The 57835-nt window shown below is 34.6% G+C and overlaps 5 protein-coding genes, 1 non-coding gene and 1 pseudogene across 9 annotated transcripts; 4 read left to right on the top strand and 3 right to left on the bottom strand.

The window, feature by feature from the left end:
- The first annotated feature begins 8928 nt into the window (after window positions 1-8928).
- Window positions 8929-11288, top strand: LOC113736353 (uncharacterized membrane protein At1g75140-like). 2 transcript variants are annotated; one of them, XM_072084570.1, is made up of 2 exons: window positions 8929-9215; window positions 9380-11288. In XM_072084570.1, exon 2 carries the CDS (start codon window positions 9398-9400, stop codon window positions 11153-11155), a length of 1758 nt encoding a protein of 585 aa, XP_071940671.1. In that variant the 5' UTR covers window positions 8929-9215; window positions 9380-9397; the 3' UTR covers window positions 11156-11288. The 2 variants fall into 2 exon arrangements, with proteins under 2 accessions (XP_071940671.1, XP_027119088.1); XM_027263287.2 differs by having other exon boundaries at window positions 8929-11288.
- Window positions 11289-12102: 814 nt separating this feature from the next.
- LOC113736232 (glutamyl-tRNA(Gln) amidotransferase subunit B, chloroplastic/mitochondrial) lies at window positions 12103-17591 on the bottom strand. Of its 2 annotated transcripts, none has more exons than XM_027263110.2 (9): window positions 17476-17591; window positions 16629-17310; window positions 16117-16326; window positions 15497-15637; window positions 15203-15406; window positions 14666-14863; window positions 13994-14062; window positions 12466-12582; window positions 12103-12373 (listed from the first exon to the last, which is right to left on the bottom strand). In XM_027263110.2, the coding sequence occupies exons 2-9, from the start codon at window positions 17256-17258 to the stop codon at window positions 12293-12295; spliced, it is 1650 nt and encodes a 549-aa protein (XP_027118911.1). In that variant the 5' UTR covers window positions 17259-17310; window positions 17476-17591; the 3' UTR covers window positions 12103-12292. The 2 variants fall into 2 exon arrangements, with proteins under 2 accessions (XP_027118911.1, XP_071940672.1); XM_072084571.1 differs by having other exon boundaries at window positions 17395-17511.
- A 50-nt stretch (window positions 17592-17641) lies between these two features.
- On the top strand, window positions 17642-17723 carry TRNAS-AGA (transfer RNA serine (anticodon AGA)). The gene has a single exon. It is a non-coding gene; the product is annotated as a tRNA-Ser (tRNA).
- A 571-nt stretch (window positions 17724-18294) lies between these two features.
- LOC113736393 (DNA mismatch repair protein MSH1, mitochondrial-like) lies at window positions 18295-33219 on the bottom strand. Its single transcript, XM_027263335.2, has 22 exons — window positions 32846-33219; window positions 31888-32014; window positions 31665-31762; window positions 30794-30869; window positions 30543-30662; window positions 29847-29894; window positions 29179-29243; window positions 28435-28520; window positions 28173-28337; window positions 27715-27824; window positions 27520-27625; window positions 27365-27440; window positions 26653-26711; window positions 25379-25446; window positions 24231-24404; window positions 23759-23965; window positions 22820-23076; window positions 22573-22716; window positions 21368-21425; window positions 20280-20579; window positions 19223-19954; window positions 18295-18797 (listed from the first exon to the last, which is right to left on the bottom strand). Exons 1-22 carry the CDS (start codon window positions 32980-32982, stop codon window positions 18567-18569), a joined length of 3444 nt encoding a protein of 1147 aa, XP_027119136.2. The 5' UTR covers window positions 32983-33219; the 3' UTR covers window positions 18295-18566.
- Window positions 33220-40330: 7111 nt separating this feature from the next.
- LOC113737952 (CMP-sialic acid transporter 4-like) lies at window positions 40331-41172 on the top strand (annotated as a pseudogene).
- A 1348-nt stretch (window positions 41173-42520) lies between these two features.
- On the top strand, window positions 42521-50272 carry LOC113736229 (3-isopropylmalate dehydratase large subunit, chloroplastic). Its single transcript, XM_027263105.2, has 15 exons — window positions 42521-42857; window positions 42994-43128; window positions 43235-43405; window positions 43779-43931; window positions 44057-44125; window positions 44225-44341; window positions 44974-45048; window positions 45179-45256; window positions 45362-45457; window positions 45657-45706; window positions 47332-47386; window positions 47698-47829; window positions 48463-48510; window positions 48611-48769; window positions 49844-50272. The coding sequence occupies exons 1-15, from the start codon at window positions 42810-42812 to the stop codon at window positions 49982-49984; spliced, it is 1527 nt and encodes a 508-aa protein (XP_027118906.1). The 5' UTR covers window positions 42521-42809; the 3' UTR covers window positions 49985-50272.
- Window positions 50273-51953: 1681 nt separating this feature from the next.
- LOC113736228 (auxin-responsive protein IAA13) lies at window positions 51954-54757 on the bottom strand. Of its 2 annotated transcripts, none has more exons than XM_027263103.2 (5): window positions 54237-54757; window positions 53251-53561; window positions 52867-52984; window positions 52350-52411; window positions 51954-52244 (listed from the first exon to the last, which is right to left on the bottom strand). In XM_027263103.2, the coding sequence occupies exons 1-5, from the start codon at window positions 54641-54643 to the stop codon at window positions 52195-52197; spliced, it is 948 nt and encodes a 315-aa protein (XP_027118904.1). In that variant the 5' UTR covers window positions 54644-54757; the 3' UTR covers window positions 51954-52194. The 2 variants fall into 2 exon arrangements, with proteins under 2 accessions (XP_027118904.1, XP_027118905.1); XM_027263104.2 differs by having other exon boundaries at window positions 53251-53558; window positions 54237-54753.
- Window positions 54758-57835: the final 3078 nt, after the last annotated feature.

Below are 57835 nucleotides of genomic sequence, written 5' to 3'. Positions count from 1 at the left end.
GCACTGTACAATTTTAAAGCAAATATTACATTAACTAAACTTCCAAATTACAACAAAACCTTGTGGTAGTGGTATTTGACATCAAATACTACAAGAATTATATTGACTACACGAGAAACATAAGATTTGGTACAACGGTACACGTGAATAAATAAGAATTTATGACTACACGAAAAAACTAAGAATTTTTTTTTTGTTTTTTCGCCAAAAGCGGCGTCAACGGTACACGTCAATAAATTTTTTAAAACAACATTTTATTTTCTTTCTATGCCTAAAATACGTCATATTCAACTTGTTCGAATTCAATAACTAAAATTAGAATGCACGTGCAAAATAAGCATATATCTTTTGAGTATGTCACAAATTGGTCACAGATATATTAATATTCAAGATAGGTAAACGTAATTCATTGCACTGCCGAAACTTTAAACTGTGATGGATTATGTTTCCATTCGGATACCTTTATGGTAGGAAGCCCTTTGACCGTTCCTATCGTAGGAAGCCATACAGAGGTCGACACGTGTCTATGAATAATGAGGACCAAACGGACCCGTTATATTGCAATGCTAACGCGCCTGGAGGAGGAGCAAACAAAGTACAACTGAAGAATGGAAACGCATTTATATACAACTGAAGTACAAACGAAGTACAACTGAAGTATTATTACATAAACATATATATTATAATAACATGAACATCTAAAATACATTTATAAATATATTTATAAATAATATAAATATATTACTATATAAATTTAATCAATTTATAGCACATACGTTTCATTATTATACGGTCCTCTATTAATTAAATAATTATACTTTATATTTATACAATATATTATGCATGTGTATATAATAATTATAAATACAAATATAACTATATTTGTTATTAAAAAAATATTATAACGATTATAAATATATTATATAACTATAGTAATATCGTAATAAAAATATAATTAGTCCTTAAATATTTTAATTAATATATACATCACTATCATAATTATTCCAATTATTCATTCCCAAACTCTGTTCAGAAACGCCATATTAGATTGTCATGCTCACTTTTCGACAAATTAGTACAACAGTAACTGAATTCGTATGCGGTTTCGTGAGCATCACTCCATCAAATGTGCTTGCTACTTTATGGACGGTGATGTTAGTATCAAATACAAATTTTTATACTTTTTGGGAAACTGGGAAAATGGGCACTTTATGCAGCATACCCGTAAATGGGTAATAATTTATGAATAAACGGGTATAACATATTAAACCCACTTATTTGCCATTTACGCTGATTTTATCTAGTAAATAAATTAGTAATCCATCGGTGCCCTACAATTATGAAAAGGAGACCAGTGGTTGTGCATCCAACAAAGTTACATTTGTGTTGCTTTGTTTTGAAAGTTTAAAGTAAGGGGGGCAAGTGAGTTTCAGACCCAAAAAAAAAAAAGAGATAAGTTGAGATTTTTCAATATTTGTGAGTGCCAAGTAAAATTGATAGAAACCTCTGGGGAGGTTTATGAAATTATCCCAAACAAAAATTTAGAATGAATAAGTTGCTTTTTATAACAGTTCTAAAGGTTTCTTAAGATTTTATAAATTAGGTGTCTTGAGTTTGCAAAAATAATTTCTAGCATATGTTTGTAGTGGGAACGGAGTTTAAACTTGCTATAGGTTAGTTTCTACTGTTCCATTGTATCCTAAAGGGTAATTTGCCATTCAACCTAATTTTATTCTGATTTTATCCAACTAATAAATTAGCTTATGGAAAAAAAGGAAAATGGATAATTTATGGAGGAAAGCCATAAAGAACTGATGTTTTATTGGAGAACGGGTTTATTGTTATTTTATCCGATTACATAAATTTGTTTATGGAAAAATGGGTACTCTGTTCTTATAATGGATGAAAGCCATAAAGAGCTGGTGTTTTATTGGAGAATGGGTACTCTGTTCTTATAATGAAAAAATGGGTACTTTATTCTTATATAAATAAATTTGTTTATGGAAAAATGGGTACTCTATTCTTATAATGGAGGAAAGTCATAAAAAGCTGGTGTTTTATTGGACAACGGGTTTATTTTTTTTATCCGATAAATAAATTTGTTCATGGAAAAAATGGGTACTCTGTTCTTATAATGGAAGAAAATCATAAAGAGCTGATGTTTTATTAGAGAACGGGTTTATTGTTATTTTATTCGATAAATAAATTTGTTCATGAGAAAATGGGTACTCTGTTCTTATAATGGAGAAAAGCCATAAAGAGCTAGTCTTTTATGGAAAAGTGATACTTTACAGAAAGTGACCGCGAGCAAACTTTATGAAATTATCCAAAAAAAAATTTAGAATAAATTTGTTTGTTTTGAAAGTGGGTTTTAGATTGGGGACAACAACACCTATTCAAAATGGGTATTTTACTAGATTTTTATGGACATTTTACTCTCAAACATTCAATTTTTAATAAATATATGAATGTTTTTAAGTAAAATTAAAAAAGTATTACAGTAATTTCTTACAAAAAAAACTAGTAAATTATCTATTTAACATAAATTAAATATTTTTTTAAAAAAATATCCCATAAAGTACCAACTTTTTATGGCTTTTCTCTATTATATGAACCACGTACCAGGTTTTTATAGGTATTTTATTTTGAATCATTTAATTTATTTTAAATACATAAATATTTGCAAATAAAATTCAAAAGCCGTTACACAAATATTTTTACGAAAGGAAAACTAGCATGTTTTGTATTTAATATAAATGAAGTATTTGAAAGTAAAAAAAAATTGTCCATAACATACCAATTCTTTACGAGTTTTTTTCATTATATTAATAAGGAAAAATCGTTCAAAACGTCCCTCACATTTTGCAAAATAAATTTTTTCGTCCCTCATTTTTAAAAATGTAATTTTATATCCCTTATAAATTCACATTGGTCAAATTTGGTCCCTACTTAGGTTTCCGACTAGTTTTTTATCGGAATCCACCATGTGACTTGCATGTGATCATTTTTTAAGGGCAAAATTGTCAAATTAAATTTTATATAATTCGATTCATAATCCCTCACATTTCATAGAATAAATTTTTTCTCCCTTACATTTCACAAAATGAATTTTTTCATCCTTCACATTTTGCAAAATGAATTTTTTCATCTTTTATTGATCATGTGTGTGAATAATTTTTTTTTAATTCATGTATATATCTATTTGATTTCACTTGAACAATACAAATAGCATGTAAAATCAAATAGAGATATATTACATACTATTCGTACTACTCAAGTGAAATCAAATAGATATTTACATGTGTTTAAAAAAAATTGTTAGTTTTTCACTTATATTCATTTTCTTTTACTCGAAATTTGAAAATAAAGATGACATTTAATCCTAAATATTATCGTGTGTTTATATTGAATTAAATTTGGATAGAAAAAGTAAACAAAAGAAAAGTATGATAAAAAGAAATAAGTGATTGGCACTTTCAAATTTTAAGACAATCACAAGGCAAGTAATTTAACTGTTGGTCTTAAAAGTGTCGAGTAGAAATTTCAGATTTAAACTGATATTTGTTAGCATAATTATAGAATTCGAGTTAAGACCCAATAATTAGGCGACCTTATTATACAGCTCAATAAATAAATTATTACCAAAAGAGAAAGGTTACAAATATTGAATAGGTTCAAATGGTGAAATCATATAAATATATACGTGGGTTTCAAACAAAATTATTAGTTTTAAATCCCTATATATATATCTATTGAATAGCATGTGTATAGCGACGATTAGCATGTTTAGATGAAATTCAATAGAGATAAATTACATGTTATTCATATTGTTCAAGTAAAATCAAATAGACATATACGTGAGTTTATAGAAAAAAAGCTATTCATACACATGATCAATGAGGGATGAAAAAATTCATTTTGAAAAATGTGAAGGATGGAAAAATTCATTTCTTGAAATGTGAGGAATGAAACAATTCATTTTGTAAAATATTAAAGACGAAAAATTCATTATGTGAAATGTGAGGGACTATGAATCAGATTATACAAAAATTTGATTTGACAATTTTGTCCTTAAAAAATGATCACATGTAAGTCACATGGTGGATTCCAGCCAAAAACTAGTTGGAAATCTAGGTAGGAACCAAATTTAGTCAATATAAATTTGTAAGGGACGTAAAATTACATTTTTAAAAGTGAGGGACAACAAAAGTTAATTTATAAAATGTGAGGGACATTTTGAATGATTTTCTGTATTAATAAACTACTAGCTATTTATGAGCATTTTACTTTGAATCAATTAATTTATATTAAATACATAAATATTTATAAGTGAAATTCAAAAAGTGTTACACTAATATTATTACGAGAGGGAAACTTGTAGGTTTTGTATTTAACATAAATTAAATACGTGAAAGTTAAAAAAAAAAAGAAATTACCCACTTTTTACTAATTCTTTACGAGTTTCTTCTATTATATGAATAAAGTACTAACTATTTATAGGCATTTTACTCTGAATCATATAATTTATGTTAAATACATAAATATTTGTAAGTAAAATTGAAAAAGTGATACACTAATATTTTTACAAAAGGAAAACTAGTAGGTTTTGTATTTAACATAAATTAAATACGTGTACACTATATTAGTATAACTGTATTACTAAATGTATTAGTACAAATGTATTACTAAATTTAGTATAACTAATTCATAATTTTTATTAATAAGCATGTATACTTAATACTACAATTCATATTATCAATTAAATTACCTACACCCCTGCACATTATATATTACACATAGCTAATAATATTATTATTCTAAGTTTGTAACTAATCAAATTAAATATTATATATGATAAAAGAAAATTATAAAAATTTTGTAATATTAATATAACTATGTATTAATATACTATACACAAATATTATATTACTATAGGCCCGCAGAGCATGACACATGGTCAAGAAGGCCTTTATGCTGACGGAGATGTTTTGTTGAAGTGGAAACACGCGTGGACTAATATAACCAAAATGCCGTGTCCGGATGGTTAAAGTGCAAACGCGCGTGGACAGATGGAACCAGAATATCGTGTCCGGATGCAGATCATCCGATTACCAAGGAATACTGTACGCTGTTGACCTTTTAGGATAGTAGAGGAAGGGATAATTGCAGGATTGAACCAGAGGTACACAACATTTGCAAATTAAGTCGTAACGAATGGAAATATGCGACAACTGACTGTAAATGTAATTGTGTGTCAAGAAAGAAAGGAATTTACAGCTTGATGATAATTTTAAATTTGCCACGTGCGGTGGAGAAGAAGTGGGAAGAGCAAAAAATGGGAGGTGAATGTATTGGTTGGGCATCAAATTAAAATAGAAAACGATTCACACATATGTATAATATGTTTGTTTGGTACCCAAATGTTCAACATAAGCATCCGATTTAGCTTTCGGTTGTATGTTCTTCATTCAAATCAGTTTTGTAACGGATTTGAAAACATCGAAATATCATTAATGGCTTTTGATTTACATCGACACTGAATATATGAAATTGAAGCCGACGTATACTTTGTAAAAGTACGTAGTTGCAATTGTCGTATTGGAAAAATAGGAAAGAAATGTTGTTAGACTACAGTTAAGTATCAAAAATTGTATTTGCTACTAACATCACTGTCCATAAAATTAACATGCACATTTTATGGACTGATGCTCAGGATATGGCGTATGAATTCAGTTACCGTTGTATTAATTTGTCGAAAAGTGAGCATGACAATTTAATGTGGCGTTTCAGAATAGCGTTTGGGAAGGGAGAATTGGAATAATTATGATAGTGATGCATATGTTAATTAAAATATTTAAGGACTAATTATATTTTTATTACAATATTAGTATAGTTATATAATATATTTATAATCGTTATAATATTTTCATAATAACAAATATAGTTATGTTTGTATTTATAATTATTATATACATATGTATAATATATTGTATAAATATATAGTATAATCATTTCATTAATAGAGGACCGTATATTTATGAAACATATGTGTTATAAATTGATTAAATTTATATAGTAATATAATTATATTATTTATAATATATTTATATATGTATATTAGATGTTCATGTATTATAATATTTGTGTATAGTATATTAATATATAGTTATATTAATATTACAAAATTTTTATAATTTTCTTTTATCATATATAATATTTAATTTGGTTAGTTACAAACTTAGAATAATGATATTATTAGCTATGTGTAATATATAATGTGCAGGGGTGTAGGTAATTTAATTGATAATATGAATTGTAATACGAGCTGGTGTTTTATTGGAAAGTGGGTTTTGTTTACTTTATCCCATAAATAAATGTGTTTACGGGTTTATGGTTGCACAATTCTTATAATGGAGGAAAGTCATAAAGAGCTGGTGTTTTATTGAAAAACTGGTTAATTTTTATTTTATCCCATAAGTAATTGTGTTAACAAGTTTATGGGTACTTTGTTCTTATAATAGAAGAAACCCATAAAGAGCCGGTGTTTTATTGGGCAAATGGGTTTTTTTTTTATTTTATCCCTTAAATAAATGTGTTTACGGGTTTATGGGCACTTTGTTCTTATAATGGAGGAAAGCCAGAAAAAGCGGGTATTTTATTGAAAAACGGGTTAATTTTTATTTTATCCCATAAGTAAATGTGTTTATGGATTTATAGGTACTCTGTTCTTATAATGGAGGAAAACCATAAACAGCTGATGTTTTATTGGAAAACGGGTTTATTCTATTTTATCCCATAAATAAATGCATTTACGGGTACTCTGTTCTTATAATGGAGGAAAGCCATAAAGAGTTGGTCTTTTATGGGAAATTGATACTTTACAGAAAGTAATCGCGATTTGGTTTATGAAATTATCCCAAAAAAAAAATTTATAACGTGTCATGCTCTGCTTGCCTCTATTAATATAATATTTGTGTATAGTATATTAATATTATAAAATTTTTATAATTTTCTTTTATCATATATAATATTTAATTTGATTAGTTACAAACTTCAAATAATAATATTATTAGCTATGTGTAATATATAATGTGCAGGGGTGTAGGTAATTTAATTGATAATATGAATTGTAGTATTAAGTATACATGCTTATTAATAAAAATTATGAATTAGTTATACTAAATTTAGTAATACATTTAATAATACAGTTATACTAATATAGTATACACGTATTTACTTTATGTAAATACAAAACCTACTAGTTTTCCTTTCGTAAAAACATTAGTGTATCACTTTTTAAATTTTACTTACAAACATTTATGTATTTAACATAAATTATATGATTTAGAGTAAAATGCCTATAAATAGCAAGTATTTTATTCATATAATAGAAGAAACCCGTAAAGAGATAGTAAAAAGTGGGTAATTTCTTTTTTTACTTTCACATATTTAATTTATGTTAAATACAAAACCTACTAGTTTCCCTTTCGTAATAATATTAGTGTAACACTTTTTGAATTTCACTTATAAACATTTATGTATTTAATATAAATTAATTGATTCAAAGTAAAATGCTCATAAATAGCTAGTAGTTTATTCATATAATGGAAGAAACTCGTAAAGAATTGGTATGTTATGGACAATTTTTTTTTTACTTTCAAATACTTCATTTATATTAAATACAAAACATGCTAATTTTCCTTTCGTAAAAATATTTGTGTAACGGCTTTTGAATTTTATTTGCAAATATTTATGTATTTAACATAAATTAAATGATTCAGAATAAAATACCTATAAAAACCTGGTATTTGGTTCATGTAATAGAGAAAAGCCATGAAGAGATGGTACTTTATGGGATATTTCTTTTTTAAAAAATATTTAATTTATGTTAAATAGATAACCTACTAGTTTTTTTTTTTGTAAGAAATTATTGTAACACTTTTTGAATTTTACTAAAAACATTCATATATTTATTATAAATTGAATGTTTGAGCGTAAAATATCCACAAAAAACTAGTATTTTGAATAGGTAATGCCCATTTGCCCATATGAAGTTTATTAATTGTTAATTATTTTGTAATGTTTTGTCATTCCTTTGCTAATACTACTTTGGTAATACAAAAGATAAATCTGGTACAAATCTTTCTCCACGCGCATTACCACTGCCACATGACGGCTCCGTTTGGTGCTTTTTGACCAAATGCACGTGTCCAACGCTGCATGGCTTCCTACGGTAGCAGTCTTCCTACCATAAAGGTTTCCGTTTCTTCCATTCCTATTGCCATCAGATATAATTATTAGAATACACATGCAAAACAAGCATATATCTTTTGAATATGTCACAAAATGGTCACATATATGTCAATATTCAAGATATGTAAAGCATTACTCTATGTAATTAATTGCGCTGCTGAAACTTTAAACAGCAATAGATTATATGTCCATTCCAACGTTCATTTTGTTAATTCGAATTGTTAGGAGAAGGGGAGAAGTTGAGGAATCAGGAGTTAAGTGATCGAATCAAGTGAATCAATATTAAACAACCAATGATGTTAGCATATTGGTACAAATACACAATCAAAAAATCAATTAGATAATGTGCAAGCAAGGATCATGTAAAAATGTATTGAGATGACTAAAATATCTCTTCTTTTACTCACCATTTTTGTTCTCCATACCTCCTATAATTTAGAACACTTTAACTTCAATTTGACAAGTTTAACTTTAAAAGCAAATTGAGTCTAGAACTAAATTCATATGACCTGTTTGAAGAAATAAAGAAATTAAAGCCGCGGACTAAAATTAGAGCATCTATAGTTGTCGAAAACATCCCAAGGGTCAAAATCAAATACTCAAAAAAGTTTTGGGCATCAATGGCTAATTATTGTTTGTTTCATTTCCTCTTTTCTTACAGGCTGCCGTCTTTTCTGCTCACTTCGTTGTCTTCCCGATACCACGTCCTAAGACCATCTAAAAATCGATCTTTTGACCTAAATCCACTCCCAAAATCTTTCCTAAAATCCCGAAAAAAGAGAAGGGAAAAAGGTCCAAATCCCATAAAGAAACGAGTACAATCTTGCTCTGAAATATCTTTCACGTCCACGAAAAATAAAGCAACCAATAGGATCTGCATAAACTCCTGAAACTTCAGGCAATGATAAAAGAGCTTTGAGCTAAAAATCTTGCTTCTTATTCAATGGCAACCTCTCAAAAAGGCAAGTTTTTTACACTTCATTTGCTTTTATTACTTTACTTATGTTGTATTATGCGGGTTCTTGCGAAATCAAATTCAGCAGAAATTGTAACTGATACTGAAAATGAGCATGTTATTGAACATAAACCTGAGGTTAGTGATGCTTTAGATGTACTGAAACGGCAGGAAATTCAACTGGAAAAGATGGAAGAGCTAGTGAAAAGTTTCACTGAACTGTTATCTAGATTAGAATCAAAGTTATCAGATTGCTCAAAAGTTAAATATCCCATTGATAGAAAGCAAGATACTGTGCAAGAATATGGTGAGGTTGATGGAGATGGGAGTGTTGAGAAGATTCTAGATGGAAAGTTAGACAGTAGTGTTAAAAATGGAGATAGTGTAGGGGTGGTGTCGGTTACGAAGTTTAGTCCTTTTTGGTCTGAGAAATTTCAATTTGTGTCAGCTGTGAAAGTTGGATCAAATCCCACTTGTATTAATGTGTTGCCATACCGGGATTTTGAGGGGTTCAGTAAGTATGTTCTGGTTGGAGATGATTCGGGTAGAGTGTATGCTTTAGCAAGAAATGGAGATGTTTTATGTCAGTTTGACACGTTGTCCAGATCGCCTACTACTGCTATGGTATCCTACATGTCGGTTTATAAGAATGAGAGCATAGTTGTCACAGGGCACGAGGATGGTGCCATTTTGATGCATCGGGTTTGGGAAGATTCAACTGGGGATGAATGGAACTCACTTCGGATGGATGGTATTGTGAAGTTTGACGTTCCTCAAGCTGGTGATAGCGTTTCACCAGTCACTATCTTGGAAGTGCATCATGTTGGGCGGAAGAGGTATATTTTGTCTACAGATTTGAGGGGCAAGATCAGGGTGTTCAGGGATAATGGGACAGTTTATGGCTTGGCTTCACCATCAAGCAGGCCACTGGCATTCTTGAAGCAGAGACTTCTCTTTTTGACAGAAACTGGTGCTGGGTCATTAGATTTAAGGACCATGAAGATTAGAGAATCTTTCTGTGAAGGTTTGAACGTTTCTGTGGTGAGACGCTATGTTTTTGATGCCACAGAGAGGTCAAAAGCATACGGTTTTACTTCAGAAGGTGATCTGATACATGTACTGTTGCTCGGTGACATAATGAACTTCAAATGTAGGGTTAGATCCAAGAGGAAGTTTGATATGGGAGAGCCTCTAACATTTCAAGCAATCAAAGGGTACTTGCTTATTGGTGATGCGGAGAAGATCTATGTGTATAATGTGTCTTCCCAGCATTATGTTAGGGCTGGCGGACCAAAACTTCTGTTCTCTGCAAGCTTTGATGGGATTGTAGCATCATTTCTGAACCAACAGCAAAGAAAAATAGATGACAAAAAAGGGTTTGTGAGACCAGTAGTAGCAAGTAACAATGAAAGACTAGTTGTTCTCAGTCTTGGAAGCGGCTATGTGGCGATGTATCATTCCAACCTTCCAGTTTTCAGAAGCGAGTTCAATACGATGCAATGGACGAGTCCTGTTCTGTTTTTTATTCTTTTCCTTTTTGGAGCATGGCATTTCTTTGCCCACAAGAAGGAATCTCTTACCTCTTGGGGGCCAGATGATCCTTTCAGTTCCACGTCAGTGACAACCGGAGCTCCATTGGGATCTGGCTCAGGCGATAGATCATTCACTGATTCTTCGAGGAATGCTGATATGGTTGATTCGAGGGGTAATGGTATACGAGACACATCAAGAAGATATGCCTCTCCTTCCCAATATCCTGGAGGATCAGTTAATTCTTACAGGCGTGGTGGTGGAACAGATCCGAATTCCATATCTTCTGCTGTTGAACCAAATTTTAGAACAAACCAAGAACTGAAATATAGAGGATCAAATCCAGAAAGCACAGGCTTTCCTAAAAGAAGAGAGAGCTTATTTGTAAACAGTCAAGCTGTGGATGAAAACAATTAAGCTGCAAAATCAACTGCATTCTGCACTGGCAATCGTTGTATCATTAATTTATGATGAAAAAGGAATAACTGTTGGCTGCTGTGTCCAAAAACGTTGAATCAAAGAATGAATGTAGCTTGATTTTCCGCTTGAATGACTGCATTGCATCTTGTTTCGTGCATGTCACAGGGGAGCTGAATATTTGCAAGGACTGCTTTTCTTTTCTTTTTTTTTTTGCCACTTCATAATTTTGTACACTCATTCCCAACAGTCCCAAACTACTCTCTTTTTTAAGTATTACCCTATAATTAGATAAGAATAAAAATACTAAGTTAGGCACTAAACATGTTAAATAAGTGAGAAAAAGATAAAACTATTGGGAAAATGAGTTGATCAATATTCTAGTAGATAGGAGATGTGAAATAGGCAAAGTTGGTGGAGAAAATCTTCATATGTTGGTGGACCCTTTTTTTTTTTTTTTTTTTTTTTTAATGGTAATGTGAAGAAAGTTTCTATTATTAGAAAGTCGTTCAGATATATAGTAGATGGACGTTTGATGCACTAATTCGAACATCTGCTTGTATACATTTTTCGCTATGTCAATAAAATATTAATATTTACACAAATAGATATTCTTGTGAAATATTAAAAAAAAAGCAGCAAATTAACATATATATTAAGTCATCAATATAAATTTAAAAACTTTCAAATGGAATAATAATATGAGAATAAGTACTTACAATATCAACAACTATCGAAAATAGAAATAAAGAAATATATATATCTTAAAAAAAAAAACTGTTCAACACAGCAGTGTTGTAGTAAATTAAATAAAACAGAAAGATCTTTTAAATTTATCAAAAACACGTCACATTTATATCTAGGAAACTTCTATTTGAATAACTAAAATGTTAAAATTAAAAAAAAAAAAAAAAGAAAAAATTCTCCATAAATCAAATGGCAAAAAATAACAACAAAAATATGATTTTCTATTAGAATAATTTTATCAGGTGCACCGTAGTGCGATGGATTTGCCTTTTGGGAGAGGCAGCCTCGGGGGATATTCAAAGGCAACCTCAATAATATACATGCTCCACAAGAAATCATCTGATATGTTTGTAGCTGCATTGGCCGTGAGAAACCATCTGATAGAGAGCATCAAGTTTCGGTATTCAACTTTTCTAAAAGTATCTGGTTCAAAAGTTTTGGATTTGCCTTGCCCTTTGATGCTTTCATTACCTGACCATTTGGATGGTGATGTAAAAAAAAAGCACTGCACAAGTACATAAAATCATTAAAATAAAAGAAACAACTACATTCTGCAGGAATACCTGGCCCGCAAAATAGCCCTGTAGCTTGGTTTTGCCACCACGGTACTGTTTCAGCTGCTCTGGATTATCAGCGAGGACTTTATCCACCATTTTTTCTATCTCACTGCGGTCTACAATCTGGCTTATGAAACAAGGTGAATAGAACATCAAGTTGGTATAGCAATCTTAAAGACTAAGGCAGGCTCATCAAAGCATCTTGTATACCCAAGTACTAATCAATTCTAGGCTCTCAAACCCATCCTTCTACACCAAAATACTACATCTTCTATACCCATTTTTGCTATCTCACTGCACATCTACAATCTGGTTTAAATACAGTCGTACTCACAGCTCATATCTGCAGCATTTTCACTCCAACTAACGTGCTGATTCTAGGAAGTTTGGATCAAATATTTTTAAGCTCAACTCGATTAAACATGAAAAAGTGCACTCTACCTGGAACTTTGTGCCAGAATACTACAGCTGACCTTTTGAGGAATACAATGAAGTCACTAAAACAAGTTACGGAAAAGGCACCAAGACATGAACGAAATTTAGGGGCTCTGGGTCACTGTACTGAAATTTAAGGTTCACTCATGTAATATCTTAAATTATTTTCTTTGTTATCTTTGTTAATTTAGGATGTCAATTTGTTTGCAGATTTGATGGAAAGTGCTATGTCCTATTTCTGGGTATGTTGATACAGAAGAAATAAATGGTCTAGTGCTGAAAAAGTGACCAGGCTCTCAAGCAACTAAATGTTCCTAATTGTCGAAAACTCTGGTTGGTCCCCTTTAACTTAATTCCAAATGTGAATGCTTAATCAATCTTCATTTAGCCACAATCACATTTTGGTTCTCTTATATTCCTTGTCTTGTCAAACATTTTGTTTAGGTAGGGAAAATTTACCGAATTTCCCATATAAGCTTTACCTACACGTCTGTCAGAATGCCACAATTGCCTGTTTTATGTTGTGTCATAATTTGGTGGTACTTTCGCAGTCCAATTATAGTATGACACGAGATGGACCTCTGATCATGCCATGCCAACTAGTACGTCACTCTGTTTTTTGCTAGTTTGTTATTGTGCCTTGTTTGGATTGCTGAAGTTCCTTATTCAGCTTATTTATTGAAAGAGAGGGGCTATACATCCATCCATTCCAAATCCAAACCTCATAGTAATTGTTTTTCGCTTGGACATCCAAACACTTTCCACAACTCGCCTGGGAGTGGGGATTTTCCCAATCCATTCCCAAGCAGGTATGATGAATGTACTAACTTAGATGTGAAAGAGCATAAACAATAACAAAGATGTCTGTAGTTATGTCCAGAAACATGAAAAAATCACTATGTTTTATTATAATACTACCTATAGTCACACAACATGCAATAATCTCAAAAAATTAGAGAATCAAATCTCTAAGAGGCAAGTGTATGAAACGGAACAGTGCTTTGACTCCAGTGTTACAGAGCATGAAAATGGAAGCTCTTACTCTGTGCTGAGGAAGTCAACTATAGTGAAGCATAAAAAGTAATGTAAACTGACTTGCCTGAACCAAATCCTTTTCTTTTATTAATCCTTGCACTGTCCCGCCCTTGGCCATTAGTTCAAATAATATCTGCAATTTTATGATAGAAACTTAATTGAAATAGCTGAATCTGATGACAAAAATAAAAAGAAGAAGGTTGAGTCAGTATGACATGCAAATCTTCCCACCCAACATTGAGGTGTGGCTTTTCCAGCATTGCTTTAGGCTATTTCTTAATGCATGGCTGAATTAGATTGTTGGTCATATGCAGGCCTCGGTAAGTGCATCAATCATGGGTCCTAAGATAGCTACTTATAAAGGGGAAGAGCAACAGGAGAAAGGGAGAAGAAGTAGGCCGCTGAAGAACATATGAAACCACTCCAATAAGCTAAATGAAGTTTTAAAACTCTATCAGAACTTTTGCTATTTAATGGTTAGAAAAGACAAAAGGGCTGAATGTTCCAATTTAGATATCATTTAAAGAAGAAAAATTTTCTTTCTTTTTTTTTTGGGGGGGGGGGGGGGGGGGGGGGTGTGTTGGGTTGGGTGGTAAGGGGGGGAGAGATTGTAAGTAGGAGGTTTTAGGTTCAAGAACTCCTACTTATAGATATATAACTAACACATCCCAACAGATAGCCACAACCAATACATAGGAAGATATGTCCAACTAATGCCAATTATGAATAATTTTACCTCTTTGCCAATCTTTCCGCTGATAGTTCCACCTTTAATTGAAGCAATAAGCTCACCCAACTCCAGAGGAGTAAGTTTGATCTCACTGATGGACAACTTTTCATTTTTCATGTATGCAGCTATGTCGCCCATTATCCAATTTGCGGCCAACTTAATATCAGCCGCACTTGCTATTGTTGCATCAAAAAATTCTGCAACCTTGAAAAAGCAATTTACAAAACAAAAAACAGGCTCAGATAATCCAAACTTGTGATATTGTTGAAGGAGGGTATACCAAGGGTAGCATTAATGATTAATCATGAACATGAATTTAGCTTCATTTTCATTCTTCCATACAAGGAACTGTGGATGAAATCTACATCTTGATTGCTCAGTACATATCAAAGTAAGCTTAGCTCTGAATTTAGATTTGAGAAGGGAACGAAGACGAAGAAGAAAAGAAGATGCCTCAACTTCCATAAAAGGATGTATAGTTAGATTTCCAGGTAGCTAAACGACCAACAAATAATATATAAAAAAACGACGAGCAGAACTTACATTAATGTCATTGGCCAGGAACAGAACATCCTGCATGCTGAGACCCATATTCTCATACCTCCGACGTTTTATTTCTGGAAGCTCAGGTAAAGAACTCCGAATACCATCAAGATATTCCTCAGTAAGGGTAACTCCGGGAAGATCAGGCTCTGGAAAGTAACGATAGTCGGAAAGTCCTTCCTTTTTTCTCATTGTAATGGTTTTCTAGAGGTAGTCAAAAAAAAAAAAGTTAGAACATATCAGTGGACAACAAGACCTCCATAGAACTAGTTTTGCAATAATTAAATACATAACCTGAGCGCCTTCTTCCCAAAGACGAGTTTCCTGGACAATTTGATCAGCCTGACCTTGACTGTGAAGTTGCACTTGTCTTGAAATCTCAAAATCGATGGCTCTACTAACTGATGAGAATGAGTTCAGATTTTTTATCTCAACCTGTTGATGTAGGTGTAGACAGGTGAGGTGCCAGAACCAATCAGTTCTTTGAACCAAAGCATAAAGCATTACACCCTATTCGCTTACTTGGAGCAGCTTCACAGTATATAGACAAGAAGTTAACAGGAATCTTATACATTGACTGGACTGAAATCTACTCGAAGCATCTTCCCTCGTGGAGAAGAATGATCAATCGTAAGACAAACATTTGGAGAACAAGCATTTAGAGATGAAACTTCTTGAGGCAATTTGCTAAGAGTTATAAAAAAGGGGCAAAACTCCATTTGACACTATCCAATACTCGTTTGATAAGATCTCCACTTTAGGTATATTGCTATACCTGAACTGCTCTGGTCTTGGAGAAAATAGTCAAAGTGAATACTAGCAAGAAAGTTCACAAGGGATGAGGTGAGAAATGGGCCTATGTCTTATCTCTTATAATTATTTAATAAAATGACAAAAGATTAGCACCTGTTTACCTTTGTACCAAATTCTTGCTGCCCAATTGGACGGATTGAGATATTGACGTCACAACGCAGTGATCCTTCTTGCATATTACCATTACTAACTCCCAAGTATCTAACTAACCTCTGCAATTCTGCAGCATATTCTGCGGCTTCAATACCAGTTCTCATATCAGGTTCTGAAACAATCTCAAGCAATGGCACCCCAGCCCTATTCAAATCCACCTGCACTAGAAAACACAAATCCTTGTTACAAGCAAGCTTTCATAAAAGAAGCACGATTCTCATTCAATGCCAGTGTTAAAATTTGTAACATGCAAACTACCACCTACACCCTAATACACTAGAAGCAAAATGACAAGCTCAGTCAAACAAATGCAAATATGCAATGCAACAAGATTAATAACAGACACAAAGCTAAAACTATCTCAGTAGTAAATGGCTCATCAAACCAATTTAATAGATGGTTTGACGGTGTTATAGTCTCCAATACCGAATCAGTCCAACAGATATGATCAAATAATTGCCTGAGAATAATTCCCAGTGCCAGTATGAAGCAACTTCCCCGCATCCTCTTCCATATGAACCCTGGTAATCCCAAACTTTCTGTGCCCACCACCAAACTCAACAGGAAGATCAACATCAACATAACCACCACTTGCAATTGGAACATCAAACTGAGATATCTGGTACCCTTTTGGCAGGTCAGGATAAAAATACTGTTTCCTATCAAATTTCGAATCCATAGACAGTTTACAGTTAAGGGCAAGGCCTAATTTCACTGCATATTCTACAACCTTGGAGTTCAAAACTGGCAATGCCCCAGGCAGCCCCATACAAACAGGGCAAATGCTAGTATTGGGTTGAGCCCCATAACTATAAGGGCAGCCACAAAATGCCTTAGTTGAAGTGTTAAGCTGCACATGAGTCTCTATCCCTATGATTGCCTCATAGTCTTTCAACAACTTATCAGGTGATTTTCTGTAGGTTTTTGGTACAACTTTTGAATCACCAGATTGCTGCTTTTCTTGTGTAGCAAATTGGGTTTGCGTGCTTCCCATAGTGCAGTAAAAAAACCCATTTTTCCTTGCAAAATATGCTGATGGATAGTGGACTAAGGGGCAGGTTTTTATCCCTCTGAAAAATGTTAAAGCCATGGTACAAACTAATTCAATCCACTCTGAAATTCAAGCAACGCCAAAATTATACCTGCATAGCAGTAAGTAGAATGCCTATGAGCAAAAAAGATTGGAACTTTGCCGAAAATATTATCAAGAAAAGGATGAAAAAGACCTAAAGTTTATAACTTGAGCTATTAAAGAGATGAAAAGGCAAAAATTTACTAGAAAGTTGTGAATATATATGTTTTCTTACTAGAATTAAATAAGCCCCATATCAGAAAGATTGAGGACTAAACAGTCTGCAGCCAGTGGTGGCACTGGACAGATAAAAGAGGGAATTCGTATCTCCTCCCATTTTCGTTCCGGGGTTCAATTTTTTTCTCTAAATTGTTTAATCTGACCGCATCATAGCACGTCCCGTGGTCGTGCCGGAGTGGTTATCGGGCATGACTAGAAATCATGTGGGCTCTGCCCGCGCAGGTTCGAATCCTGCCGACCACGTTTAAGTTTTCCCTTTTACTCTTCTCTATCTCTCAGTCTCTCTTTTACCAAAATTTTCATGTTCTTGTTCTTTTCTTTTTCCCTTTACTTTAGGTTGTAAATAAACTGTTGAAATTGAACATTATCCCATATTTTGTGCCTTGCTTCCTAAACTAAAATTATATTTCATTTTCTCCTTATATTCCATCACTTTTTAGATATTATTTACATTACATAACTTATCAATTATTCTACTTAAAAATTATACGTCAAAAAACTTATGAACTGTTACGTATCAATATCCTAATTTATGTCAAAAAACTTATGAATAGTTACATATCAACATCCCGATTTATATCCAGATCTAACAGATTTTATTTTGCATCAAAGGATCTAAACAGAAAATCATGACCGTGATTCGACTATTACGATAATCCTATAAACAGTTGACGTATAATCCTTCACTTTTTACAAGATAGGGTTACTCATTTGATTAATTGCATTGAAATTATTAGCTGGACTTTCAAATACATGAGTTGCATTAGCAGACAATCGTAGCAGAATGTCCGAATAACACGAATGATAAGCTCACTTTTGAACAAGCCCCAATGGAAAGGGGAGTGAGGAACTGCATACAAAAATGTGGTGAAGTAATGCAATCCACCTTTGCATAATTCATTCGGCATTAAAAAAGCATCCTGCATATGGACAGCAAAAAAGCATCATGCAACTCCCACAGACTCAAAATTGCTGCAGCCACCTTAAGCAATCATCTCAGATTACCAAGTTCTCTAGTTTTGGATTACAATGAATATACATTCTTCCTGTACACTGGCTTGCTCTACGATGTTAGGGAATCTAGATTCATCTTAGCACGGCAACACTTTCCAACGAATGAGGAGAAGTGCCAAAGTTTCTATGCTTTCCATCAGCAACATTAGTGAGTGGAAATCCTCGATCTGGGAGCTGATTAATGAGGAGGGTTTCAAGTTGGCAAGCAATGCTCTTTCCCGCGACTAAAAAGTACAAGAATGAAGCATCCTGCATTCCCTCCTTCAAGCGGTGAGCACGGATTCGGCCCTCAAGATCATCAGTCTGTACATAATGGTAGAGCAGAAAGAGAAGTTAGAGCTTGTCCAGAATCAAATATCAGAAAAGATTCAAGACTCGTTAACCTGAAAACAACTAAATAACCAATTGCATCACGAATAGGGCCCTGTTCATGTAAAGGAAGTGTTTTCATTTGCCACAGGATCAATCGTGACTCAACACCTTGAAGGTAATATGTGCAACTCATTAACATCCCAAAAGGATTCGCTCTTGGAAATTCAAATTCAAATTCAGCAATGAGATGCAACTCTATTGTTAGGCAACTAGTTCGATAAAATTAATTGATCTACTTTGGAAAAAGGGAGGGGGGGTGGGGGGGCTAGCATAGAATCTAATGACTTGCAAGACTTGACCGCAGGAAGAGGAGATGGATTCCAGGGGTTGCAATCAGGAAGAATTTAGATCACTACCTGTCCAACATAGAGTTTCTTGTCTGGTCTAAACATTATATAGACACTTGAGGCACCTATCGTGGATGGGGGTGGCTGCTCCTTTGCACCAATCAGAACACAGTTCAGGAAAGGAAGCTCAAATGCATTTTTCTTTTTGTATAGCTCAACCCCATTTTTTGAACAGATAGTCGATACAGCATTTTCTACATCTTTCCACAAGATTTCCATTGGATTCCACGACTCGGTTTTTGAAGGAATGTCTCTTTTTCCAACATAAAGTTGCTGATCAGCAGCTTTACCAAAGTGATTGTCCTTTGTCTCAGAAGCAACTATATTTATGCTGGGCGTATAACCTTTTACACTTGTATCCTTTGCATATGCAGAAAAGTACAACTCTTTAGCTCTTCTTATCATTGATTCAGGAATTCCCTCTCTTTGAGTTGTTTCAAATGCAAGGCTCTCTTTGCAGATTCCATCAGTCAATTTCCATGTTGGGATCGTTTGACCATCAACAGACTCTGATCCCATTGCTTTGAATGCAATATTCTTTGTGTTCAATGGTAAATCAAAGATTCCATGCAAGTGGGTGGATACAACACCCAGACAACCAATTGCATCAAGTGTTTCCACAACACTACCAGCAATACACGTTCCTTTTGCAGTTTCCGTACCTCGACATATTTCATCTATGAGGACCAGACTTTTTGAAGTAGCTCCAGAAACAATAGAACGAATTTCAGACATTTCAATCTGATACATCAATGGAAAATGAAACAATATTATTAGTAGACCAATTATCTCATTCAGTGTATGTTATAAGCAGGCATATAAAATAGCATTTAATTGGCTCCATAAAAAAGCAATTGCTTGCTGTGCCCCTGAACCCATCTAAAACATAAAAGGACTATCCACCCCTGCTGTGTCTATTTCCATAATAGTCAGCAGTCACATATCAGAGAAATATGCACATGTTTTATCAAGTAAAAGGCTATAAGCTAAACATTCTTTAATTAATCCAAAAAAAAAAGAAAAAAAATCACCAATGATGGTATTGAAGATAGAAACTATAATGTACCTGAAACGAACTCTTTCCATCAGCAGGGCTATCATAAGATTTCATGTGAAGAGTGACGGAGTCAAAATGGGGAATAACAGCTGATTCTGCAGGTACCATGAAACCACATATTCCAAGCAATGCAGCAGCACAAATTGAGCGCAATAAACTTGATTTACCACCACCATTTGGCCCTGTCAAAAGGAACAATGATTGCATATCAACCGTATTATCAACAGCCCTTCCTCCTGCAGCATCAAACCAATATGGCGATAGACCAGTTATCTTCATCCGATGATTTCCCTCTGATGGCTCTCCATCCTGCATTGAAGTGCATAAAGTAGATTCCAGTTAGAATTACGAAAAAATGCAAATAATATGACAAGATAATTACACTCGCCAGTGTAATATTAAATCATATTATAAAATTAAATCATTTCCTCTTAAGTAAAATAAGTCCTTTAACAAGTAAATTCAGAAAGGCGAATTTTCTAGTTGAAATAAAAAATAAGTTTCCAAGGAGACAATAGGAAAATATTTTTCACAATGCTTCTAATGGCTCAAATTCTGAAACAAGAAGGGATAACCAAGTAAAACAGAAGTCGAGCAGGTGTCATTATCTCATATCTCACCAAAATAGAGTTCATAACGCTCAAATGGTAAATAGATAAGGTGTGCCTCCTTCCCTGGGAGAATGTGGGATACACATCCATACACGTATTCAACCAAATATAGAAAAGGATTCCTCAACATTCCAGATGGAGAATCTAAAATGACAAACTAGTCATAACCACCAAATCATAAACAGCATAAATTGATCTGTTCAAAAGTACCACAAATTAGAGAAAAGTTCCAGCGAGATGAATTGAAAATCAGACAATTTTGGGGGCAACACCAATTACGTTTTTGAACCCAATTTCTGAGGCTTTTCCCCAGAATCTAAGCATCTCTCAGACAGTAAAGAAAAGCAGCAAGAAGATCCTTTTGATGGATCTGTCAATTACAATAAAATGAAACCGAATGCATTGATCAACATATTTCATACTTAAATAGACATCTATGCAGGCACAAGTGAAAACTAAACTAACAAATATGATGTTTTAATCTACCTCTGTCCCCCAAGATTTTGAGAGAGTAGGAAAGACCCATTTCCTTCTTCGCCCCTCACTGAGAGAAGAAAAAAAATGTATGTTAAGAACTTGAATGCAGATTTAACTAAGTAGAAAAGGGAGTAAACTTGCAATCCAGTCATATCCACAATGAATGCACCAGACACATCAATTAACACAAATAGAAGTAAAAAGAAACTAAATAGGTGGTTAGCAGCATTTTACATAGGTCCACTAAGTCCATATGAATAATACATTATTGAGAAATGTACCCATATGAATAATAAATTATTGAGAAATGTACTTTGTAATTTTCGAAATCAGATTTTGGTATATGAATTATGATTAAGATTCAATGCCCAGATAAAGTTCCACGCGTCTAAAGCTGCTAAGTGACTAAGGATACAGTTACTAGGAATAACAGGACCAAAACCAAAGCCATGAAAACTGTGTAACACATAAGGGAAAATCACTTCCCTCTCCTATTTTCACATTTGTGTACATTTTCTTATGTGTAGTTGTGTACGCATGCTTCTATCCAAATAGAATGCACAACGATAGATTTACATATTTCACCTAACAGATACATGGGTCACAGGCAAAAGCAAATTGTCAAAGACTAACTAAACACAGGAACGCAATTATCCCAAACAATTATGATAAAATTTGATTCTATGTCCAATGTCGAATAAATACTACTACGAGACAAAATCTCAGATGCAAAATTAATTTCTGAAAACTCAAAACCTTCTCACCGGGAGTTTGAAAAGACCAAGAGAAGTATAAGTGCTATGAGTAGTGCTTTTGCTTAACTTCCTAAAACTTCAATGTAAAGGTAACACTTGATCATCAATAGCAAGAGTGTGGTTGTAAAATCAGACCACGAAACACAACCTGTATCACAATTTTCTTGCAAAAGCTCCATAGTTTCTCTCTTTTCCAAAGAAAATGCAAAATATTCTGTGGAATAATGCACTAGTGATTTCAAATCAGTCAACATGTCCTAGAAAACTTCATACTTCCAGTCTGCAGTCAATTCTAAAAAATTTATCATTTTGTGCATGGGCTAGATTCTATATAAAGTAACCAATGCAAGCTTAAATCTCATTGTTAAATATCATGAGTAAAGAAAGGGCTTCCATGACATGTGACAATGAAGGAAAAACATTTATGTTTCATAAATTGCCCAAGTTTTAATTTCCAACCTAACATGAGAAAATAATGCCTTTGAAATCACGAGCAACATGGAAGCAAAAACAAGGATATTGATCTTCGTTTGAAGCTCTGAAGAAAGCCCCCTCAACAAGTCTAAGACCTTTGCCTTTGCCTTTGCTCCTGCATCATGGTACCTGAAGTACAAAGCAAAAAACTTCCAGCCAGAGATGAAAGACATTAACCAAGAAAGATTAACCATCTAAACTATCGTGTGGGGAAAAAAAGAAAAAAAATCACCTGACCAATGCCTCCTCCACCTTCATAGTGGTGAACCATTCTTCTCCAACCTTTTTACCTTTCGAGTCAAGAGCAGGTTTAAGCTGTTTAATTTGTTCTTCCCCAGGGGTACCTGCCCAAACTGTTGGTACAAAACGTTTCCCCTTAAACCAGATAGATTCATGCTCTCGAGCATACAATATCTCTCCCTTTGGTCCGCCAAGTGGAGCCGTTGTAGCTTTTATTCTTGAAAGGATGGGATCAAAGGCTTCTGCAACCTGGTTGGACAACAATTTCAAATATTTGTGCATGCTTTCTGAGTCTCTGGCATGTATTAAATGAGATTGAATGTTTGTATTTGATTAAAAACTAAAATGAACGTGGTTACTTGATGGTTTGTAGGAAAATAAGTTCCCTATATCTAATGTTCTGCAAAATTTGTAGAATTTTCTGAGAAAATTTAGTTACTGATGCAACCTATTACGCCTACCACACACTTGACATCTTTTGGCATTCTCTATTCAGACAAACACATGCAAGAAGCATCTTATCCTTTTTCTTCGCCTCATTTCTTAAAAATTATCTTTTAAACAGTTTTTCCTCCACACAAATACAGGCTTCATAAATCATCTTTAGCCCTCCGCTCTCTCGAGTATTTCTTTCCTCCTAGTGTTCAGTTTGTAGGAAGACCACTGATTTTTAGTTCTTAACCCATATTAGAACCATAATATGCTACATATGGCATGCCAATGTCTCATGTCAGATAGCAACAAACTATCCCCAGTCTACAATACATGTTACTATCAAAAGAACCTCTTAAATATTCCCCCCCTCCCCCCAAAAAAAAAATCAATTGTTTAGTGAAAACCTAACACTAAATATTTTGAGCTTATACAAGAGTATCATGCCAGATAGTATATGTAAGGTACAATCACAAGAAATGTGTATCATACAACTTACAGCCAAAGATAAGGCCTCAGCAGCATTTTCCACTTCAATAAATGCTTCCTCCAAATGAATTCTCTTGACACGACCTTTCCATGAAGACTCCATATCTTCAAAAAAATCATTTGGAATATTCCGGTAAAAGCTGATCTTTTGATCAGTTTCACCATCTAAGGAGATGACTTCACAAATTCTTCTAGAAACCAATTCACATTCACTGACCTACAAGAGGGAACAAGACAACTTACACTAGGAACATGGAGAATATGAAGAATTTAGAAGATGCAAAGTAACCATAAGAAAGATCACAAATTCTAAATGAATGGCAACAAACAGTATAAACTTTTGGCAGTTCAGCCACAATACTATCTATGCAAATCTATAACCCAATGAAAGTCAACATATGGAATGATATGTCTGCATACCCGGAATGCACAATGCACGAATAAGGCTGAACTTCCCAAACCAGTATATAAGTGCTACTTACTAATGTTTCAAAATCAATTTTCAGTCCAGTTGCTACCCATGTCGGATCCATCAATAATTTCAGAACTTCTTTCAGCTCCGAATTTCTATGTATTTGAAGTATTTGATCAAGCATGCTTTTGATTTTGCAGAACTCAATATGATTAGCCTCCCTCAGTTCGAGTAATTTCACAAGCTGCAAACAAAAAAATAGAGGTTCAATTGCAAGAAACCAAAAATATTTGCAACTATACAAGGATACCAAAATTGAAAAGTGAACCTTTGACCTAACACCAAATCATGTATTAATACCTGATGACCAGTCAAATACTCAATGAAAGAAAGGCACTAACCATATGAGCTTTCTAGAAATATGTATCTCTAAAACACCATTGGAAATAGATTTGTGATATGCGCATAGAGAAGAAAAACATAATATCACGCAAAACCAACTCATTCATTTAGATAAGGAAAAGTTCCAAGAGGTCGATAGAGCATAAGAATTCAAGTTTTGAGACAGTAATTTGAGCAAATTGCTGAAATAGTTTGGGTTGAGTTCCACATTTGACCACCTGAATCAATGCCATTACCATTGAGATGAACAAGCACATTCAAGTGAATAAAGATTTTTCATAAATAATTATCATTTTCGTTTGAAATGACATTCATATGCATCTCCACCATTTTCATCTATTTTTACATTTTGAGACTTATCTCTCCATTCAGGTAACTATTATTCCCAGGTAAAAGATTTTTCAACTAAGGAGGGTTCCTGTTTCCTATACGTAACCAACCTGAAATGTTTTGCAGAAGGAATATCCATGTAAACTATTCCAGCGGCTAAGACACCAATCAGGTCATATGCCACCAATACCTTTTAAACATGAAAACATGTATTCCAATAAAATACTTCCTTCAGCTAAAAAGAAACTTAGTCAAGATGACAGCCCAATTTGGAATTTTTTTTATCACAATCAATATATAATATCATCAGTGAGGTTAATTGTCTTCAAATCCAGCAAAGAGACAAATGTCTTCATAAAATCACCCAGGTCAAGTCAAAACAACCTCCATCCTAGAAGCCAGCAGAAGCAACCAGAAACCATGAAGTCAAACAACTTCCAATGCATTCAGTTACAACAAATAACCACATAGGTAAAGGCCTAAAACCTTTGCTGAAGGAAAACAAGTGAAGTCTGGGATTGAGCATGCCACATTGCTCATGAGCTTGCATATTTCTGCAAAAGTAAAAACAGTATTAGTAGATACAAGAAAATACACATTCAACACAAGTCCATGGGCACAGGAACATACATATATCCAAATGAGTTAAATTTGGTAAACATTGATAAACTAGACAACCAAAGCCTCCAAACTTTTCAACTACAAATATAGCACACTAATCTTGTATCTCACCATGAATTTAAAAATATGCCTAATGCTAGACAGACTGACATCCAACTCAGTAGTCTAACATGGATGGACGTAGAAATCACAGTTGATATGGAAAAGAAGCAACTCAACCTCCACCAACTCCAACCCAAACACCAAGAACTTCAAGACCCGCTTAGTCTCTCCCCTTTATGAGCTTCAATCTCATCCCCAAGCTTCAGCCATCAAAACCCCAACTGCCCGAGCTACCACCTTCCAAGGCTTCCAGGCCAAGGCCCAACAAATGTAACATTCAGCACCACTACAATATGCTTTAAAAGTTGAAGAAACAAAAAGATAGAATAGAAAAGAAAAACACAAGATTACATCCAAAAGAAAAAAAAAAGGCCCAAAAAAGCATTCTGAACAATCGGACATGTAAATAGATCTAGATCTGAAAGATGGTGAAAGATGGTGAAAGATGAAACTCAAATTAAAAGAAGTGTAGGCTTCGTAGAGTTGTGTTCTTTTTGTCAATTATTTGACAAAGTGTCATAACTAAGATATGCAAACCTGAATAAAAAGTTTCGGACTGTACATCAGTTTCCTAAAAACATCACCAACTCTACCTTGGTTCACCCATAAACTCTTAAAACAAAGACTGGAAGAGGAAACGAAGTAAAAGAAAAGCAGAAAGATACTTAGAGAAGTAAGATGTTTGAGATTGAGATACTATAATTCATTGAAGTAATAGACTTTAGTGAAAAGGTACCCCCTTTAGGCAACAAAGCAAAGGACAACAAGAATATGACTTGAGATATTGCTAGCAAGACAGCTCAAGAAGTTTTATAGATGCTCCAGTAATCATCAAGAAAATCACATTGCACATAACTAGTCAACCAATATAATCCTGAAAAAGAATATGTAGAATGAAGTTGCAATTTTGCGAACCCCCCTCCCCAAAAAAAAAAAAACCCAAAAAAAGTTGAGAGAGAGAGAGCAGCATGGCAAAGAGATTTAGGATCACACTACTGTCATTAACAAATTAACTAATAGAAGGTTGACGTGCTCACCCTGAATGGTCAACGCAATCTCATAGGGAGGAGGATTCAAGAGAAGACCTTTCATGTACCTAAGTGAAGAACAAGCCACAAACTAAGCAAAATACTAGCCGATACAATGACAAACATGCAAGCTAATGAAGGAAATTAAACCATTATCCAAAAGAACAACAAAACCACAGCAAAGGAAAGGCTAAAATTTTGGACTATTAGCATTAAAAAGGGGAAGCTACAGTGACCATAAAGAGAGAAAAAAGAACAGGAATCCAGCAGGATTGTCAATTTCTTTCAATTCTCCTCCGGTGGCAAATCTGTCATTTTCCTCAGTGGTTACGCGTTCAAAGTTTTTGGACCAATTATAATAGCGCCTACCCCAACCCATTATTTTTTTTTCTTCACAAAACCTCCATGTGCATCTCAAGAAAGGCTTCCCTTCTCAGAGTAGGACATGACTATGAGAATTAGGTTTTTTTTCTTTTTTTTAAGACTATGAGAATTAGGTTAGAAGGAAAAGGAATAATGAAACTTCAAAATCAAATTATTTATCGTCGGAGAAAAAATTACAGGAGCTTCTAAACATAGGAGGGAACAAAGTACAGAGTTGACAACATTTTCTATGTGTGAATGCAATGTTATGGATGCTGCTCTGAGATGTGTTTCATCAAAATGATTATAGAGCTGTCTATGGAAGCAAGAATCAACAACAGAAAAATCTCTGACTTACAGGAGAGGAAGACCCACACAATTTGGTGGAAGCAACACCTTTAGCAAAGAAGGAATTCCTTCAGTTTGTATTGCACCTAAAAGAACAAACAATGAAGAAAAGTTGCAGTTTAAAACTCAATTGTCTGCAAAAAAGGACTTATACAACTTACACACCTATCTGTGTGGCTGTTCCCAGATACAATGGACGCGGCCTATTTTCTGAAGCAACAGTTACATTTCTAAATGTGACTACATCATCAAGACCATAAAGCTCCTTCACCTGAAATCATGCAATTTGAAACATTTAAATTTTAAACATGGACATACAAAAGGTAGGCTTTATTGGAACTACAGGACAATCGACTGCACCTTAACCAGGAGTTCATCAAGTGGATTACCATCAAACCACTCAAAATGTCGAGCATTGCATTCTCCCCACAAGAGGCCACCTTCACCAAACTCTCCCCAGCGACAAGTTCCTGCAAAGTAGACTCAATTCCAGTGAGATCCAACCGCAATCAAATGGTATCAACAAAAATGGCAATTTAATGATTTATCCACTGGTAGTGACCATCAGAAAAATGATAATGAAAGAAACATCAAGCATGAAAGGAGGTCTGTCCTTTCCTTATTCCTGCTTTTTCTTGTTTGCTTCATTATCAGAGACAAAATCAATATTCTTACCTTTTCTTGTTCACTAAATTATGAGAGACAAAATCACGTCAGTTATCTTGAAGACATGGTCATCTAGACGTTAACAGATTGTACAATCAGTCCCAAAGAAATGGTCCACAAGGAATCAGGAAAGGGAGGATAGCCTTGAAAACCTGATGAATTGTGTTTCAACGACGAATGCAGAAACAAATGATGGCACTGACAAGTGCGGAGCTTAGTAACTATGGCTTCTTCAGTAAGACCATCTTCTACAGAAAAAGTCTTCATAGTTTCCAACACCGAAATAATACAATAACCCTTTGCTGACCGGGAAATTCCTAGAAGATGGAACAAAATAAGAAAAATTCAACTTTATCATCAAGAACAAGCGCAACTGAAACTCGGTCTGGCTAAGAAGATTAGATATACTCATACCTACTACAGGCATTGGCTCTGGAAAATCAACATCGCGATCATCTTCAATCAGTCCAAAGACATAGGGACTGCCTGGATGCGCATGACTGAAAATGCATGAAAGCATGGTCATTTGCAAAAAAATAAAAAATAGAATGAACCAACTACATCTACTCCAACATCATGATATAGGAGAACAGTAAAAATCTACCTATAAATCTTAATTTCACTGCTGAGACTATACTAAAGGCAGAATTTTCCAGCATACAGTATCAAGCTTCAAGAAAGAGGCCAAAATTGAACTGTGATGACAACCTGATCAGGTTTTCTGTTTTCTTTCCTTCTAATTTCATTGAATCATATGTACACTTTCTACTTCTGACTAAATAAACTTCACTTGCTTTATCAGGTCACTTAGGAGAACATAAACTTAGAAAACAGATTGTAGTCTTCTCAACTACATTCTACCCAATTATCCCAACAAACTTACTAAAAGGTACAACAACTGACGTCATGATAGATAGTTGAGTGTAATTATCTATAACTCTAAACAGGTAGGCAGCAAATGAAAGCTCATCATCTTGAACGAGTTAGGGAAACAAAACAACCAATGATCAAGAAAACAATAAAAATTTCACGAATAAATGAAAATAAGCAGATAACCAAACAAATTCTCAAGAAGGGTTCAGAAATACAATATATACAACCAAAACAACCAATTTAGAGAGCAATCCAAATTTAACCAAGTCAGTAGCACATAATTACCCTGAAATGAAACGACTTTTACGTCCACGAGCATGTGTTGGGCCCTGAACTTCCTCCACTATGCACTGCAAAATACAAGTACTTCAGAAAATAGCCAGCATCATTCATCCAACACAATATCATCAGGCAAAACCCTGGGAAAATTATATATTGCTTGGAAGACTGATGGGGTGGTAGCTTAGCAAATGAGCAGCAGAATAAAGGTGAATTTGTTCAGCTTCCATAAAAGAAAATGGGAATCTACCATATTCAGGCCATTATTTGGAAGACAAAAAAGGAAAACAAAGTATTCTCACGGTAAAAGTTTAATAGAACTGAGGTAGCAGATAAAAATCTTGTTTTGTCCTCAAACAACATCTGAAGCAATAACAGTACATCACTTATATGCAATTTATGAGTAGTGTTTCAGCAGAAAAACTTTCTTATAAGATGAACATAAACTTTCTATTCTTCATAAAAATTAAGAGAGAACACAAGAAATTTCTGCGACTATTACTGCCTTCTAGAATGCTGAACAGGTAATCATCACTTTAATCTGAGAATAGATAGTTTTATAGAAAAGAATTTCAGGTTTAAGTGTTTTGGCTTCAATGCCCCACAGATCAGTTTCCAAACTATACACAGAAATAGAGAATCTGAGGTAGCATGTTTTGTATTATGGTACTCACAACAGAAAAGCCATGACGTGTCAGGTCATCCAAAGTCTGTCTCAAATTCTGCCAAAAAAGCACAGTGAAAACAACACAAAATGATCAACATCATGTATTTTGAAGGTAAAGATTTTCAGAAAGCAAAATCATGCAATACTTGAAAAAGCAAAAAAAATATAAGTTCAAAGAGATGTAAACATGAAAACAGCAATGAAGCCTTCCTCCACTATCTTAACAGCACTACTTGCTATAATTTATAGCCAGTGAGAATACTTGAGATTGACACCTGAACGAAATCATGTTTTCTTTGTGTGTCATCCAGTAAACTTGCAGATAAAGTGAAGCAAGGGCAATGAATACCTAACACCAATGCAACCCATAACCGTAAGCACTAGTACGCTGAGAACATACAAGAAGCATTTTAAAACCATGCTTGGCCGATAGTCTTCACACCTTCCATGAGTAAGAAGTCTAGACAGTAATCTCTTTCTAAGAAACAGATCTACAAAATAAACATTTATGCTAATTCTCAGTGTTCACTTAAATGAAGAAAGGAACATTTTATCGATCCCAGCATGGGAAAAAAATAAATAACTGGCCAAGGAAAATTATAAGCTTTCGACTAAATATCCTAGAGATCTCTACAACCATGAGAAAGTGAGAAATTAAAACCTTAAAAAAGCAATAAATTTACACAGGAAAGAAAATCCTTACCACAACTGGACAACCTGCTCTTGGAATACTATCTGAACGCAAACCACCAAAAGGATTCAGACCAGCATATTCCACAAGGATACAAGCATCAATTCCAATGGCTTCATAAAAATCTCCAACCTATAAAACACTATATTGGTCATTTCCTCAATTTCACTTGTTCAAATAATATACTAAACCTGAATAAGTTGTTTCAAAAAAAACAAGTATTAGAATATCAGGTGCAAGATGAATAAAATTGAAGAACACACTCTGCAAAGTAAAACTTCGCGTGGAAATTTTGACTTGAACTGCAGCATTTCCCAATTAAGGTTGCCTTCCTTCAGACTACAAAAGAACAACAGCAGAAAGTGAATACTTAAGTCAATGACCAGCTCGGTAATTTCCATACAAGCATAGAGAGCACACATAAGATAAGAGAGAAAACAACGTCCATTATCAAAACTAAGTTTCAGAAAAGAAGTTAGCTAGGAAAAACATGGCCTCTAGAGAATGGGCTTTTACATATCTCCATCAAAAAATCAAAAAAGGAATATTTGAACAGCATGAACTGAATTTCGTTTGCCCATCCATAGAAAATCATCCTCTTAACACAATGGGTGTTGGAAAAGAACAACACGTGATCCAATGCAAGGAAACAATTTTGTTATAATTTGCGTACAATAACTGATGGTCCACATTGCTGGCATAAGGCCATCTTGTCCCTGCTGTTCACCATCAGATTTAACGTAGATGCATTAAATTACAGGTTAAGACTCCTAAACCTATTGTATTGAAAGGCCTATTGTAATGACTCCCTTCGATGTAATATCGTCCACTGCAAGGAACAAAATTTTGTTACAAGAATCAGGAAACACAGATACAAAAGACAACCACGCTAAATATTACCCTTCAACTCTTAATCTTAAAGTTAGTGGCTACAAAAGACATAAAGATCCTCAATTCCTAAATTACATTTCCAATAATGCAAAAGAAAAAGGTTCAAATTTATTAACAAAGATAAATTCCTTTTAATGCAAAAGACAGGGAGGCATAACGGTCTAAGAAATAGAAAATGAAGGCCAAGAATGGAGATAGAAGACAAAAAGTCCACCAGTAACCTAAAGAGAAAAAAGGACTAACCTCCCATTTTTCAAGTTGCTATCCACACCCAGCAAATTATCATATGCAAGCCTCTTGACAAGTGAGATGGTCGAAGGCTTTGTGAACATCTGCATTTTCTGAAAGACAGCAGCAACAACAACAAACGATGATGCAAAGCTTTTTTTTTGTGACAGATATCACATAATACACACGCATGCGTTATGTATATAACTATACCAACAAAGTCATTTCTATAGCTTACCTCCCTCCACCACAGGACGTGATTCAAATCTTTTTCGTCGAGAATATTACTCAATTGCTTGACCTTTCTGCATGCTTTTGTAAAAAATTTCCGCTCCTTAAGACATCTCTGCTCTGATGTCCGGATGCTGTTGTAAATGAAGTAAATACGTAAATTTGTTCATACTCCATCAATTAGATCATAAAACTGCATCTTTAAAGTCATAAAAAATGTGAATAATAAAGCAATTAACCAGTGGACTCTTTGTTGCTTGGCAGACACATGGTACATACAGTTTCTACCAAGACGATTTAAAAAGTAGACCTCAAAAGGACTTAAAGAAGGTGCAAAGTATGGAACTTTGCAGTTTCCAAGACTTGAAAACATTACAAAATTTGAATTTCACACACTCAATCACAATTATACAAAATGTAAATCAATAATATTCTTGCCAACAGAAATTAGATTCCCAGAGATTCTCTCCCCCTCTCTGCCTCCCTCGCTCCCTGCCTCTCCCAACACACACACACAGAGTTAGAAATACACGGCCACACCAAATCACATACTAACAAACACACAGTCACACACACTCAGAAACATACAACCACAAGGGCACACACACTCAGCAACACACAGCCACACGCGCACAGACTCAATGAAAAACAGTCACACATACACACACTACTCACTGAATCACAAACACAGCATCACACACTCCCCGAAATACTCTTCCAAGAAAACGCGCACACAAGCAAAATATGTACCAAAATCAGAACCAACCCAGATAATATTTCGCAAATTCTAATCAAAACCAGAAATGCAAAAAGCAAAAACTATTCTTACACAGTAAAGATTGAAACTTTACCACATTCCCAAACCAACCGGAAACCAAAAATTCAAACTTTCTAGCAAAAGCCCATCAACAAACATATTTATATCTACTAAATAGTCTAAAAAGAGAGGAAGACAGAGATATTACAGAGAGGGAGAAGACGAAGTGAAGAAGCTGCGCCGATGGTGGTAAAGGTGGCCAAGTGAAGGAGAGAGGAGGAGAGAAACAGAGCGCCATCGAGGAAGTGAAACGACGACGTTCCTGGCCATTACCCAATAGTGCATTCTTGCTGTTGCTCAGGAGAAAAATACTTTTCTGGTTCAGTGGTTTTTGGCTTTTCCCGCCAGAGATACAATGCAGGAAAGGTACAGCAGCCGCAGCAGTAGCAGAAAAAGTATGTGCGCTAACATAAAAAAGTACTCAGGTTGTAGTAATGAGTGTGGTATGTCCCGTGGGAAGTTGGGAAGACGATGCAATGCAAGGAACAAGACATGGTCAGTATAACCATACTCTCAAATTCAAATTAGCTATTATATAACCGGGAAAATCGCCAATTTAGTCCCTAAACTTTTTTTTTCCGTCAATTTAGTCCCTATATATTATTTCTAGCCAATTGGATCCCTAAACCTATATATCGGTTCCAATCAAGGATCTTTGCAGCGGCGCCACCGTATAATTTCCATTAGGTTCATAATCGTGCAATACAAAAGGGGCATTTTAGGGAATTCTATTCTGGCGCCTTTTCCAATTAAAAAGTAAACGAAACAAGTCTGCGATAAATACACACCCAAAAATCCAAAATGAAAACAAAAAATGTCTTGGACAAAATCCAGGGCTTGAGTCGATGATCTGCTAAATAAAATCAAAGCAAATCGTGTTAAATAAGGAATCGGAGGGCATAAGAAAGCAAATGACTCGACTGAGCAACAATTTTTTAGGGTAAACAACAAAAAAGCCCCCTGTGGTTAAGCAATCATATATAAAAGCCCCCTGTGGTTTCATATCATACCAGTCGATACCCCATGGTTTGAATTAACCTGAAAAGTGGACGGAAATCGGCAAAACAGACGGAGCTGAGTGAATAGACGAAAATACCCTTTTGAAGAACGCAGCTTGCATGTAAATTTTTTTTTTTTTTTTAAGTAATTTGTTAAATAGCCTGCCTGAAACCCGCTTGCGGGTTTCCCCCTTATGTAAAATGACTAAAAGCTGCGTTTCTGTTCTATTTATATCAAACACATACTCTCAAACCCTCACCTGAAGGGTGAGGATGAGAGGGGAGGTTTGCTGGGCATCCTAGGGCCCTCCGATGGGCATGTGCAACTCAACGCAGCTTGCATGTAAAAAAAATTTTTTTTTTTTAAGTAATTTGTTAAATAGCCTGAAACCCGCTTGCGGGTTTCCCTCTTTTTTTTTTTTTAAAAAAAATAAATTCTATGCTAAAATGACTTAAAACAAAAATAAAAGACTAAAAGTAAATAAAAACTAGCATGAAAAATAAAAATAACAGTAAATAAAAATACACTAAAAATTTGGTGTCTACAGTAGTTAATGAATAATCTGGAAACAGATTGAATGAAGACTCAGAAGAAACGGAAGCTGGTCTCTTATTATTAAAGAGTGAAGGCTAAAATAGGCATATCAGGTGAAAGTTTGTGGTGGAAATCTGTTTTTCTCATATGCACGCGCCTTTGCAGTTCGTTTAAGACACACGCCGAATATTTGACGATTTCCGTCCACTTTTCAGGTTAATTCAAACCACGGGGTATCGACTGGTATGATATGAAACCACAAGGGGTTTTTATGTATGATTGCCTAACCACAGGGGGCTTTTTTGTTGTTTACCCAATTTTTTAATGGCCATCACTTCTGCAATTCTTCCACTTCAGTCAACATTGTCAGCATAACATTGAACTTGTCACAGAAACTTACATGAGCAATCCAGATGCAAAACAGAGTAATAACAAATCCAGAAGCAAAACAGAGTCAAACATAGATGAAAACTCAATTGTATTTACTTCATTTTAAAGTACAGATGAACCATACAATTCCATACATTCTTCAAAACTACTGCAACATCTTCAATTCCAGCAAACCTTGTTTCTTCCTTTCCTTGCCTCCAAGTACAAAAACAAGTAAAACGCCGAAACAGATACAAATTATAAACAATATTTTCACTTTTGCCTTCAACTTGTTCATTTCAATCAATAATGCTGTGTTTTCTCTCTCAACACTTCTCAGGTCCCTTAAAAGTGCACCCATTATATTTTTCATCTTTTGGGGTATGGGTGGATCATACCACAAAAAAAATCTGCAAGCACCACGTTTCTGCATTTACCACCATTTCATAGTTAAAAGACAAGAAATATTTTAACAAATTCTAAACTTTATGCACATACAAAAAAATTACCCCATAATTTCTGCAACCATGAAACCTTCTTGATGGATTTGCCTATGTCCAAGCAGTCACAATTCGGCATTGTTCTTGGCAATAGCATCGCACGATGTTGTCTCCACTGTAGTATTTCTCGTTTCCTTCATAAATCGAGTTTCCTGTTTCTGAACCATTTGATCATTTGACGGTGTTAATAAATTGATCACTGGCTGAGCTTGAGAATGCTTTGTCCCAATTCTTTCTCGAATGCATTGAATTACAGTGCTTTTTCTACGCGGGTCTGCAAAAATTGGACAGCTCTCTTTGGTGCAAGAGAGGTAGTACCTAGATTTGGGCTTTACATCGATTTACTTTTTAATTGGAAAAGGCGCCAGAATGGAATTCCCTAAAATGCCCCTTTTGTATTGCACGATTATGAACCTAATGGAAATTATACGGTGGCGCCGCTGCAAAGATCCTTGATTGGAACCGATATATAGGTTTAGGGATCCAATTGGCTAGAAATAATATATAGGGACTAAATTGACGGAAAAAAAAAGTTTAGGAACTAAATTGGCGATTTTCCCTTATATAACCATACTCTCACATAATAAATGGGAAATTTGCCAAATTGATCCCTAACATTTATACAAAAAACTTTTTTAGTCCCTAACATTTAAAATCAGTCAGAATAGTCCTTAACATATAGAGGTGTCAAAATGGGTGATTTGGGCGGATTTGGGTTGGGTAAAATGGGTAATGGGTATAAGTGAGTCAACCCATTTATACCCATTTAATTAGATGGGTATAAATGGGTAAGTCAAAAAATGAATTGGGTAATCCAATTACCCATTTATAACCAATTTATTTTAATTTTTTATGAATTCATTTAAATTCATTTTTGCAAACTAAGTTATCAATTTATACCGCTCTTTATACCCATCATTAGTTTTAAATATTTACTTATAATGTTCAATGAGTCTAATTATCAATTTTTTTTTCATTTATACTCTATTTCACAAAATTATATATTATTTAATAATTGAATAATAAGAATATAAAAATTTGAACTAAGTACTATAAAAGTTAATATAAAAATTTAATCCAAAAATTTTGAACTCCTAATAATTTTTTCATATATAAATTTAAAATTTCATTTTAGAAAGATAAGAAAAGAGGTTCAAATTTATCATAAATTGGTAATGCCGAAAAATGAGCAAGTTAACAAATTAAGAGAAAATAAAATAATAAAATAAAACCAAAAGTTAGTTAATATCATGACAAAATGAAAAATTTGAAAAAAAAAAATGGGTGGGGGAAAGGAAGAGATTTAAGGGAAGAGAATTCTAAATGGGTTAATTGGGTTTGATGGGTTACCCAATAATACCCATTTATTAAATGGGTATTATTGGGTAACTCATTTATACCCATATACAAAAATTTAAGATACCCATACCCATCTATTCATGGGCGGGTATGGGTAAATTTAGTTAAATGGGTTGATTTACCACCTCTATTAACATATAAATTATGATCCATTTTTGTCCTAATGCTCGTATTTGCTTATTTCTCCAATTAAAAATAGCACGCCTTTCTCACGCGCATATTTTCAAGGGCAAAACTGAAAAACACTATTGTTTTCAGTGTAAATGTGGAATTGAAGGTTTTGCTACTGCTGCTTCAGTATATTCTTCTCAAACTGAAAAGCACCCGCGTCATTTTGAGGCTTGATCCCTCCAGCGGTGTGGCTGCTGCTGTTGATCCCCCAAGGAACCACCACCATTAAACCCCGCGAGCTTGATTCCGTCACCTTTCCGTTAAAGTTATGTGATCCGACAGCCAAGGAACCACCACCACCCTCTTTCTAGCAGATTGTGCAGGAGGCGAAGCCTGGGCATCAAGATCGTGGGTTTTGGTGGGCTGCAGAAGAGAAGAGAAAAGAGATGACGTGGAAGATAATTTGGGTTGAGGAAGCGAAGGGAACAAATATTACAATGGTTTTGGAAGCGATGCCAAAAGTCTCGAACTTTCCCGATTTTTTAGCAATTACTGCCCATCCCTCTCTTCTTGAAGTTCATTAGATTTATGTGGATTCAGGGTTGAGGAAGACGACGAGACGGGGGGCTTTGGGGGGTGGGATTGGGGTGGGGGAAGTGGAAAGGAGATGGATGAGGAAGAAAAAGATGATGAAGATTTTTGGGGTGACAGTGAAGAGAGGAATCCAGTAGATCTGGGATTTGAGAGCTGTGGTTTATCTTCTTGTTCTTGATATTGTTCTTCATCGGAAAAGGTGTAGTCCGCTAGCAAAGAGTCCATGACCAAAAGCAAAAGGGGAGAAAAGCCCTAATTTCAGAATATAGAAAGAAAAATATGCGAAAATGTTGTCCTTGACAAAGGGAGATAAGTTTGTGTTTTTCAGTTTTGCCCTTTAAAATATGTCCACGTGAGAGAGGCGTGCTATATTTAGTCGAAAAAATGAGCAAATACGAGCATTATGACCAAAATGGATCATAATTTATATGTTAAGGACTATTCTGGCTGATTTTAAATATTAGGGAGTAAAAAAGTTTTTTGTGTAAATGTTAGGGACCAATTTGAAAAATTTTCCCATAATAAATCATAATAAATAGACCAATTAGCCCCTACTAATTCTACTAAAGTTTTTGACTAATTTGCCCCTATTCATTATTTTAAAAATTTTGACTTACCTCTATTAATTGATTTAAAATTTTTGGCTAATTTGCCATACTAACATCATAATAATAGAAGGGCTATATTGTCCTTGGACTAAATTTCCCTTACTAACCTTATTTTCTAAACGAAATTTATATAAATATATAATCTTATTAATTGGACTTTAAGAATAAAGACTTTAATAATCTCAAACTCGATCCAAAGAAAAATCTTCTTTATTTGCCTGAGTTCGTCTCATTGAAAACTCTTAAATGAGTTAGGTTTTAATCGATTTAACCTTAATTTAGCCAAAACTTAGCCCATTGCTTAATTGAATTTCAAATTTAGGTTCAAAAGCTTGATCAAAATCTATTTTTAAGGGCTCGAATGAGCTAAGTTTGAATGAATACGAATTTTTATCAAAACTTTTGATTTACTTTATAATTATAAAGTTTTAAACTACTCTATTTTAATAAATTTTATAAATATTAAATTATTTATTAGATTATTTTATTAATAATATTAAATTATTTTTATTAATATTTTATAAAAAACATTAAATTATTTTATTAAAAAAAATCTACAAATTTAAGGAATGCTTTGGTCATTAAAATAGTAATTCTTCCTCATCCAATCTCCAACCAAACACAGGATATGATTATTTTCCAATATATCCTATCCAATCGAGAATCAACCAAATACTAGATAATTTGGATTATTTATCCAACGATGACCCAACTCACGATTAATAATCTGAGAAAGAGTCATCCCATCTCATCCAGTCCGTGAACCTTATTTTACCGCTCTGACAAGATTATGTTGCAAATCTATAGGTACCGGATCGTGTCAACCCGACACCCAAAAGTCAGTCAATTTTTTTTTTTAGCTCTGACACCGCTGCCGGGCTGTGTCAGCCCAGCAGCGGGAAAAATATTTTTTTTAAAAAAAAGTTGTCGGCTGCCTGGTTGACAATGCCTGGTAGCCGACAACTTCTGCAAAAAAGCTGAGAGCCCGGTAGCCAGTCTAATTTTTTTTAAAAAGAAATTTTGCAAACTCTCCACTTTCTGAATTGAACAATAGGTTACGTCTACAGTGGAAAGTTCACTTTTCTGCGCATAAGAAGCAGAAGCAATGCAAGGAGGCCAACTCTACTATATGGAGACGCATGAAGAAGTATATTCGGGCACCGGAGAAAGTGAATTATGCATGGATCAAAAATGTTATATATTTTAAAATCACAATAAAAGTTCTCTTAAAAATTTATTCATCATCTAATGTCCAATACTTATAGTTGATAAAATAAAATAGTTAATTAAATATCCTATTATAATATAAGTAACTATATGTCATTGAGTCGAATGAATAACATTTTCTTTTTTCTTTTTTGGGCATTTCAACTAGTTGTCTATTAAGTTTCAATTGAAATAAAGATTTTATAATTATTTAAATTATTCAATAAAATTATCAATTTAAGATGAACATAAGTATAGATACATTAAATTGTATTATTGAAATATTTAATTTAATATGAAGGAAAGACAAGAAGAAATGGCAAGAAATTTTTTAAAAATTCATATAAGTTGGGTACAAGTAATTATTCTCTCAATTATCCATCAAGTTGAAATACTTTTATTGTGATTTTAAAATATATAACATTTTTGATCCATGCATAATTCGTTTTCTCCGGTGCGCGAATATACTTCTTCATGCGTCTCCATATAGTAGAGTTGGCCTCCTTGCATTGCTTCTGCTTCTTATGCGCGGAAAAGTGAACTTTCCACCGTAGACGTAACCTATTGTTCAATTCAGAAAGTGGAGAGTTTGCAAAATTTTTTTTTTTTTTAAAAATTAGACTGGCTGCCGGGCTCTAAGAGCCCGGCAGCCAGCTTTTTTGCAGAAGTTGTCGGCTACCGGGCATTGTCAGCCTGGCAGCCGACAACAGAGCTAAAAAAAAAAATTTGACTGACTTTCGGGTGCCGGATTGACACGGCCCGGTACCCATAGATTTGCAACAGAACCTTGTCAGAGCGGTACATGTCTGAATTTTTTTTTTCTCGACCATAATCTGAGTAATTAGCCCTTACAGTGCCAGTTTCACCCCTTCTTTGTCTCTTTATCTATTTTTTTGTTATAGTTTTATGTTAAATGTAGTGAGAAGTTTTGGACTCGATATCCAAATTTTAAATATCTTTGTGTCTGGATAGACGATTATTTGAAAAAAAAAACATTTAACTATTATTTCTTGATATATGTGTAATAAAAATGTAAATTAGAAAATATCATAATTTCAAGGTTTTTTCTTTTTTTGTTTTCACAAGTGATCGCTCATCCAAACAAAACAGGCTAACAGTTGAATCAAACATAAATGCGATAAAATAAAAAAAAAATTTCCGAGTAATCCTTTGTCCAAACAAAACAGGCTGAGAATTGAATCAAGAGCACTATCCTCATGCAAATAACGAACTAGTTTGTGTTCAAAAACATCTTTTTAAGGAGACTACTTTTTTTTTTTAACATAACGGAATACAGAAGAAGAAACAAGGATCAGCAGGACAAAGCAGGAGAGGAAGTTCATCCTCACAATGATGAAGAAGACATCGAAAGCTTGCGTGGTTCCAGATCTGCTTCTATCAAAGTGGAAACGCAAGTCAATTGTAAAATTTGCGTTGACTATCCTCACGAGTTCACAAGCTATACTCATTGTCACTTGCAGCCTTGGCAAGAATATCCGGAGAAATGAAGGTGTTACTGATGATCGATAATTAACAGGTTGAGTACAACGCTGGATGAAGTTAGTGTTTACCCTATTCCTGCTGCTCTCTACCCTGTCAAGAGTTTATTGCACCATTACATCTTTGCATATGTTGATGCTCCGGGATGCCAGATACTGAAGAATTTTAGCATTATCAGCACCAGTGTTTAAGCGAGATTCAGCGGGCTGCTTTTGCGCACAACTCAACTGAGCAACTTAATCCTCGATCGTCTCCTCAGACTTAATTAAAGAGGATGGCCTTGTTTGTGCAGGTTGGTTGGCTCGGCTCGGCTCTTCGAAATCGAAGTGGTTTTGCTGGAGTGTACACAGAGGCTGCTATCATTAAAAAACGACCTTCAATGCGCAGAACTTCTGGTTGTGCGTCTTTGGAATGGTCTTCAATGCTATTTGCAGTACTGACTGGTTCAAGGGTTTTGATGCAGTGGCTAACAAGGGATTCTTTCATGGATATTCATTAATTACAGTTCCCATGATTCTCAGCCATGCAATGCTACTTCGGTTTACTCTACTTCGGTTGCAATGCTGTCAAGTACAGCAGTTGCGTCTGTAGTTTTATTTGGATTTCACCTCTCTCTTGCATTCTTTTTTGGTTCCATTGTTGCTTCTGTCTCAATACATTTACATTCTGTTGGGAACCTCCAGCAGCGGCAATAATGATTTTTCACCATCTCAGCCTGCTCTTATTTAGGCCCTAACATATATATATATTTTTTCTAGTTGTTTAATTACTGACCAGATAATCAGATAGCATCCATCGAATTTCTCCTTTAATTCTTTCTTTCTTTCTTTTTTTTTTTTTGTAGATTTTGGTTTTGATGCTGGTTCTTCATTTTTTCAGCTGAACTTTTTGATAAGAAAAAAGAAGTTTTTTAAGTGGAGTGGTACTAATTTGGAAAAGATAAAGATTATGAATGACAGACTCATGAGTTGGAAAATCCCAACTCATGATTTACCATCCCAAATTTTCAGACAGGTAGTTTCTTTAAGAGATCTATCAAGTAATATATCAAGTAAACAAATATATCAAGTAAATGTTACCGGTTTGTTCTTTAACTTAGACCTCCATCTTACAGAAACAAAACGAAAAAAAAAAAAAAAGGAAAGAAGAAGAAATATTTCAAGCAAATATCTATAATTTTACTACTTCCCAAAAGAAAATAACACTCAACGTTACTACTTTCCTTTTTCTAAAGTTATACATTAAATTAGATTAGAAACACTCAGGAGTTAATAGAGAAATCAACCCGAAAGCAATCTAGGGAAACCCACAAAGTATCCACGTTCAGCCAATTGGTCAACGTTGTTGCTTTCCAAACTCAATAATGTTAACCCTCAACGTTACTACTTCCCACAATTTCACTGCACATTATACTAGTTTTATGTCTCGTATCATGCACGTGAACTACAAATGATCAAAAATAATTTAAAATTTTAGAAATAAAAGAAGAATTTAAACATTTAAATTTATGTCTCGTACTATGGTGGAATTTAGAAATTTAAATTTAAAAAATAATAATTAGAATTAAAAGATGAACCAAACTATTCGATACTATAATCAAGTTCGGCTTAGTAAGAGTTCATTCGACCTTAATTCATCAACTAGTCAAATCCAAACTTGAACAATATTTTATATTCGATTACATTCAAGTTCGATAAATAAGTTCGTTGAATCAAACAAGCTGTTTGAACATAGGGTGTTCGATTTAATTATAATTTATTACACCCCTTATAAAAACTATTGGATAACATCGATCAAATTTATTAAAGAATAAAAATTTCAATAATCTGGAGAAATGACAAATGGAAACGTTCCTGTAACATCTTAATTGATAGATTTGCCATATTACTTGAAAGTTGGGTGCTTAATTGTTAATTTAGGCTGAAATAAAAAGATTGAGCTTGAGTTGAACACACGAACACCTTGAAATTAAAGAAAGGATAATAAAAGAGACACCGGTAGAGTTAAAGGTGGCATGTTTTGACAAAAAAAAAAGGTAGAGTTAAAGGTGGCATGACCTAAGTGAATCCAATAACTCACGACCACATTTCACCGCCGTGGCCCATCGCTGATTGATACGCGAGTCACGTAAGTCAACACCAGTTCAATACGCAGCCGCCATCAAGAAGTGGGGGAAAAATTAAAAGAGGAAAATAGAGAAATTGAAGAACAAATTCTGTTTACACTTTGGTTCCTTCTTCCTCATCCACCGTTTTCATATTTCCGTATACCTAAAACAGAAATCTCAGCAGCCAAACAAAGAAAAGTGAAGATAATTTCTCAATCATTTCCAATGGCGTCTTCTACCATTACCTCACCCCCTACACCTTTGATTAACAAGGTATATTTCAATTATTAGGCGTTGAATTGAATTAATAACCGGAAAAGGCTTCATTTTTTTTCAAGAATCTATGTTCTCCCCTGATTTTGTGAAGGACTGATCTTTTTTGTGTTTTGGGTGACTTTGGAGTTAACAGAAAGATGCGGGCCTTTCAGCTTTCTCCTCACAGGCCTCATTTTCTGTTCAAAAATCCCAGAAAAGGGTCTGCAAGAAAATTGTGTCTGTAATGGCACCTCAGCAGTCTGAAAGAAGGCCTGCTACCACTGGTTCAGTTGGGTTCTCTCTTATGTAATTTAATATAATATTTTGTCAAATGGGTAGCTGAATTTGATGGATTTGTGGTAAATTTTGTCTTTTTTTTTTCTGTCCTTCTTAAGGTCAAGACCGGGATGACCATGACTGAGAAAATATTCGCAAAGGCTTCTGAGAAATCACAGTTGAGCCCTGGTGAGAATGTCTGGGTCAATGTTGATGTTCTGATGACTCATGATGTTTGTGGACCTCCTGCTATTGGAATTTTCAAGAGAGAATTTGGCGAAAATGCAAAGGTATATACTATGAACTAAGCAGTTTATCAATGATTTAACTAAAATTAAACATCTTTTTGCTGATTTTCATTTTGGAGAGCTATTGTTTTCTTGGAAGCATTATGGGATTGAATTGATTTGGGTTGAATTTGTGAATTGAGTTATGTCAGAGTATGAATTTGTTGATTGTTTGTTTGTTTAGAAGTGCCATTGGGTTGAACTAATTGTTAATAGGCTAATGTTTAGGATTCGTTATCAATAATGGCAGAGTACCTAGCGCAAGTATTGAGGTTTAACTTGATTAAACTTGAGTAAAGTGGAATTAGATTCTTGTCTTGATTGGATTCATGTCCAACATCTAACCTATGATCTTTTTTCTGTCTCCCACTTGAAGGTCTGGGACCGTGAAAAGCTTGTCATCATACCTGACCACTACATATTCACAGCTGATGAACGAGCAAACCGTAATGTGGGCATCTTGAGGGATTTCTGTAACGAGCAAAACATCAAGTACTTCTATGACATTAAAGATCTTGGCAATTTTAAGGTATGTGTTTGACAGTGATGCAAAATGGTATGTCATAGAACAGAAGTTGATATTCAAGTGTAATCTGCTATAAATATATTTGTAGTTGTAATTGTAATTGGTTTCTTGATGCAATAACTTTACAGGCTAACCCTGATTACAAAGGTGTATGTCATGTTGCTCTTGCTCAAGAAGGTCACTGCAGACCCGGAGAGGTTCATATTTGCCTCCTTAGTTGAATAGATTTTGAAGAGATTCAAATGTTTTTGCATGGTTGCCAACATCTCGTGCTTGTCTTCCCTTGTGGCCTTCAGGTCTTGCTGGGTACAGACTCGCACACATGTACTGCTGGAGCATTTGGGCAGTTTGCTACTGGAATTGGTAATACTGATGCTGGTTTTGTGTTAGGCACAGGAAAGCTTTTGCTTAAGGTGAATCATCTTTCTGTTGCCTGATGTTTATAATTCCCGATTGCACTAATCTCTGTGTGTGCGTCATCTAGTTTGTTATTAATGTTATCATTGTTCAGATGCTACCATGCGTCCTCCTGAGAGGCTTGAGTTTCCTTGTCTTAGCTTCCTACTCTTTCCTGAGAAGAGGGGTTCTAGGCTCACCCATAGTGGAGAGTCTTCACCACCTGTGGAACTGCATCAGTTTATTTTTACATGCAGCGAAGCTCATTAAGTTCTAAATAGGTTATATACGTCTTCGATGATGATTGTGGGGTTTCACGTTCATCTTCATTGGTGATTGTGGAGTTGAGTTCTAGATAGATTCTATACTTTTCGAGATTATTAGTTGTCTGTGATCAAGTGAAAGCAATGTTAAGATTTTCTTCTGATGGAGATTATATTTAACTTCTATTTTCTCCATCTTAGTCCGTATATTTTTGAATTATACATGTTGCAGAGAAGCATCTGCGTGGCTACTGATGCTCGCTTTTTTCTGTTTTTGAAAAATTTGCTCATTTCTTTAGAGTATATCAGTTTCTATGCATGCTGTATTTACTATTCTTTTTAAATACCTGCCTGCATGATCTGTACTTTTACATGTTTGATTCCAGGTGCCTCCCACTTTGAGATTTGTTATGGATGGTGAAATGCCCGATTATTTGCTGGCAAAAGATTTAATTTTGCAAGTAAGTTTTCCTGGAACATACGAAGTAGTTACATTACATGGAATCAGTATGACATTTAAATTAGGCTGATCCTGGTATCTTCCATTTTTTATGGTGTAAAGTCTGACCACTTATTGATCTTCAATTGTAGATTATTGGTGAGATATCTGTTTCTGGTGCAACATATAAATCAATGGAGTTTGTTGGTACTACCGTGGAAAGTTTGACTGTGAGTTTCCTTAACCTTGCTTTTGACATAGATCATTCTACTTTGCTTGATTGGTTATCTATCGGTGTGATCAAGTTTGAGCTGTTGTTACTTTGTATTTCATAGATGGAAGAAAGAATGACACTGTGCAACATGGTTGTCGAAGCCGGGGGCAAAAATGGTGTTGTTCCAGCTGATAGCACCACATATAAGTACCTCGAGGTAAGAATGACATGTCATTTCGATGACCCAACCTCCTGCAGCACCTTTCTTCTTATATTTTTTTCCCCTCTACAAGAGTCTAATTTCTTCTCGGGTTTTCTAATTGAAAACATCCATGGTTATTGTAATCTACAAAATAAAGTAGAACCTTTGCAACTGTTTACCCAACTTATGAACATTTTCATTCTTGTTGATACAGGACAAGACATCTGTGCCTTATGAGCCAGTTTACAGTGATGAGCAAGCAAGGTCAGCATGTTTTGGAAGTTTTAGGATTGCTGCTAGTGCTAGAAATTGCTGCATTTGCTTTTGACTGCCTTTCCTTTGTCTACTTTGTGCAAGTTTAACAACAGTGTAAAATAAACATGTCAGACATGAATTGCTAGTGAGACTATTTTTTTTTTTTTAACCTGAGCTTACAAGATCTCTGGTACAGCCTCTGGTGTTGTGCAGGAAGAATTCAGAAAGGCTGTCATTAACTTAGCCATGTATACACACACACATCACATATATATATGTACACACAGACACACATGTACATATACATACATACAGAAAAGAGAAGTCTTCATGCTGGTTTAACAGACACACACACAGTGTGTGAGTGTATATTCACATGCTGGTTTAACAGAAAAGAGAAGTCTTCAAAGCATGCAACCTCAAGGAGCATCAAGAAATTTAATATGGGTTGATTGTTGTATCTTGGGCAGGTGTTGGGGAATACTTACTTTTTGTGGAGGGAAGAAATCAAATTTTGAATATATCTTTTCTGAATTTTAGCTTGTCATGAAAGAATATTAAAGTGAGGTCTTCATTGATTTACCATAAAATCATTTTCAGTGTACTTTTGTGTGTGCTTCCTGCCTTTTTGGTTAGTTTCCCTTATGGTTTAAGGTTGAATTGTTTGGGAATTTATGCAGAAAATTTAAGTTTGTATATTTACTACTCTTGGGGGTTGGCAAGGTTCTGATTTTCTGCTAGTCAAATATGCAATTACTTGATTGCTGTGAGACACATTAAAATACAGATAACAACCTTTAAGATCCAATTAACTACAAACTTGAATAACTTAACATGTTTAATAAGATTTAGTGGCTTACTTGAGGATCACTTGGGATTTCTTCTTTGTTGTAAGTAGGAAAATTGTTGGATTGTGCCTCAGTTCAAAAAGGTTGCAGGGATTTGGCCCAGTTAAAAGTATATAATTCAGCTATAGGTAGACATCAATGCTGTTTTCTCCTTGTCTGGGATTCTTGGATTAAGTGTCTTTGAATGTTCTGTTGTTGCTGCATAACATGTATCATTGAAGTCTAGACTGATAGCGATAGCTAACCATCTAAGTTCAAATTGGCATCTTGCCCTTAAATGAGTGTTAGACAAGCGAGAAATTTTTTAAGCTGCAATGGTTTAAGAAATAAGAAATGTTTGTTCCCCTTGACTTTGGTTAAGTAAAGTTTCTCGTACTGCCTGAAGTATCACCTGAGACCCATTTAACCATAGTAAACTAAGAGTATAACTTAATGGTGTTATTAATGTGTTGAACAAAAGAAATATGTGTTGAACTAAGAGTGTAACTTATTAACCATAGTAAACTAAGAGTATAACTTATTACTGATATAAATTATTAATGTGTTGAACAAAAGAAATATGTGCAACGGACATCTTAATGGTATTATTTTTGTACTTGCCTAATTGTAAGGTTCACAAGTTAAAATTGCCAAGTTGTTGCATGTTACATCATGTGCTCGTCTGAGGTTTTGGCTTTGCAATTTTTTCCTAGTTTGTTTAGCTTTTGCTAATCAAAGTTCTGCTTGTTTAGATTGTTTTCCCATGCTAGCTTGAGTTGTTGCTAATCAGAGCTTTTCTTTGTTCAGATTTCTTTCAGAATATAGATTTGACGTCTCAAAGTTGGAACCTCTAGTGGCAAAGGTAAGCGGTTTTTTTTTTGGCCACCTGATTTTCACAGTATGAACATTGCATGTATTTCTGTTTGTAGCCCTTGCATCCTTCATGAATACATGTTTCCTTTCTGAAATTCAATTCAAAATAGTTTAATTTTCCCCGGAAAATGAGGACAAAAACGTGGGTTAAGTGCTTAACAGCAATGTTTTGACAAGTGTTGATTTTGCAGAAAAGATTGTGGATTATATACCTGTAATGCCTAGAATGCATTGTCTCAATTCACAATAAAGTTTGTGCTCTGTTTCGTGCATTTAACTGTGTCATTTATGATTTTGCAGCCTCATTCTCCTGATAATCGTGCTTTGGCGAGAGAATGCAAAGACGTGAAAATTGACAGAGTGTACATTGGATCATGTACTGGTGGAAAAACTGAGGATTTTATGGCTGCTGCCAAAGTTTTTCTAGCTTCAGTAAGAAATTCCCTTCTGAATTTTTTATTTTTAGTCTTGGCTGAGAGTTGTCTTCAAAGATTGAGTACAATCAGTAGAAGAATGTTCGTCGTCATTTACTAGGGATGCATCTGTTGCTTTAATAAGCTTCAAAAATCTTGTTACATGATCTTTTTCTGTAATCATTTCTACTTCTTGTATCTATCCATTCCATTACCTTTTGTGCAATGAAACACTTCAACTGGCTTGGAAGATGATATTGCATTTATTTGCTTGCTTCACAGTGGTGAGTTTGTTTTGGGGTCATTCAACCGCTGTACTATACCTTTGATTCTTCATATATGTTTTCACCTCTTTCTTTTTGTTCTTTCTTTTGGTTTGTTAAATGCTTCCTCAAATGGCTCATTTTGAGGACAAAGATTTTCTGCATTTATGATGCATGAGTTATGAAACTGTTTTCAGTTGGGTAGGCAAACTACTGATTGCTGTGTTATATCACATCTTATTATTTGCAAGTTTACAGGTTTGAAATATCTCTCCTTTTACCTGAATAAAATTGATGAGGAAAAAGGAAGTTAAAGTTCATTACTATCTTATCTGTTTTGGATGGGAACTATGTCCCTTTAACTCAAAAATCAATGGCACCTTTTGTAGGGAAAGAAGGTCAAGGTACCGACATTCTTGGTCCCTGCAACACAAAAGGTAAAATTTTGGCCAGAATATTGACACCTTTTATGTTGTGGGTTTGAATTTGATAAATGCATTTGGTTTATGCATTTGATTAATATTTCCCATTTCTCAGGTTTGGATGGATGTATATGCACTTCCAGTCCCAGGATCTGGTGGTAAAACTTGTGCTCAGATATTCGAGGAAGCTGGCTGTGATACACCTGCAAGTCCTAGTTGTGGTGCTTGTTTGGGAGGCCCCAGAGACACCTATGCACGCATGAATGAACCTCAGGTAAGTTATGCATATTTCTGTTTGAGAGACAATTGGCTTATGATAAAATATGGTTTACATACATTGATGAAGGATTTTCAGATGCCTACTCGTGTTGCTATTTTTCGTGCCATCTAAGATATCTTTCATCTCAGATTGAGTTTCCTCTTTCAGTGATGGCCTGCTTTTTCCTCCACAGAAGATTTTTGTCTTAACTGGAAATTTATAGAGTTTTGATTAGCCGACTACCAATGTACTCAAATGCTTGCTTCAAGTGCCCCACTTTGCCTTCATATTCTTTTTCCATCTCAAACATCATTATGTGTAGCTCCACTTTGTGTAAAGTTAAACTTCAAAGAAAATTTAGCATTGGCTGAAAATGACTGAGGGCTCAAACTTAAACCAGAGGAAACATATAAATCTGGTGATGTTGTCATTAAAGTTTGATGCATCATTAATCCATTTTTACTGCTTCTGATACTGAAATTACATCCCACGCATGTAATTTACTATCTATTAGAAGATGTTTTAGTTTGAGGATGGGAAGGATATCTGTTACCTATGGACATATGGGTGTAAGTACAGAATTAAAAAATGAATAAACAAATAAAGCACATACAGAGTTTGATATTGTTGATTGTATTGGTGCATCATGGACAGTATTTGACTGCCTTCATTGGCATATTTATCACGTTTGGTAGACACTCACAAGTATGTACAGTTAGCTTCAATTTTTTCATTTACTTCTGTTGTATGGCTAGTAAAAGATGTGTTCCAGAACTTGGATCTGAGGCACCATTTTTGTGTTATCATACATTTAATCTTTTCTTGTTACTAATGGCTGTCTATGAACATCAGTTGAATTTCAGTGTTACTGTTCATGTGAGCTTAATCTTTGGAAAAATGATGTTGCATTTGGAGTAGATATGTGCTTACTCCATTAACATGTCATCTAAAAATTCACAAATATGTAGTTGCTCACTGCCTTAAGTGTTATCTTCTGTTATATTAATATTTATTGGTTGCAAAATCAGGGTCAGTCTCTTAACTCACATTGTCACACGTAACCAGACACTTAAGATTTTATGATTGCAGGTCTGTGTATCAACCACAAATAGGAACTTTCCTGGACGAATGGGTCACAAAGAAGGCCAGATATATCTAGCTTCTCCATATACTGCTGCAGCATCTGCATTAACTGGCTATGTCACTGATCCAAGGGAGTTTTTGCAGTAAGTTTTTTTGATCAGTGTGTGCCATTGTACGCTGACAGCAACTTGATTCCTGGAACTGTAGCGTCAAAAGAATCCATCTGAAGCCTTGATAGTTTGTATGTTTCACTAGTAATTGTGAAAGGTTGTTAGTGTACTAGAAATGCAGGAGGACATGTATCCGAAATCCTCGACAGCAGAATTTTGAGTTTCTACTGTCATGTTGTAAGATCAAATTTATAATGTAATTGTGATGATCAAGCTTGGGTGAACCTACATCAATAAGAGCAGCTTAATACTCTCTGGTTTGGCATCCTCATAAGGTACATTGTTTTGAGTTGTTGAGAAACAAATTTTAACAATTACATGAATGCCAGAGATTTAAAAGTTTCACCTGTAAGTTACTATAATCATGTGCATTGTTAACCCTTTTACGAGCTTTATAATCTTTTGTGGATTCAATTTAATACCAACAGTCAGGCATTCAGACAATGCAATGGTTAGTAGTGTCATGCTACTTAATGGCTAGGGAAAGAAAAGTTGCCGACTCACTATCTTGGATGAAATTTGCTGATATGCTCATGGCGTGGAATGAAATATGTTAAATTCTAGAACAAGCATTAGCAGGTCTTAGGATTATGCAAAATCGTGGTTTTCTTCTCATAGGGTTAGGTGAGGGAGACTGAGGCCATGCTTGGTCTGGTTTAACTAATAAATCCAGATGGCATTAAAGTTCCAATGAGAATACGTGTTTGTCTACAGTTCTTGGAAATGATGGGGTCTTAAACTTAAAGATCGATCTACTGCACCTGTTTGTTAAGGAAGTTGCAATTGCTACTTTCAATTGTTTGTAGGATAGCTACTGCATTTTGTGAGAGGTGTTAAAGTCTCGCTGTTCCAGAATTCTATATCTTTTCATTTGAAATCAAGAAGAAAGACTGGAGATCTCATATGGAGCAACGAGAATCATTATGAGCAGAGCTCTCCAAATAAGCAGCAATTCTGCCAGAAAATCAATGTTGTCTGCTTTAGATCATCCTAGAATTCTAGCATTTCTGCACGATATAACCAAGTTTGTCAGGACAACGTAAAACCAGAAAATGCAAAGTTTTCTCTAGGAATATCTCAGCAGCATTGCATATTGCAGCCTACCCTGTCAGGGCTAGAGCATCTTGTATTAAACACCCACGGTCATTGAATTCCTGCATGGATAGCAGCTGTCAGGGGATGAGTAGCCCTTTGATGCGCTGAGAAAGAGACACTTTTGTTTTTAGCTTTTCCAGCTGTTTGATGCACAATGCTTGCAACCAAAAGAAAGAACATTACTGAAAAAGGGATTTTCTTTCCTTGATGCACCCTCCACAATGGTGTCATACAGTTGGTTATTCGATCAACTAAAAGCAGGTCGTTGTTGATCGTGACTATACAGTCAAAACCTACTCGACAGCATAATCCGAATGATCAAGTTAAATAAACTGTGAACAGCAAGAGTGAACACATTTCAAGTGACAGCCAAACTGCATTATTTGGAGTGTAGGTTTGTATCATCCACGCACTTTCATTCTTTCAGCAAGAATCATATAAGCTTGGACCACATTTCAGAAGTCAGAAAGTATGCTACAAGCACATCAAGTTCAAAAGGTCATATTCTTGACAAGCATCAAATGTCATCGATGGATTCTTCTGATGTTAACAAAAAGCTAAACACCATGTGTGTTACACATTAATCCAGGGATGTAAACTGGTGCTCTCAAAATTCTCCACAATTAGGGTTGAAATTCTTTTGGTTCCCTAACTCTGACTTTACAGTAGCACTGGAGATTAATAGAACTTGCAGCTGATGTTGTAATCATCTAACGCACAAGAAAACACAACTTCTTTCATACAATCCAAAGACATTTAGCAAGAAATAATGAAAAAAAAAAATCAAATTGTTCTCAGCAAACACATGAAGCTGGATATAAAGCAACACATATTTACATTATGGGACGGCCTTTGAAAAAGTATGTGTATGACTAAAAAAGATATGCAAAAACTGATTTGAATAGGACATACTAGACTCTGAACACAATAAAACAAAAAATGCAACCAAAAGCAGCAACAATTAGGACATCTCAGTGAGCTGTTGTAACTTGTAACTCTTTAAGAGTTCTGTATTTTTCCTTCGTTTCCTTTTCAAGCCGTGGCCTCATTTTTTTTCTGCCGTTTTGTAGTTGGAGAAGAACCAGCACTCATTTAAATTGGCTTGCCCTTCAGTCTTTCATGCCTTTGTTGGATTGTTGGAGCTGGGAATTTTGAGAAGGTTTTTGTAAAGAAATATCATAATCACGATAAAAAATTGCTGATAGTATTGGAAGGAGGATGAAAATTTGCCTACAAAATGCACGTACCAATTCCATTAGCCTCTGAGTTCCTCATTATCCTGAGCCTTTTGACAGTGCATAGAAACATCCTAATGCAAAGCACATAAAAGTCATGTGTTAGTGTTGCAGCAATTATCACTTGGAAATTCACATCACACAGATTGATTATGTTTTTGTTGATTTTTTTTATGCTTTTGTTAATTGAATTTTTAGATAGTTATTGTGATTGTATGCTTTAGTCTTTCTGGTAAGAAGAAAATCTGGAAACTTTTCTCCAGTATCTCAGCCTAAGATGCACAAGTTGCTCAGTTACTAGAAAGATTGGCTTTATATAAACATTCCAGCTGCTGTATACTTAGTTAACTTCTTATGTTAACCCTATTTCTTGTAACTGAACCTCTGAAACATCACTCAGTTGGTATTGGGCCAAATAGACAAAAGAACCGCGTATGCTGCATTTTGACATAAATATGTTTCCTAGTGCACCGATCTTTCTGCAAATTATTTATTCCATACTTAGAAGGCAATCTAATTAGTTGCATACCCCCATGGTACGTCTCCCACAAGCATCCAATCTCCTTCTTTATCCTCATATGTGAGCACAAATTCGGATGATTCATCCAAAAGCTTTGGGGGCTGTCTGGATGATTCCTTTTCACCACCTGATCCGAATGATACAAACACATCTAAGTAACACAGAAGCAAGAACACTACAAGAATGGTGAGTAACATCTGTTAACAAAAGATACATGCATAGCAGATGGCAAGTGTTTGTGCTTGCTAGTAGTTATCTATCGCCATTGTAGGTGAAGCAAATTAGATCTTGTAGCTGCAAGGGAATAAATAACCCAAAAAATGGTAAAACATATTTCTTCCCTTGGAGAGCAAAAGGCTATTTAAAGTCAAAAGGGAAAAAGAAGGATCTTACTAATTGCAATGGTATTAAAGAACATCTCCTCTAATGCTTCGGCCAAGGATTCATAGCAATTGTGAGCATTGAGATCCACTTTCCTTCCAATGGGAACTCCATCCATATTCACCTTTATATAACCAAGATGACCTTTGTCCTTTGGGGTATCATCAGTCTTGTGATTTCCATAGTTGGTTTTCTTCTTCAAATTTTCCTTCTTTTCGTTCCCGCCAACTCCCTTATCTTCTTCAACATTTGGATTCTTTGATTGGTTAACCAAGCTATTCATTCTGAATGCTCTAATAGGAGGCCATCCAACTACCTGACTGCTTCAAGAAAGCAAAACAACCGCAAGCTATAAACTTTTCCATCAAAGGGAGGACCAAAAAACAAAAAAAAAAAAAAAAGCTTACCTATAAATCTTAAATGCTGTCATTTATGCTGTTTAATCTAGCTAAATCTTGCAAGAGAAGCATGGCATATAAGTACAATGCTACCTGAAGCCCCATTATCTTCCAAATTCAGATATTAAAAGTTCTTTCACAATAGGGAAAAAGGTAAGAAAATAAGGGATTCAGTAACACAGATGAGTTTCACTGTCAACGAAATGATCCTTACAGGAATGGATTATACCATTAGATAACCAAATGGAGGAATCATTGTTGATCAAGGAAAACTAAACCCCCCCCCCCCCAAAAAAAAAAAAAAACCACACACACACACAGAGTAATGGCTAATCAGACCGTAGTTCGCAAGATCACACACACCTAACACTCAAGGAACTAAAATGCAAACAAGAAATAACAAACACATGAAAAATCAACGAACTCATGAAACAACGAAAAAAGAAGAATCCAGAAAAAGATGAAAAAAAATAGAACATCTAAAGGTCATGTCTATTAACACTCAAAATACTGCAATTCAAGAGCACCAAACTGAAAGCAAAGCTTTCAAATGTAAAAGAAACTCTTTTGCATGCGAAAAAAAATGAACATAATTCTAACCTGACTCCAGTGGAGGCAGGCACATTCTCAGCAGGACTAACACAATCAGCAGCTCTTTTTGTACCAGAAACACCACCGGCTCTTCCAGAAAAGCCGTTAGGCAAGTCTTTGGCAGTCAATATCCTCCCATAGTCGCCCCACAATGACCCTTTATTCTTTCCCACCCCACCAGTACCGCCACCACTACTGAGACTCAGGCCTAACCCCAACTCAATTTCCTCTTCATTTTCATAAGATGAACCCTCTGAAGACAAGCCCATATAATCTTTCTCCACTTTGGACACAGCTGATGATGCAGTTTCATTTGACAAACCACTACCACCACTTCCACCACTACTGCCACCAGGTCCACCACCACTTCCACCACCACCACAACCACCACCTAGTAAGCCTAGAGTTTGTTCCATGGTGTGAACAAGAGAGTAAAACCAAAAGGGTTGACAGAAGAGAGTAGAGGGAAGAATGTGCAATGGTTTTGGGAGCCAAAAAAAGGAGGAAGAGGGAGTGAAGGAGAAGTAGGTTGAGGCCTTGAGGTGGGTGCTGATGGTGGAGAGAGTGATGTGTATGGGACCCATATGTCTGCTAGTGCGCCTAGCACTCTAAAAGGAACACTCTTTCTTCTCAAGTTTTCAACTTTTGATTACTTTTGTTTTTCCTTTGCTCAATTTCTCAGACCTCTTTTTTCAATTCTTTGCATTTTATCGCCATTTTCAGTTAGTCAGCAAGTTTGCGAACATGTTTTTGAAATTAGCTACCATGAAAATGATGTTTAGTCAACATTTTTGGTTTCAGCCACAAACAGAGTAGAGGAAAAGAAAAGAAAAAGCAAAACAAGAAAGAAGCTAATTAAGTGAAGACCAAAACTCTTTTTTATTTAATTAAGCATATATTAATGACACTGTGTATTTCAATAACAGTAGTATTGTGTTTGGATAGAATATTATCTAAAAAATCTTTTGAAATAATTGTATAGTACTGTCTGTCATATAATGTATATGTGAATAAAGAGATGATTCGTAAAATTAAAAAATGATTAAATGAAACATGTTTATGATAACAAAAAAATAGTGGAAATATAATTATAAGACCATGCCATTAACAATTGCTTAGCTATTCCAAATCCAATACATGAATTTCCTCGACAAAAAAAAAACAAACATGCATGCATGAATGAAGCTGTCATGCAGCAATTTGTCCAAGACTCCAAGGGTACATATACAACTGCTTCCCAAGTATAATAGACTCAGCATACCAAGATTGTTATAATTTCCAAGGTTGTAGGTTAATGTTGATTTCGTAATTACTTAAAGATTGGGAGAGAAATTTTACTTGTTGAAATTGATATACAGGTCATGTAGACTTGATTGCTATAATTAGCAAACTAATTATGTCTCTTTCCAACTTGATTAGTAAGTAACACTTTGGGATCATGGATTCAACTGATTTGTACAAGCTTAAATTATTAAAAAATAATAATAATAAATTTTGCACATGTAAATTATGTGTATGAACTATTAGGTTCTCAATTGTCTCAATCCGAGAAACTATTTTGGAAAAACAAAATTGGGATGGTTTTATTCATTTAAATTTGTAAACTCTTTAGTACTAGTCAAATGCAATAGATAATACTCCCTCCGTCCCACTTTGATAGTCCTGGTTTTTTTTTTCACACAGTTTAAGAAAAAGTAGTTAACTTTGTTGGAACGATCGATTTAGGTAGCTATTTTCCTAAAATACCCTCACATTAATTAGAGTACAGCTTTATGGGAACTTGAATTGATGGTAAAAAAAGAATCAACTCTCATTAAATGGGTTAGGTTTCGAGTAACAACAACTTACATTGAATAAGGGTATTTTAGAAAAATTAAAATACAACTACATTCTTCAATTGGAAAGTGGACTACAATTTGGGACAGATAAAAAAGAAAAATAAGACTATCAAAAGAGGGACGGAGTGAGTATTATATTGTTCTAAACACTTTATTAATTACTCTTTATTAAGTCAATACTGTATTTTCCGTTTCTGTGTTGTCCTTTCTTTAGGGCGTAAGCAACTTTCTTTCTTTTGCATCTGTTTTTACCAAAGATGGGATCATACTCTAAATTCATCAAAAGTAAAGCATGACCAAAAAAAGTATACAGTTGGAGCAGACAAGATAATCAAGATTAAGGAGGGTGCTCTGCTCATTAAGAATCCTAAGTCTTCATAAACGTGTTCATTAATATAACAAAAAAAATTAAGTCATCTATGGTGTTACTAACATATTTTTCCGACAGTATCATTTGTCATGTAAAGCACTTCAGTCTTTTACTTTGTAAACTTTATTTAACTGTCATGCACTTAAGAAAGTATATAGTAGCAAACAAGAAATTCATTCAAACCCCCCCCCCCCCCCAAAAAAAAGAAGAGGAAAAGGAAAAAGGAAACGACACTTTCATTGATTATTAAGAAATGAATTGAATTTTTTTTACGGCCAATGGAAGCTTGATTTTCCGATGATGCGTCCTAATTTTTGGCCTAATTCTTCTTTTGATGATCGATTCATCCTCGAATCAAAAGGATAGAATAAGCACTGAAATAATCAAGTGATTTTTTCTTCCTCGAGACAACAAGCATCTTGATAATGCAAACGTGCAATGCATTTAACCTAAGAATTGTTAGGTCCATAAGATGAGTGCAATTAACCTGCTTGCTAACAACATTAATAACTCTTAAATGGCCGACAAAAGAACACAAAAATGGAAAGGGACAAATGGCAAATCCTTAAACCAAGATTAACAAAGAGAAATCTTGCGGACTTTGCCTTGATATCGTAACTGTTGTTGTCATCATCCCAACAGTACCAAAGATTTTGACAATCTTAATTAAGCTTAGGTGTCTCTAAACTTTAGCATCAAAAAAAAAAAAAAGCAATGGCCAAAGTCTAAAGGTTGAGTCTTTTTACAAGGAAAAAAAGCATAAATATTGGCATTTTTGCTTCTCCATGCTCTCTAGCTTTCTTTCTTTCTTTCTGCTGTCGACTATTGTGAAGACAATCAGCACAAAACCCTGTTCTGGAAAGTAGAGACCTAAAACAGCTGCCAATCGGTGGCCTGTGGGCCTGTGCAAAAGCTGAAGAGAAAACTAACTACGAACGTTTATTTAAGAGAAGATGGGGCTACCACTAAAGTACGGCGATCCACAACCGAAAAAGAATTTATCTACCAACAAAAAGATTTAGCAATTCCCAGCTTAGATTCATAAGCATCCAATTGGGACCACAGCATTATGTTTTGTAAAATATTTAAGGGTTTTCCCAACCGATATTATTATTAGTGTGGAAAGGTGTTAACGAAGTTAAAATATGACACTTGAAATATATCGACAGACACGCATCTTTTTATAGGCATTATGAATAACACATTATTGACTATTTTTTTTAAAATAAAAATTGTTGAGAAGAGGATTTAAACCAAGCAGCTTCTAAATTTTGAGATTTCAATTTTAACTATTAGACCAAGACCTCCTCTTTACATTTATATTTATATAGATACAAATTATATACATCATCCTTTACATTCTAAATATTTTCTCTATTTAAAATTAATTTTGAAAATAT

The sequence above is a fragment of the Coffea arabica genome, chromosome 3e (assembly GCF_036785885.1).
Source record: "Coffea arabica cultivar ET-39 chromosome 3e, Coffea Arabica ET-39 HiFi, whole genome shotgun sequence".
NCBI lineage: Eukaryota > Viridiplantae > Streptophyta > Magnoliopsida > Gentianales > Rubiaceae > Coffea > Coffea arabica.
The sequence above is the reverse complement of the archived record's forward strand: the minus strand, read 5'-3'. Positions and strand labels throughout refer to the sequence as shown.

What these genes read in the sequence shown, in the direction of transcription:
- LOC113736353 (XM_027263287.2), top strand. Translation starts at nt 9,197, where the DNA reads ATGGCAACCTCTCAAAAAGGCAAGTTTTTTACACTTCATTTGCTTTTA.
- LOC113736232 (XM_027263110.2), bottom strand. Translation starts at nt 17,258, where the DNA reads ATGGCTTTAACATTTTTCAGAGGGATAAAAACCTGCCCCTTAGTCCAC. An exon ending in AGCAAGAATTTGGTACAAAG is followed by an intron (nt 15,638 to 16,116) that starts GTAAACAGGTGC and finishes CTACATCAACAG; the next exon opens with GTTGAGATAAAAAATCTGAA. An exon ending in AGGGCTATTTTGCGGGCCAG is followed by an intron (nt 12,374 to 12,465) that starts GTATTCCTGCAG and finishes CCAAATGGTCAG; the next exon opens with GTAATGAAAGCATCAAAGGG.
- LOC113736393 (XM_027263335.2), bottom strand. Translation starts at nt 32,982, where the DNA reads ATGCACTATTGGGTAATGGCCAGGAACGTCGTCGTTTCACTTCCTCGA. An exon ending in AGAGCCAATGCCTGTAGTAG is followed by an intron (nt 28,338 to 28,434) that starts GTATGAGTATAT and finishes TCCATCTTCTAG; the next exon opens with GAATTTCCCGGTCAGCAAAG. An exon ending in TGTGTGGGTCTTCCTCTCCT is followed by an intron (nt 26,712 to 27,364) that starts GTAAGTCAGAGA and finishes TTCTTCACTTAG; the next exon opens with GTACATGAAAGGTCTTCTCT.
- LOC113736229 (XM_027263105.2), top strand. Translation starts at nt 42,810, where the DNA reads ATGGCGTCTTCTACCATTACCTCACCCCCTACACCTTTGATTAACAAG. An exon ending in AATTTGGCGAAAATGCAAAG is followed by an intron (nt 43,406 to 43,778) that starts GTATATACTATG and finishes TCCCACTTGAAG; the next exon opens with GTCTGGGACCGTGAAAAGCT. An exon ending in CAAAAGATTTAATTTTGCAA is followed by an intron (nt 45,049 to 45,178) that starts GTAAGTTTTCCT and finishes CTTCAATTGTAG; the next exon opens with ATTATTGGTGAGATATCTGT.
- LOC113736228 (XM_027263103.2), bottom strand. Translation starts at nt 54,643, where the DNA reads ATGGAACAAACTCTAGGCTTACTAGGTGGTGGTTGTGGTGGTGGTGGA. An exon ending in CCTGCCTCCACTGGAGTCAG is followed by an intron (nt 53,562 to 54,236) that starts GTTAGAATTATG and finishes GCTTTCTTGAAG; the next exon opens with CAGTCAGGTAGTTGGATGGC. An exon ending in CTCAGAGGCTAATGGAATTG is followed by an intron (nt 52,245 to 52,349) that starts GTACGTGCATTT and finishes CAAAATTCCCAG; the next exon opens with CTCCAACAATCCAACAAAGG.